At 43.1% G+C, this 63,505-nt stretch overlaps 1 protein-coding gene across 1 annotated transcript; it reads right to left on the bottom strand.

Moving 5' to 3' along the window:
• Positions 1–8,533: 8,533 nt before the first annotated feature.
• On the bottom strand, positions 8,534–61,868 carry TRIM71 (tripartite motif containing 71). The gene is made up of 4 exons (XM_063420572.1): positions 60,870–61,868; positions 20,741–20,908; positions 12,625–12,759; positions 8,534–10,209 (listed from the first exon to the last, which is right to left on the bottom strand). The coding sequence occupies exons 1-4, from the start codon at positions 61,749–61,751 to the stop codon at positions 8,758–8,760; spliced, it is 2,637 nt and encodes an 878-aa protein (XP_063276642.1). The 5' UTR covers positions 61,752–61,868; the 3' UTR covers positions 8,534–8,757.
• Between the last annotated feature and the right edge of the window lie 1,637 nt (positions 61,869–63,505).

The following is a 63,505-nucleotide window of genomic DNA, read 5'->3' as shown; positions in this document are numbered from 1 at the left end:
TGGGGTTTTTTGGTTGTTTTCTGGAGGTTTGTGGTAGTTTTTAAATGTAGTTTCCCATGTAGGGGAATACCTCTCTCTTAAACCAACAAAAAACCCCTGCCTTTTACTCAAAGGAAGATGGCAGCATAATCAAGGACCCCTGGTTATTTACTGTGAGCACAGGAGGGGAGGAGCCACCCTGCCTTGAGCCCTAATGCAGGCAATAAGATAATTGGAGCCCAGCAAGCACTCCTTTCACAGTCCCTCCAGGGCTGTTTCGTGCCATTTCAGCTATCCTGATAATCTCCAGGGTAGAGCTGAGCTACCACCTTTTCTCCCTGCTCTGCTGGCATTGTACTTTGCCTCCAGCCAGCACCGAGAAGGTCACTTCTCCAAGCAGCACCTGGGATTCAGGGCCTGCCACTCCTGCTCTCAGTACCGTGAGTCTGAGGGAATGCAGATGTGGCCAGGAGAGAAAGGCAGCAGGACAGCCCTGGGTTTGTATCCATCATCTTGGAGAAGCCAGCTGACAGAACGAGAACAGCAAGTGCGTTAAACAGCGTGCAGCTTGTGGAGTGAGCCCAGGCGTGTCTCCAGCAGAAAGCAGGACAGCAGCACGCTTCAGACCCGCTACTCTCTCTCGTGCCAGATACCTGCCTGCCCTGCTTTTCAATCCTTCCAGAATACAGCTCAGTAGCTGCCTTTCTCAGTAACTTTTCTATCACTGCAGGAGCTGCAATGCACCCTCCTCCTCAGGTAGGGGCAAACAGTTTAGAAATACTAGAAATAAAAAACGGTATCAGGAAAAAGTAGGTAGCGATCACCTTTCCGAAAGAAGGAAGAAAGAGAGCTGATACATCCTTTAGGTCAGAGTAGATTGACTGATTAAATACAAAAAGGTTCAAGATGCTCCCTGTGTGGTCCCGGGCCCTGAATAGAGACGATTCTTCCCCACCCCCCCAGGAATGCGGGGCATTCACATGCAAAGGATGCTCTGGCCGTGCCCGGGCTCGGTGAAGGATGCGGTTGTTTCCCCGATAAGGCGCCTCTTATCGCGGCCGCGGGTGCAGGGGAGGCGCGGCCCCGCTGCTGCGCCCTGAGGCGGCCCAGCCCCCACAGCGGCTCCGCCTCGCACAGGGCCACGGGGAGCGGTGGTGGCGGCGTTCAGCCTCCATCGTTTACTATTGACAGAAAGGGAAAAATAAATATCAAAACACATCAAGGGAGGCAGCAGCCAAGGACCGGGCTTCTCCCTTCAATCCTTTTCCCTCCGCTGCTTTTAGTCTCTGGTAGGAAAAAAGTGAAGGCCACGTGAAAATGGGGAGCGGGCCAGGCTCAGCAGTGGGCTGAGTTAATAAAACCAATAATGCTCATCTGTTTGCTTTGGGCCACTTGCTGAAGGAAAAGGTGCCTGTCCCTCTCCCCCCACTCTCCCCTTACCTCCGGGATCCCCTGCAGCCAGCACTGGCTCCTATTCCCACAGCAGGAGAAAGGGGCTGCATTCCCTTTGCCCCCACCACACGCCTTGTGCTGCCTCAGGACTGCTCCTGCACCACGGCCACTGCTCTTTCTCTCCTCAGAACCTTCAGCTCTGCCCATGGCCCCGGAGCAAGGACTGGGCACACTCATTCAGCAGCGTCCTGAGCCTTCTCCTGGTGTTCAGGGAGCTTCTGGTTCCAGCTGTCTTTGTGAAGAGGGCCCAGAGGAGCCAAGGGAATAGAGTAACACAGGAAGCGGGACAAACTCACCTGGGCAGCCTTTGTCCCCACCTCTACAGGGCCTTCTCCCTCCCTCCCTCCCACTTGAAGTGAGCTCTGTACTCTGGACATGTTGCCAGCTGCTCCAGCAGGAAGAAAGCAATGGCCTGGTCAAGGATTTTGATGAATTGAGCACAGCACGGTGCTGAGAGCCCTACAGCTGTACAGAAGGCATCTCGGCTTTGAAAAGCTCAAGTACCCAGCACTTCCAGAGCCTGGAATCCACCTCCACTACTACCCATGCTGGAAATTCAGTCGGTGGCTTTAATTCTCGAACCTTACTCGAAGAGCATCTTCCTATATTCACAATTTCTTTTCAAACCTTTTCCAAGGTAGTGAGGAAAAAGGGAGCTTTCCACTCATCCAATCTTTGTTGACAGCCAGCCCTGTAAGATGCCAGAGAGACTTGTTAAATCTTCTGGTTCTTTGCTTTACACTGCCATGCAGAAGAAGCATTCTTTCAGTGGCCAAGGTGAAGGAATGGAAACCTAGAAATGGACTTTAAAAAGTAAAACCAGAAACTTTCCGGCAAAATATTGGGAAAAAAGCACGGAGTTTGAAGTAGTGAGTTCAATATCACAACCCTTTCCTCCTGTCATGACAATGACATTTTCTAATAACAGGGACAACTAGGAGGGCTTTTTCTTTTTTGCATCCTGATAAAAGAGGAGTCTTTTTCTGGGTAGTACAGAAACACACACACAGATTTGCCGTGAAAAAACCCTCACATTTATTTGATTAAACAAAAATAAAATAAACTGCATAGGAACATTTTAAAGTCCAGAGAGACACTGACTTTGTTTTAAGGCTGCCAGTAGCTGATACATCGTCTCCTTGCTACATCCTTCAGCCTTCCCTATGGACCACAAAGATACATTCAGAAGCCTCCATTAACACAAGGGTTCTAACATTTTGTTCACTTATTCTATGTAAAAGTTTGCACATAACCTGTCATGCTTTCTTCTCTGCAGTACTCAACATGTGACAAATAAAAATTATATCACTTTTTGTCCAAGTAGAAATGTGATGCCTTTCTGGAGCATGGCAATTCTTGTCACAGCCTGACTCATTTTCAATTAGATACAAAAGCTCTGAGCAGCTCATTAAAAGCAGAGCACTGTCTGTCCTCCTGAGATATTTCAATGTTATTAGGAGAGCAGCATGATTAGTTACTAAAGTAGAAAAGAAATAACAGAAGAGGAAACTATGAAAATAAATCAACTCAAGATGCCCAACATCCAAATACTGACAAGATCAGCCTGGATCCCGATACAAACCTGCTCTGAGGCAATGCTACTTAATCAGTAGTGAAAACTCTGTAAGATGGGGCATACAGGGAGGAGGGAAGGAGGAGAACAAAAATGCACGTTTGACATTGGTTTAATGGGGCTGAGCTTTATTTTGTTCAAGGCTTGCAATTTCTATTTGCATTAAATCGCAGGCATGCGTTTCACACCCTCAACTCCTCCAAGGACCTGTGCACGAAGCGAGCAGGGCATGACAGGTAATGCACAGTACAAACAAGAGCCACAGACGTAAGAAACCCCCACCAACTCAGGTGACTAAGCAAACCTTACAAACTAGTTAAAAACCTCTTAGTCATTTTAGAGAAAAAAAAACCAACAAACCAAAAAAAACACCAACCCAACTAAAAACAAAACTCAGAAACAGACATCTCTCCCTCTGAAGGAAAAACTACTACATTGTCTGAAAAGTACGCTACAAACCTATAAAAGGACTTTTTTTTTTTTTTAAACTAGTCTGGTAGTTCAAAAGGAAGTCACTTAACTACATCAGTACACAGACACTTAACATTCAGTCAGTAAGGCTCTATGAAAAGAGCTTAAAAAATTATCTACCTGAGTTTGTAAGTTGATACAATCATTAATAGAAGGTCTAAGACCATGCAGGTACACAAAGCATTTTTAGAACCATTATTGGTTGAACAATGATGGAAAAAGATGCCAGTCTGGCTTGTTAACCCGTAAGATCACTTAGAGACATCAATGTACATTTCCCACCACAACACTTACCAAACCAAACACAACCTATTGTTATTAGGGGTCTCCTGTACCCACTCCTGCCACCCCTTAATATGAGCCGGGGAGGAAAAAGGACTTTTTTTTCCCTCCAATAGAGTAGTCTGAAAATGTGCTTCTGCAACTTCACTCCACAGGTAAAACAGGGTATGTTACACATCACTACTTAACTTGCCTAAAACCCCAAGACATTGATTTTAAACTGCCTCTCCTGAGTATGTCTGAACCTAAGCTGCCCTCCAGGAATAGGAACTTGATTGCTTTGTCATGGTGGGAAAAATCCCATTGAGTCAAGCAAGCTACTAATACAATCACCAAGTCAATAAAATAAAAAAAACCAGGACCTTATTCCCTTCAAGCATTTGGTATAGCATTGTGTTTACAGCAATCATAACACCAGTCCTCCCCAAGAGGACACATTGGTAGGCATGCATAAAAATTTTTCTCTTGTAGAGAGAAGACCTAAAGGTCTTATGGACATAAGAACACTGCAAATGAAGTATGTCATGTCAGCCAGTTGTGTCATAATACTGAACAAAAGTTTACACTTCCATACCTGGTAGTGAAACCAGAACAAATTCAAAAGTGTTCCAGGTCTCAGACCAGTTTGCCTGAACATTTGGTTTTATTTACAGATTCTCTAGCAAGGGCAGCTTAATATCTCCATAGGCAGGCAGCAAAAACAAAAGCAAACAAAAGCAAGCAGTCACCACTTAGTATCTCTGTTTCAATTAAAATGCTTTTCCAACAGGCAGGATGAATCCTTCCCCCAGGCAGATTCTCAACTATTTCCCAAGCCTGTCTGATGCTAAATTGAGGTAGATGATTTACTTCTGCAAAGTGAGGTAGAACTTCAAGCAAAACATAGTGGCATCTATAGTTGTGCATTTTGTACCACAGCAAACTGGGTTTCAAACTCCCAAGGACTCAAAGACCAAAGGTACAATATTTGTCTAACGCAAGTACCAGTGTTCCTTTTTTATACAGTTCCAAACTGTTTGTCTAAATATCTCTACTTTTAAATACCCTATTACCTTTTGGCACCATTTGGCTTACACTCCTTTAAAAAATAAACAAAACTTTGGCACAATATTTTTTTAAACTAGAACTGAACAAAGAAATCTTATGATCAAAGTTATGGCAAGATGAGCCTATAAACCTGCTCTCTTCAGAAATCAATTTTGGTTTAACGGTAACATAACAGACTGGGCCCACTTTCCTTCAGTTCCAAGGGAATGCCACATCCAAGTGACTTGTTCTTTCTCCCAGGTTGGTTATGTATGGCCCTAACATGCACTAGTTTTCAGGTGTTATCTTCCTTTCCTTACTTCCTTCAAAAGTTTCAGGTTTATGGGCTTCCTTAAATAAGTTATATTTAAAAGGTACTAAATAAAAAGGAGTGAGTTATGTGAAGGACCTGCATTATCAAGTACTGAATCTGCTTCAGTTTGCTACTAAAGTTTCTGCTTAAATAATTCTGAGAAAGGACGAGATTGCTTTATATGCTGAACACCCAAACCAGCCACACTGATTGTTGATAACATTTTGTTAAGCAAAAGGTTTACAGAGAGCCACTGGTTTAACCTGGCATAGAGAAAATCCTTTGGGAGTTCAAGTAGACAGCTCTGTCCCCCACATTTGCTGTTCCCCAACAAAGAGGCACACACTCACTTTACCCTTCTCCAGGCCATTTCCCCTAGCTAAGAAGGTTACTCTTGAACGCTTGTTTGGTTTGCAATCCAGCTTCCAAGCCTTGCTTTTCCTCTCTGCATGCATGTATGTTATGATACTGGGGCATTAACCTGAGAACATGCATGGAAAAGCGGAGCAAGGTTTGAATCTCGGTAAAGTATATTGATTTTTAATAAGCCTCTATGGGGCATCTGATGTTGGCATTGTATATTAGCACTACTTTTTTCATTGCATATAAAACACTCCATTTTATAAGCTACAACTACCACTTTTCAATGAGACCAAGTGTGCTTAGCACTATCTATCACAAATATAAGGAATTCTTTTGGGTAGCTAAATAGTAGTGTTTTTAAAACGAAAAAGCTTCCCAAACACATGAGGTCAAACACTCAAGGTTTGGTTTGCAAGCAAATCCCACTGAGTTAAATAGACAGCAACTTAGAGTTCAAGTCACTCCTCCTCCTGACTGAGCTGGGCTGGGGGGCTGTGCAATGGCTCCATTCAAAACACCAAAGGGTAACTTCAGTGTCCATCACCTTCCACATGGTGCAGGCTGGGGGGGGGAAAATGTTCCTCCAGTTCAACACAATCCTGACTGCACACTTCTTTTTTTTTTTTTTTTTAATGCCTGGAAAAACAACTCCCTTCTAGCCCCAGAGAAGGGCAAACCCCACAATCATTTAAGCACAAGAGCTTTTCTGGGACACTTCAACACTGTCAGCCACTCTGGTCAAAGTATTTAGAAACCTGGCATTTTCATTAAGACATGTTAGGATAAATGCAAGGACACTGCAGACTAAACATTAAAGCTTTTTAAACCAGTTTTCTTTGGTATCTAGATCTTGCAGGCTACTAGTTTTCAGAGCCCAAGTTGCAAATAATTCTTCAGCTGAATAATAAAAGACAACCATGGACATCTGTCACAACTGTAGGCCACTCCCAAGAAGGGAGGTCTGTACACAGGCAGAACTTGCAAAACTTGAAGGTAAACTAGCTCTCTCATACACATTTTGTGTGGCCACAGAAATTTAATGACAGACATCTGTATAAAAGATTATCCTTTCAAGACTGTTTTTAAACCATGCCATCCTAGGATTAAGCCTAACTGAAACACACTGCTTTGAAGAGTTTGCTTCCTTGAGGCTTTGGCTGAAAGGCAGCACAGTTGTTTTAGCCAACTTAATTTAGGTGTTTTTCCTCACCCTTCTTTTGAAAGAGGTTTTTCCATCTCATGAATCTTTCTTGTCTCTTTCTGGTCCTTTAGTTTAAGCCTCCTCTAAAATGGCAGCTCTCTCTGTCTGCACACACCATCGGTATTTCTACAAAACCCAGAAAGTTAACACTCCTTGGAGGGAAAAAGCAGCAAGAAGCAAAGTGCACCTTGTGATTTCTCACGAACTTGGAAAGAGCCTTTCAACCTCAGGTCACTTTTGTGCATGGTGGCTGGCAGAGAGATGAACCCTTTCCTTGCAGGATGGTTAAGGCTCTTCAGACTTTTTGACAACGACCGTATTTACATTTCAGAGATCTTCTCTTGCAAACAGTAAGGTGAATCCCACGGCATTTCCAAACCCAAGAGTACTGACACAGGAGTTTCTCCACTGCAGATAGGCAGAAGAGCCCTCTGTTCCCCACATTAAACAATTCTTGTTTGCCAACACCAGAGGCTGAAGCTACAGGTTTGTAGAGACCACATCTACAAACAGTTAAACCGGAATGCAAGAAATTGAAGAATAAAACCAAATCTTTCCAGGGACTCTAAGTCACGTTTTGCTAAAGAGATCTCTATTCTCCCCAGAAGTTTCTGCTTCTCAGAACACCTGTTTCTATATCCCCCAAAGGGCAAACTTCCCCCTGCCTCCAAACTTTTAAGTATCGTATACATTATTTTTACACAGGATTCTTTGGTACTGCCCTGGGAAAAAAGCAGCAAAGTTTCATCTTGATGCAGTTTGCCTTAAGCTGGTACTGGTAACTCTTCACTTGGATCTGTAGCCAGAGATCCTGCAGCAGGGAGCTACAGACTCACCCCACCCACCCTAAAAGCTACAGTAGATATTCCCAAAATCTTCAGTCGAGCTCTTTGGGGAAGCCAGAAGATGAAAAAAAATTGTCACTGACAGAGTTATTGCAATCCTCTCTGAACAAAACAAAAAACAAAGCAAAACAACTGTTGACTTCTCCAAAATACACCCTGAATCTCCAAAGCTGTGCTTATTTCTTACTTTTGGAAAAAGGTACCACTTCTGTTCTAACAAATTCAAACGTTATTCCCTTAAAGTTTCTCTATGGGGAGGGGCAAAAAATGCTAAGTCATTTCACAAGAAAGTAAATCAAAACAGTGTGATTTTCCCTGTTTCAATGCTCCTCCTAACCTCTTCTGTTACCTAGATTAGGGGCACTGATAAAAAGAAACAGTAACTTCTTTCAAACTAATTTAGCTTTCAGGTGAAAAGGGGTAAAAATGAAATTCTCAATGACAGGATACATTAAAGGAAGCCTTGCTTTTTATCTAAACTTTACAACGATCGCACTAAGCCACTAAAATGAACAATTTGGTTTAAACGTAAAGAATTTTTGTGCATTTTCATCAGCTTCACTTTGTGCTGTTAAATTACTGTGTTTCAGTAAAAAAATACACAGAAATGCCAAAAAAGATGCAAACTTGCTCTTCCTGGCGAGTGAATCCCACTCACTTTCATAAAACGTTCTAAGATGTCTGGGAACAAGATGCTGTGCTCACCAGTAAATCAAACACATTGAGGTATAAAAAGGAGAACAGGAAAAAGTTCTCTGCTGCAGCAGCAATTCAAAAAAAAACAACCCCAAAACAAAAAACCAACAACATATGTCCCTCCCTCCCATATCCCCACCCATAGAACTGCAGAATGGTCAAGAACACAAATTCTCTACAAACATCTACTAGCATTTTCTCCATTTAAAAAGTTACATAGCGCCTTTCTTGGCTTAGTCTAACAGAACTCACCACACAAATCACCTAATGTGCACAGCAACACTTGTTTGTGCATGAAACCCCAGCGGGGGGGAAAGAGGTAAAACGTTCTGAACTATGAGTATGTGGGGACTGGGGGGGGCAAGAAACCAGGGAGGGAAGGGAGGACAATGAGGTAGATAGAATTCAATTTTACAGGCTCACTCCCTGCAGAAAAGGTAAGTACATTCATCTGTAAAAAAATTAAAGATGAGGTAGGTTTGAATTAACGTTGTATTTTTTCATTTTCTCTTAGAAGAATTTCCCTGAGACAGTTTCTTCCTAATTCAAACACAGATTAGAAGACGAGAATTCGATTGTTTCCAAAGTCGACCACAACAATCATGCCATCAGGGGTGACAGCTATACCTGAAGGACGGTCCATCTGACCAAAGCCGCTTCCCTGAGTGCCAAACTTGCATAAGAAGCTCCCATTGGACTCGAATATCTGCACCCGGTGGTTCCTGGAGTCGGCCACGATGATGCGCCCCTCCTGATCCACCGCCACTCCCTGCGGGCGCAGGAACTGGCCATTGCCGGTGCCCTCGGAGCCCAGGAAGCGCGCGGACTGGCAATCTGGATGGATGACCAGGAGGCGATGGTTGTTGAAGTCCGTCACTACCAAGTGGCCCTCGTGATTGAACGTCACACCTCTGGGGGAATCAAAGTGCTTCCAGAGCGCCCCTTCGAAGCCGTACTTGTTAAGGAACACGCCGTCGGGCCCGAACAGCTGAACACGATGGTTCCTCGTGTCAGAGACCAGGATCTTGCCCTCTGCGTTGACAGCCACATCCCATGGGTAATTGAATTGCCCGTTCTTCGTTCCTTTCTCCCCAAACTTCAGAATGAACTGCCCCTCGAACGTGAAGATCTGGATGCGATGATTGTCCTTGTCGGCCACGACGATCCTACGCGAAATGTCGCAGGCCACGCCGGCAGGGCGATCGAACTGGCCCGGCCGGGAGCCCAGCGTGCCAAACTTGTGATGAAAGGTCCCGCACGGCTTGAACACCTGGATGCGGTTGTTGCTGCGGTCGGCGACGATGATGAAGCCTTCTTTGTCAACGCTGACCCCCCAGGGGCGGCAGAGCTTGCCGTCGCTGTCTCCCTCGCTGCCGAAGGACAGCCCCGGCAGCCCGATGCCGATGTAGCTGCGCCCGGACTTCACCACCACTTTGAAGGGGCTGTTCTCAATGTGTTGGTTGCACATCATCACGGACACCAGGTGCTCTCCCTCCAGCTGGGGACGGTAGCTGACCAGGTAGGTCCCATTCTGCTGATCGCTGACATCTGCCCCGAAAAGGTTTCCATCTGGGCCCATGACCACTGCAGAGATCATGTCCCCCCCGGAAAGGCGAGGCTCCCCGTCGTGGTCGTAGCCCATCACGGTGAATGAGGCCACCTTGCCCTGCAGCGCACGCTTGAGCCCTTCCCCCGTGGCTTTGGTCAAGGGAGCAAAGGCCCCACTGCTGACAAAGCCCATTGATTTAATGGCCATATATAACGCCTGGTCAGGAGGGGTGAACATGATCCTGTCATCTTCCTGTGGCTGGAGAAGGCCTCTGACGTTCTTCAGCTCCTGCACCTGAGCCAGCATGCGGTCCCGAGCCAGAAGAATATCCATGGTACGACCCTCCTCCAGGACCTGCTGAACAGCACTAATGGTGTTATCCAGCTTATTTAGGTTCTGACGTAACTTTTCAACTTGCAAGTAGAGGGACTTGGCCTTGACTTGGCGAATCTTTTCCACCTTGTGGGAAGCAGAGGGGAGAGAAAATCATGCTTACATCAGGAAAGACAGACCACAACACAGATTTCCTTCAGTCTCCCTTCCACATAAAAGTCAGTTGAGGAGTTGTTATAGCATGCTGACACACAGCTGCGGAACAAACCTCTAAAAATCACAAAGTAGACAAGAAGAAACAAGGAAAACTAATTACTTATCTCAATGGAGGATTATTAGTCTCTCCTACCCTCCAGGCAGAATCATACATTCCTACTCTGCAGATCTGCTGCCTTAGAGTGACATTTGAAAGTGAGAGTCACTTGCTTACTAGTAATTATTTGCTTCCTCAAATGCTATTCTATTTTCCAGTTGCAAGGTACTTGACAGATCATCCAAAGTCACATCTCATTCAGCCCCCAGGAAGGACAGAAGTTATTGCAGCCTCTCAAGAAGAGCAGAGGCTGAGGCTTCACTAACCAGAACTGAGACCAGTTTCAGAAAGTAAGTTTGTTGTCCCACAGAGCTGAGGCTGGGAGTCAGCATCAGTTAATGCACGTGGGTTCCTGTCATTCCCCTGCCTGCCAGAGCCGTTTTAGTGGGACTGGATAATACCAGACAACTATCTCCAGGGATTTTAGGGTCCAATTATTTTAATATTTTCTTGTAAATACTGGCAGTCATGCTGAGCTTGTGCTTTAAAACAGGATGTTTTGTAAACATCACTTCAAATAATACAGAAGGTTGCTGCCAATCATTGCAGCATTCATCAAATGGACTGAAGTTGGCAAAAAATGTCTGTTTTGTAACTCATCTATATAAGCCTGTGTCTACCTTTACTTGTGAAAAACCACTTTGGACCATCTGGCAAAGACACCTGCTTCATAAAACTAATGTAACATGTCTTTGCTTTATTGTTTCAAAAGTACATTTCGTGATGTCTGAATACCTGCTTGGCCACAGAACAATATCTGGAATGCATTTTAATGAAGGAAGACTCAGTGTCTGAGGACTCCTTGGTTAGATACTGACTAGACAACATATGTACAAACATGCTGTAAGTTGAGTGAGGTATGTAGGTCTTACCAAGCTGTAAAAAAAAGAATTGGAGATGCTTCTTCCAATAGTTGTCCAAGACAAATTACTGATCTTAGGTCTCAGCTTAATCCTTAGACTCAGCTCTGGTATACAAAATTGTTTATTAGCATGCTTGATAGGCTGAGTTTGTTTTGCTAAAATCATTTACCACCACCACATTTCCTTTTTAAAATAATGTTTTCCAACTTGAAGAGAACTTCCTCTCTGTGCAAATATTCCAACAAGAGTGCATTTGTAGACCATCACAGGATAAAAAGAGCTTAGGGGCAGATCTTACTCCTGTGCTAGGAATACCTTAAAAGAGAAAGCTGCCAAGCTTCCTGCAGAAGGTTAAGAGTCAAAATTGAACTCACCTCCCTCAATCCAAAACCTCAAAAAAGCACCATTTGAAGTACACTAACTATATAAAGTGCAATTTTAATCTTGCTATTGACACGAAAGAAAACAAAGCTTCTCTTGCAGGGGACCATGACCACTGAATTACTTTTCTGGAATAAGAAACTTGCCTGTTACTTCCTTTTCTTCTCTCAAAACATCATGCATGCATTGTGACTGAAATGAGCCCATCAGTTCAGAATTGTGCAGATACTCTTGCTGGGGAGCACTCTTTTCTTATACTAGTTTAAAAAAAAATTGGAGGGAGGATGCTACCTTGATTGACAGTAAAGGTTTTTAAGGATGGGGATAGTGAAAGTTGGTCTCAGAGAATGTCTACCAGCCTTTCTAAAAACAAAAAAGGACAGGATAGGATATACACCTTAGCTCCTGTCCTTTATGAGGCGTGGATCAGAAAACCAGTACCTAATGAGGTACTGAATGAGGTACTGAATGAGGGAAAAGATAAACACACACTTGGTTTTCCAGCACTTTCAGAACAGCCCCCACAGCTGCTTTGGTTCAAATAAAATTTGATTTTATTTTCACACAGATATTTTTAAATGTTTTTAACACTTTTTTTCTTTTTTTTACGTGACAATGAAGATATTTGAATGATTCAAATTGAAATATATCTTTTCAAAACAGAACCACGGAATCATTGAGGCTGGAAATCAGAAAATCATGTACCTAATTCTCGAGCACACATTAAAGGTATTTTGAAGGCATTGTCTGGAGGATCTCCTCTCGGGGCAGCTGCTGGGCCAGCAGGGGGAGCGCCCAGCCCACGTGTGGGGCTGTGCTGCTCTAAGGATCCAGCTCCCCCTGCAAAAACCCCACCAGCGGCTCCTGTAAGGAAACCTGCAGTTTTCCTTGGCTATCAGAATCTGGCTGTGTGGCAGTTTGAGTATTTTTTCAGTTTGAAAAGCACTTGTCAGCAGTACAAACCACAAACATAAGGGCGCATACCTTCCAGAGCAGCTCACACTCCCGCTCTTCCAAGGCCTTCTTATGTCTAGTGGTCACTACTTTGACTTCAGACTGTACCACCTTCGCTTTCATCTCGACTTGCTCTGCCACAGCCTGGGCCTGTTCAATACTCAGCTGGGGAGGAAAAAAGACAAACACACTTAAGGCTCGACCAAACCAATTAAAAATGCATCAGAGGACTGCTGCTTACGTTTCACTATGCCTTCAGGCAAAGGCATAAAATGACAACTCTTATTTTCTTACAACTTCTTAGTTTCAGTGAACCAGCAGATGAACCTGTGACCCTCAAAGAGGTTAAAAAGATAGTAACTTATTAGTTACAAAATTCTAGAATTACAAAATGTTGGCCTGTGAAAGTATTCAGGCTAAAAAAGAGGGTTCTTACAAGTATACATATACTTGAAGGGAGGGCACTGAGAGGGCAGAGCCAGGCTCTTTCCAGCCGTACCCTGTGACAGGACCAGAGGCAATGGGCACAAACTGAAACAGAGGTTCCCTCTGAATGTTAGGAAGTACTTTTTTTTCTTCAGAAATGCAGGCTCATTGAAATTACCTAAAAAGGAATTTAAAGGCTTTACTGTACATTCAGAACCTTCAGGAAGATACCCTCATTTTAATTGTACGTATGAGGATATACCAAGCTAAGAACCACCCTCTGCAACAATCTACAAACTACTCAAATGTGATCCAGCATCATCTAGAAAGTCAGGCAGTCCATTGTCATCTTTCACTGAATAGTTGTTAGAATTTTTAAACTCTCAGTTGAGCAGCATCTAGTTTATGCTAACTGGAATACTAAAACATAAAAACTTAAATATAGAGTTACTTGGACATTTTCATTCCAGGCAAGTTATTTTAAGACAACCAGTCTGAACCAGATTTATTCTTCCAGGTCACATAGGAGATGCTTTTCTGAAAGAAAAAGGAAGTCTAACTTGGCCAGGTGATTTCTCTCTGGAGAAAATTGAAGACAATCCTGACAAAATCAGACAAGACAACATTTCTATCTTTACTCCAAAGAATTCTCCTGCAAATTGTCAGGGGAAAACAGGAGTGCTACTTGACTGCCAGCATGCAGCCCAAGGCTCAGTAAGAGGAGCAGGTCTTTCAGCTCTTCCTCCTTCATGAACTCCCAGAGCCACCTTCACTACAGTTTTAACAGGGAATGTCTTCAAACTCACAGACAGCCTATATACCCCAGTCCCACTGGAGGCTGACATGTCCTGCCCTCTCACAAAGCTTCTAGCAGGCAAATTTGACAAAAAATGAAAATCTCATTACAACATTTGGCAAAGTAGACATGAAGCCACAACTGGCCATGGATTAAGATTTCATAAAAGCCAATAGGCTGCAGACCTAGCTAGACGAGGCCACATGTAAGAATACTGTGTCTCTATCACCTCTTCTTTGCTGTTCAAATACAGAAGCTGCCCTACGGCAGGGGAAAAGTGTGCATTTCTTCCAAAACAGACCTGGATTCCCATCAAGTAGAGCAAAACAGCTTCCCTCTCTTGCAAAGAGAAAGAGGTATCACCTTGAGAAGCGTCAGGGAAACTATCCACTCACACTTCCAACTTAATGAAGTCTGTGAAAGCATAAAAATCTTGTTTTCCTTTTTCTGCTTTTTGTACTCAGTATTCATTTAGAACCATGATCTATATGGTTATCCCTTATTATACCTTAGAGATAAGAGCAATCCCAACTTCCCTCATTAATCTCCATTAAAACCAGAGTCCATTTTTCAAGAATTCTATCATAGCAGGAGAGGTAGTAATTCTCTGTGGATGCTGTGATTTTTAGCTATAGGAACCAGTTATGCACAACTGGTCATCTACCAACTACTCATGTCATTGTCTGGATTTATTTTTACTTGCCCAAGTATAAACAGCTCAGATCAGTGGGGGATGCCCAAAATGCTAAGATTCTAATATCATCCAGGATATTGGTGAGGTTTTGGTAAAATTCAGATGGTCCTGCACTCTGCCCAAATAAGCTAGAACAGCCTAGAAAGGCTGATCAGCATCAAATATGCAGAGGTACGATGGGGGGAAAAGCAACAGCAAGTTATCCATATCTGAAATAACAGCCAAGAGCATGAAGTACAACTTTTGGGGGTCTTCTTCACATGGAAATCCCTTGTTCACCTTGATTACTGTAAGATGTCAGAGTTCTCCCATGAAAACTCACTCCTGCAGGCATTTTCTGTGCGGAACTTGTCTTGGAGAGGTCAACTTTTTAAAAAGCATGTTAAATAGCAGTGTTTCTTGTTCTGGTCAGACACCGTACAATCTTTTTAACAACAAATACTTCCAAAGAAAAATAGCTTTTATGATGCTCTCCCCTCATGGTATGTCGTAATTTTCCCAGTGCTAGTGAATTAGATGGTCAACCAGTTCACACACTTGGGATACAGAAGACAAGGCCTGTGTTTATCCAAGAATTGTGTTGGGTTAGTGAATGTGAGATGGAGAACAACTGTTCTGTTTCCTGCTGTTGGCCAATAAAGTAAATCGTCTATTTGCAGCTGTACCTCTCCACCTGTGGCTTCTCAGGGCTCTAAAGATTGCCAATACCACTCTCCATTCCATTAGCGATGTCACCAGTGCCTTGTGTTTGTTAAAAACAAGTAAAACACTGTTTTGCAGTATATCTTATATTGGCCATGCTTCTACACTACAGAGGTGCCCAAATCAGGACTTGCCATTTTGTAGAGTGGCAACATTCAGTAATTTTTTGTATTTCCTGTCTTCTGTTGAACAGTAGGAACTAGAGCCTCAAGTTATAAAAAAAATTTCTATGATTTCATGTTTGCCTAAATACTCCTATGGAATATTTAAATGTTCTAGACTCCCAAGTTTTCACTCATGCTGCTTTTTTAAATGAAAATAAAGTATGATCAGAAGCATAAATGCTCCAGGAGAAAGAAAAAGTGTTACAAAGCTTGTGTTCTGAAGAGCTACGACAGAGGTGCTGATGCCCCCTCACTGCGTGGTTTCTGCTGTCTGATACTCAAATTAAATCAGTATGTCCACAGTTATGTCCACACAGCGCGGCTGTTTGAAGAGGCTAACTCAGGTCTCTGAAACAGCAGGGCCTGTTAATCCAGATGCTGAGCCATGATGTTAGATCACACCAATTTAGTCCAGGAATTTGTCCAATTAAACAAAACTGCAGCACAATACACCAGTGGCAGCACCATGAGATACATAAAGGCTGCTTATAGTAACTGTACTGCTTATGGTAACTGAACATACTTGAAAACATCCCTAGGATGTTTTTATTCCATCCATCCAAAGATGGGAGGGGGGTATAATTTTTCAAGCATTAATTCTGATATTTAAGTTTCCTAATCTCAAATTTTCCAACGAAGGTCCAAACCTCTGGAGAGAAAATTCAAATTCAAAACCAAATTTTGATTCTGATGAATTCTTCAGTATTTGAGGGGTGAATGGGCCACAGATATTGAATAAAGAATATTAAATATACACTTACCTACCTCAGTATGGAGGATTTGCTATTTAACCATTAAGAAATTTAAGACTAAGTTAACCCTACTCAGAGGGCAATGAACAGTTGAGATGCTTCTTCTCTGACAAACTCTTCTGGATTTTAAAAGCACATTAAATACCAAAAAATCCTGAAGGAAACTTTTTGATATGTCTCAAGTCAGCTCTCTTCCAGCAAATGGAAGGTGCTTCAGCCTTCCATACGTGGTTTGTTTTCAGTTCCTTAAGGCACAAAAAGATACAGTGGGCTTTCGTCACTGAACTTTTCCAGTTACTTATCACTGTGTCAAAGCAGGATAAAACAACCAGGACATAACAGTTGGCTTTCTCCAGCATCAAGAACTGGATACAAAACCTCCTAATGTTCTTACACTCAACAAATTACTGGAAGATCCTACATAATTGCAGTGAAAGGTACCAGGATTTACAAGCTTAGCAGTGAATTTCCAGTAATACTGGTACAACTACAGCACAAATCACGGCAGCTGGACCAATTTAAAGGTTTCAGTCTAATGCATGTAAAACACTAAAACATCCTCACTTGAAGTTCCTCACAAAGATAATTTTAAAAGAAGCTTTGATGGAGGGAGGGTTAGAGGCTAGGTTAACTCATGCCAGATACAACTGAACTATCATTTTGGTTTGTACTCCAAGAACAGACTTTTTGCCTATCGTTTTAGGCATAACAGTGGTTTGGACAGTGACACATGTCAAATCCATCTTCCTCAATAACCATCTGCTCATGTGCTGCACTGAGGAACTCACTGAAATACCACACAAAACAATGACTAAAAGTACGAAGAAATTCAGCCTCTTGCTATAAATCCCAGCTTTAAAGAAGCACAATTGACTCCATTTTGTTGACAAAGCTTCATTTCAGATTCTCAAACCTGCAAGCCTGACTTCAAAGCCGTGCACAAGGCTGCCTGAGCTAACTCAATGTGACAATCCCAAAACGATCCCGTGCAGCACAGCAGTGCCATCCTTCTCAGGTATCGGCCTCCCAGCAGCACAGATCCATATGGCAACCCACAGGGAAGCTCCCACCCAAGGGCAGAGGCTCAAGGCAACAGATCAGCTTCCTCCTCTAGCTAGCCGAGTTTCTAACAGTACCCCCTCACCCCCTGTAAGGTGCTAATCTATTTCATACCACTTCCCCCCACAAATTTGGGAGGGAAGCTCCTAAGCCTTTCATGATAGATAAGAGAGCAGCTCCCGCAATGCTCTGCACATGACCAGTCTCACCAGGCACTGAGAAGCTCGCATGGCCAAGCACCCCAGCAAAACCAATTATAGGCTCAGCTAAAGCATTTTATTTTGTTTTCCAAGAAACCCACTTTTTAAGACATCTGAGATGAACAAATTAAAATGTATTTCAACATATTCACCTGCAAATTGACCCTAAATGAACACGAGCACTCAGTGCTTTAGTGTTATGCAAGTGCATTAGATTACATACATACATCCATATATATATACAGTTACACATGTATAGATGTATTTTAAGAAGGTGACATTTTGAAGAAGCCATCTATCTTTCACCATAACAGATTTACGTTCAGTTTGTGACCTAGTCCTTGGAAAAAATTCTGAAAGAAGACAGCTAAGTGTGCACTTTCATGAGGTAAAACAAGGCAGCGGCACACGCTCCCCACACAGAAACGCAGCAGTCCTGGTTCCTCCCACACCATTTATCCAATGTCAACTTTGGCTTTCATATCACCCTGTGAATCAATCTCAGTCTCTGAAAAGGCTGGAAAAGTATCCCAGCCAGGAGTATAGCTTTCTGCTGAAATAAGGAAGAGTCCTACCAGCAACCAAGTTGGATGCTGCTGCTTCATTCCCTGGCACCATCAACAGTCCTTGCAGCACTGCAGTGAACCAGCCAGGGGCTGACCCAGCCAAAAAGTAAACCCACAGAAAGGCCACCCTTTCAGCTGGATCAGTTCACCACACAGGCACAAGTTCTCATGTCAGAGACAGGCTTAGGAATGCAGGCCACGACCATCACAGCAGAAGGATGCATGAAAGGCTTTCCATTACTGCAGAAATTTCACTGAGGAAAAAATAGCAAGCTTCTTGCTCTCAGGCTTGGTCTTTGTTACAGAGGACTTCAACTTCCTTGAAAAGTGAGGTTTGGACTCTTCTGGAGTGACAGACTACATCAGGCTTCAGTGGATCAAGAGGTTGAAATGTATCCCAACTCACAGCATTTTTTTTAAGTCTGAAAAACAATCTTTCCTCCAAAGTCACAGGAAGAGCTTAAATAAACATTTCTTCCTAAAAGCCTTCAACTTTGGTTAACCAGATACTCTCCAGCCAGTTGACTCATGGCTTGATTTCCTCTCTCCTGCAACGCCCTTCAAATTCCACCTTTTCCCATTTACTCTCAACTACCCCTCCTCATCCATCCTCAACATCTCCTGTCAGGGGAGCTATCACTTTCAGAGCCTATTAAAAAAGTTTATGGTACAGCAGTATGTATCAATCCCACTAAGAAGTGTTACTACAACGTATTACTTTTCAAGCCTCTTAGAGCTCCAGTCTTGTGTTCCTCACATTACAGCTTGTACTGGCACTTAATTCTCTGTTGACTATTTCCATACTTTTAAGAAAACCACTCAAGCCAATTTCTTTTAATTTAGAGAGTACTTATTTTTGAGTTTGTTTTGAATTCATGCTGATATGCTGTCTCCTCCCTAGGATAAACATATAGCTTCACAGCCATATTGTTCCAAGAGCAAGGAGAGCTCTGCTCCATGAAAACAGTATCATATGCTCTTCTGGTTGCTGCTGGTGTTGGTGTAGATGGCTTGGGCTGAACTATTTCCCCAGTGCTGCACATCTACACACAGATTTCCACCCTGCTAATTTTATCACTGATCTGTTTGCTCACTAACTCCTCTTCTGTGCAGTGGTCCAGATTAAAAACCCCACTAAACTAATGAAACAGCTCAATTCTTGAAAACATGGTTCATTTTACAGATTTTACACCAGCTGCTCAGCTAATACTTCCAAGACAGCCTCTTAACCTGGATGGGCTGTAGCCAAACCAGAGCAAAGCTGCATGAGCTAAGTTCAGTAGAGTTGCTTGTTCAAGTTACGTGAGCATAGCCAGTGCCACGCAACTTCTACCTGCACCATCAAGTAACAGCTCACCACAATGGCAGGAGCCCTCAGCATAAAAGTCAGAAAAAGATAAGGGAGGAATGAGCAAAGTAAACTCAGTGGAAAGAAAATCAGGCACAAAAGCATTCATGCAATAGTAGCAGAGTGGTGCTCCATGGTCTCCTGCTAATTTCTTCTCCAAAAAACAGTCCTTAGATGATTTAGCTGAACCAGTTAGATGATTAAGAGCTCTGGAGGTCAAAAGAAGTAATTTAATTACTAACAGGCAAGCCCTTGTCTAGGACAGCCTGAAGAAATTCAGAACACTGCACCAGTGATGGTCTTTAAACTAGAATAATTCCTTCATTCTTGTCATTTTGGGGGATGTGTGAAACATATGGATACTGCTAAAGAGCTTTATAACTCAGTTTAAACAAATCTTGGAAGATGCTATGTTTTCCGAGATTCTGCCTGAAGCTGGAGTTTAAAGTTAGCCATCCAGCTCCAAAAACTTGTTGTTTACTGTGCTGGTGTAACAAGTTAACATCAGGAGCTGAAGGAAAATGTCAACAACTGATTACTATCTATACCAACCTAAACTATTATCATTCCACTGGTGCAAAGAGTTAATGAGAGAGACTAATTAGTTGCTCTTGTCTCACAGAACAAGCTTAATTCCCTCATTTACTGGAAACAAGCAGCAAAGGAAAGACAATGAGCTTTGGGTTATTTTAATTATTGTTTGTACCTTGCATGTGTGCCAGGAAAGCTCACCCAATTCAGAAAGTAAATTAACTCCCTATCCATGACATTCTAGAAACTTTTACTCGAAAAGAAATTCCTTCTCAGGTTGGAGCACTGTGCTAACCTTCTTTCCAGCCCTTGCCAGGTATTTAATTTTGTGCTACAAAACACAGCTGAGGTAGAGCAAAATAATAAGCAGACTGTGCATCTGTGTGACCAGAGCAATCCTCACATGGAGATGGCTCTAGATCCTCTGCACATGCAGGTTAAGGAATTTCACACCAATCCAGCAGCTGATTAGTATTTTGTGTTTGGTGGCAACACTGTAGACATAACGAGAGTCAAAGGTAGGCAAAGTGCTAGAAGCTATAAAGGCAGGAAGATGCTCAAAGAAAGTCTCAGTCATTAAAAAAAAACAGGTTTGGCACTGCCACACAAGAACTGAGCTTTCTTGAAATGCTTCACACTCAAGTGCATTTGTACAGGGCTTCATATATATTGTGATTTACATGACAAGATTATGCTGCAAGAATGCAAAACTCATATAACAGCACTTTATTTTCAGCTCCACCGCCACTTCTGTCAGAGATCTGAGAAAACAGAAGGGGTGAGAAGACTGACAGCAGAAGCAGAGAGCTTTTTGCCTTGACACCTTGCCCTGTAACAGACAAGCTGGGGGGGGAGAGGGGGGAGAAGAAGGAGGGGGAAATAAAATACTCAGTTTGGGAGTGTCTTACTTGAATAGCCTGTCGTCCTTGCTGAGCATCTGCCAGGAGCTGAATGGTGAGAGTCCTGGAGTCCTGTAGGGCGTCTTGGAGGTAGATAAAGCTGTGACCCACATGTCGTCCCATGGTACATTCCCGACATATGGGGACAGAACAGGTATCACAGTAGAAATGCAGTACCTGGAAGCAGCGAAAAGAAGAAAAAAAAAAAAAGAAACCTTTCTCACTACATAAAGAAGAATTGAAAAGAAAACAGAGCCAGGATGTGTAAAAAAAATTAAAAATCCAAAAGCTCAACTATAAAGGAGATGGTTAGATGCAGTAGCAACAGGCAAAGACTTCACAATAGTTCCTCTACAGCTATCCTTCCCAGTAAACTCCAAATCATGCCCTAACAGTTAGATGGAAGTGTCATTGTTTTCTTTGCAATACAATACTAGGAAGAGTGTCCACATCAGCTTCTCTTAAAGAGCGGAAGCCATCTGCCAACACTTACAGACTGGAGATGGCATCTATGGCAAGTTTCAGGTGAAGACTTTTCCTGCAAATACAAACACCAAATTCTCTTAAGTGGGCCATTCAATAATCAACACACTGGAGAGCTGCACCACCAGCACACCCACTGCTCAGCAAGGGGAAAACCAAGTATGCATGCCAAGAACCATCCTCTCTTTTCAAAATATGCAAATTCTTTACGTTCAGGACAGCAACGATATTGGGCAAAACTCCCCCCTGCCACTTCCATCAACAAAGCAAAAAACCTTTGCTATGACAGTGTTTTCTGTGCTAGTGATGCTTCGAGATGCTGGAGTTGGAAAACAAGACTTGAACTCCATCATGCCCATCAGAGAGTTTGAATGCTACAGCGACCTGTGGGTAAGCACTACATCCCCGTTCTGTTCACAAAGCACTTCCAGCAAACCCTAGATTCAAATCACAACGTAGACCAAGATGTTAGCCTACAAAGCCGGATCCATTCATCAGTTGTAGCCGCTCCCATTCCATCCAGTAGAGGGAAGTAACACACAGAAATAGCAACTTCCATGGAAGCCTGTTGTCTTAGAGGGAAGCAGAAATGAGTTCTCTTAAGTTTTTGTTTCCAAAGATGCAAATGAAGGAGCACAACACTCTAACACAAAGTTCTGTATTCAAGCCTTGCTCTTAACTACATACACTGTTTTTCTTAGAGTTTAATAATAGAAAATCTGTATTACCATGGAACAGTACAATAGCACGAGGTTTCATACTACAAACAACTTTTCCATCACCAGATATTTGAAGCCTACCTCACAGAAAGGAGCAAGAGCAGAACAAAGATTGGACACGTGTTTGATATGCCTGTCTTCTCCCAGCTGTCATCCAGCCACTCCCAACTCCAGCTAACAGTTCGTGATATGGTGCATAACATCCTCCTTTCCCTTCTCCCTCAAAAGCAAGGGAAAGGACAGGACAGGTGATTCCCTTGGATTCCCTGGGTTGCATAAAGTGACATTTTAAGCTCCTATAAGCACAACAGCTGAAGTGGTATATGGATTAACTTCTCAAAAGGCTATGTGTGTGTTCATGTGCACATGTTAGATTTTACTAAAACCTGCCCTTTTTTTTTTTTCTGAAATTGACTTTTGCTGTAGGGAAACTGAGACAGACTTATGTTTGCTTCTGTTCAAATACTAAATCCTCAAGCAGCATCTCAGATTCCCATTTTTCCAAGTAAAAAAATGTCTTAGGTCTGAAATACATTGTTCAAACACATCATCTTCCTCAGCTAGAGGGATCCTTGTCCTTACACTGTGGTTGTCTAAGTATGTATACAATGTTCACTTGAACATGAAGTTCTGTCATTTTTCTGTTGAAATTACAGGGAATGTTTATTACACGTTGCTGAATAACTCCACTTAAACAACTGAGAAGTTGAGAAAGAATGAAAACCAAGACAAGGTATCAAGTTAAGTCATATGAATCTGATATACTTTAAAAACATACAGCAGGGATTTGGGGCCTCAGTCAAGCAGAGCAGCTGAAAAGAAAATGGTGACCATATGCACAAAGACCAGAAGCAAGTTAAATCTATTACTAGCCCTCCACAATAGTCAATACCAGAAGCAAAACCTTGGTCCATTCCTGCTGCAAGGTAACAGCATCCATGGGTAAAAGAGTCACCCAGCTGTTCAAGCCAAAGCAAAAGACATGCTTAAACTGTTGAGTTGCCTCTTGTCAACCACCAAAATGTGGTGGGAAACATCACCCCTGAATTTAGAATGAAGAATGACACGAACCGTGTTCTTATTTAGGAATAAAGCAGATTACACAGGGAAGGTCTTGGGTAAATACTACAGAGTCATTGATAAGTTATTTATTTCTTAGTCAAAGAAACAAATAAAACAAAGAAGGTAAAAACCACCTAGATTTAAAATGGAGAGCAAAAGGGTTAGCAAGCTTGGGCTTGCAAAAAATAAGTAGCTGTGCTGATCTCCATTGCTACACTTTAAGTTAAGTACAGAGAGGGGAAAATCACAAACACACAATCCCTCTGAATGCTCTCTGTGGGGAGGGGAGCTAGCCAGCTAGCACCAGAAGAGCACTGAAGGAGTCAGCTTCAAGGTGAAAGTGGCAGCTCCCCAGAAATTCCTCTCTGGGCACAAAGACTACAAGAGAACCCCCAAACTTGGCAGGGGCACAAGGGTGGTTCTCCTCCTGTGGTCAGTGTCACATGCACTTGGTCAGGAGCACCCAGCAGGCTGTACATCAGCTCTACCCAGCAAAGGGGGCACGCTCCCGGAGAATAAAGCTGGAAAGTCTCTGGCTGTGCAGGGCAAAACAGTGTGGGGGGATTGTGCCAGCTGGGCTGATGGGGGGTGGGCACAGCATCCAACTTGCCTGTGCTTGCAGCCACAGCCAGGAGTTTATTGTTAAGCTCAAGCCTGCTCACATCCCAGTCCCTAGGTCATGGCCACAAAGGTCACGTACTGCTAGATTAAGTTTCTATGCCTGGTTCTAAATAGAGGGGGGTGGGGGCAGCCAGAGCTCCCCTTTCCCCCATCCCCCAAACAAGCAACTCCCTGGAAAGAGAAAAAAAAAAGACGATCATACCGAGGATAGGTGCAGGACAATGCACAGCTGTGTTCTCAGTTCAGAACTGAGGCACACACAGCGCCCCCGGAGCGCTGGCAGAGCCCCCCTTCTTCCAGTTTCAGCAACGTGAGACAGCCTCTCCCCATTTCAGTTCACTGCTACTGTACCACTGTAATGCTCCTTCCCTGCTCATTACGGGACAATTAACAAGATTGGTCTTGAAGTGTGGATGGGCAAGAGAAGTAGGAGGGAAGAGCAAGACTGAGTCTTCCTTCGTGGACATCAGCTTACACTTAGTTAAAAAACAAATTCCACACCCCTTCAAAACAAAACACCCCACTAAAACAAAGAAACAACAGCACCTATAGGAAAGTCCTAAATATTTCCCCCCTTGCTTATCTGAGGAGGCAGAGATAATATAGCCAAAAGATCCATCAGGCTGTAAATTAACTATTATCCTGTTAATTTCACTATTTACCCAGACATAGGAAAAACTGGTTCATAAGCAAACACCTTCAAACATTGCTGGTTTTTCCAAACCACATCAATTCTCTGATGGGCAGCAAGGAAAGAAGTATGAACGCAGACACAGATTCCTCCTTTCAAAGAAATTTATAATCTGTGTAAATTGCGTTTAATGAATTGTTTCTTTCTGTAGTAATTATTAAGTAATTAAGTAAAAATAACATTTTAAGATAAAAAATTGGTGCCCTAAAACACCCTATCCAGTAAGGAGAAAAAGATTAATAAGCAAATTTAGGACCTTTTATTTCTCTTAAAACTGTTCTACTACAATCATGAGTCTTTTAGAATTTCCACTGGAATTAAGCTAAGAGAAATCAGAAGGAAGAAGGGACTAGTTTTAGAGATAGTTAAAAGTGATTTATTTTAAAATAAATCAGCTATGGGTTGATTATTTCCCAAACAGGAAATATTTCCTGAATTGGTGGCATACAATTTTAGACACAAAACAATAAAGGGAGCCTACTTCAATTTAAACAGAATCAGTGAACCATGTTACAGGGCTATTCATCTTTTACAGCCACAGCAGCCCAAGAAATACAACAGCAAGGCCATAAATGTGATTGCTTCAGGAAAGGCTGTACAGTGCACCGTAAAAACATTTTACAACAGCAGGAATTCCTGGGTGTCGCTCTCCCCATTTTTTGGTCCATCTGCTTTCAAAGGGGGCAGGGGGATGGGCAGAGATGTTGTTAAACGTCCCCCGGGACTGCACAGCAATCAATCATCATCTGATGAATGGCCACTAAAGTTAAACCCTGACCCCACTCCACAATTCCCACACCAGCCCTTCTCTCCTTACTGCTGACCAGCTTCCAGCGTGCCCCCCTCCACCTTCCAGCCCTCACCAAAATTTCCCAAATACCAAGCCCAGACAAAAGCAATGGAATGTAGTAGGCACCATGACAGAGGAGAATTCAGCAGAAACAGCATCTGAGGAGGCTTATCCTTACACTGCGTTTAAATAAATGTTCTTTCAACAATACTCACACAGTACTCCTCTCCTCCCAGCTTGCAAACACTTAATTTCTCTCATTTTCAGAGTACATGTGCATGCAAATGGACAATAAAGCATGGGGGATCTAATCACGTTAAAAATTCATTTTCTGTCATGACATTTCAGTATCTTGCAAGGAGATTTTATTTAAGCCTACAGTGTTCAGAATTTGTACAAGGCGACAACACATAAGGCCACATTATTTTTAGAATGCAAGTCTGATGCTCTAAAAAGCTACCCTGTAATCTTGACCAACAATAAAAGAAGTCTACAGACAAAACAGTAGCCTCTTGGTTTCTACTTTTGGAAAAGTTTCAGTATGGTACTTGTAAGTTAACTAAAGTTGATTTTATGACTAAACAAAAAAATCTTACTATAGTCAGTTTAAAGTTTTCCATTACTAAAGGTGTTTTATTATCAAGTTCCCTTGACAGTAACTCAAATACTAGTGGCTTTGTTAGGTAGTGTGTAAGGCTTAGATGACCGAGTTTAGTATAAAGCAATTTTTTTTTTTTTGCTTCCCTCCCTTCCTGAAGAAAAAGCTGCTTTCCTGCATGCTGCAATTATTTCTTTTTTTTTTTTTTTTTTAACAGTATACAAATGAACTAGCCCTCCTGAATAGTGTAGTGTTTGATACAGATAATTGTTGCAGGTTTAAGCAAAAACAGGTAATATTTTTACTCTGTAGCAAACTGGTCCTTAGTTCCCACTCAATGTCAATTTGTGACAATTTGAATTACGCCATGATGAAAGTAGTATTTGAGGAACCTTAATTTGAAATTTGATTGCTAAATATAAAGACTGAAGACATGGGCAAGTCACACGATACACATCAGAACTACAGGCAATTTCCCAGTATATCTTAAACATCTGGCATTCAGAGATACCAGTTAATGATCAAAGTGCTCCTAAAATTTGTATTTTAACTTGATGCTCTGGAGTACAAGAGACTGGCTTAACACCAATCTTCCTCTCTGCATACAGTGCTAATGGGAAATTGCACACCAACTCCAGTTCTCCACAGCAGACAAGAGTTACTTCTTGAACTTGGCTCAATATTCTAATAACAAAATTTCCACAAAAGCATGGGCACTTTGAAGTGTTACAGCCCTATCCTACAGGGCATGCAGCACACACAGGTAGCTGTACCAAGTGGCAATAGTGACATTATTTTACTATTACCTTCCTTTGCCACTTGGATGAACAGAGGTGGATTCTGGTCCATTTAGAAATTCATCAAGTGCAAGAGGATCATTCAGCCCTTCTGTTAAATTCACCTTGATTTCCTTACCCCACCTGGAATAATAAAAGCTCAGCTAACAGATGACTTGGCTCATGCAAGTCTGTTTATAGGAAATAAAGCTGTAATTCCACACGCTTTTTTTCCCAGCACTACTGTTAATACCCTTCCCTCCCCACATGCTCCAGTGGGTTCTGTTCCTCGTTTCTCAGCCACACAGGTATCTCTTGGCCCAGCACATTAAGGGGAAGGAAGCTCACAAATAAAACCCCAAATGTGAAACCACACACAGCTCAAGGCTGTCGTTTCACTCCACAGTTAAACTGACAGCTATTCTGTGAGGAAGCCCTAAATCTCCCCTGCCGTGTTCCTATGTCCTTCCCTTTACTGATCCAGTCTCAGTGAAAAGATTTGGGTAGCTTTACAAAAAGCATAAAATTCATTTTTGAATAAACTATTTTTATGAGCTGAGCCTGGGATCAGAAGATCAGTAGGACCAGCACAAGGAAGGGGGAAGAATCCATAATTAAGGACATAGAGACATTTGATGACAACTATCTGGTACTTTGCCAACCTCACAGCTGGAAATCAGTGTAAATCTTCTCACTGATAGCATTCGTCTCAAGTTCTAACTGGAAGAGAACAGTATCTAACTGGAGTTGAGTTAAACAGGCTGGTAAATCAAACAGGCTACTATACTCTTAAAATTCCTAATGTTTACCTTCTTCAGTCCTCCTGTGATGTCATGAAGCCAGTAAAAACAGCTACGGATTTTAGAGTGGTGACAGCACTGAGTCAGTCAAACCATCCAGGTTAAAAGCAAAGTCTTTTGAAAGATGCATAGCCCATTAATCACTTTTAGAACACCCAGTAGGTATTAACAGTCAGCTGGAGTGGAGCAGAGACCATTTAAGTTGCCTTTGCAAACACAAACAGCATTTGCAAATGTAAATGGATTTGGAGTAGAAGTGACAATCAAGTTCCACTTCACTCCGAAGGCCACAGGATCCCTGGAATGGTGTGACAACAGGCTGCCAACTGGGCCAGGAGACAGGAAGTCACACCTTTGACAAAGCTGTTCTAAGGGCTGGCTCCAGCATATTTCTCCAGCAAGAAAATGCATCTGCGTTTTAAGTTAAAACCTTACAAATGAAACTTCATGTGATGACTGCAGCTTCTGGTTCTAGGCACTCGCCTGGCACTGCAGCTCTCCACGCAGTTCTCTTGGCAGCACCTCTGCCAGATGCACTACGCCCCCATTGACCCACTCTTGATTATGGAGGAGCACCACACACCGGTCACTGGACTTTGCCCATCTCATCAGAAAACTTTCTAAAAGCTCTTGCGTTCAAGGTAACTCGGTCACCCCATCTAGCTCACCACCTCAGAGATTCCAGTTATTGAAGGACTGGAAAGGGCATCTTGCTTCCAACTCAACTCATTCATCCAATTCTTCCTAAACAGGGATAAGCAAGGCTTAAAACTATTTTAATGTTAATACTGGGGTGATGCAGGTATAATTATCCCACAGTGGACTACTGTTTAATTACTACATAATGGCAAGTAGACATTCAGCTTTTTTTTTAATAAGTTGTTAGGAGTTAAAAAAAAAAAAATCTGTATTTTGTTTTTAAAAGGTCGAAACATCTGTTTCAACACTGAAACTGGTAAAGTCTAGGGGAATTTGCAGTGGCTGGTAGATTACACAGCCCAAGATAAGTCATGGCTCTTTCACCGATTTCAAAAGGGAAGACCAGCCTGTCCTTCAACATGCAACTCATTAGCTGTTTAAATGCAGCTTCTGTGCCAAATCTGCATGACATGAGTAGCAGCAGGCTGGTCTTGGCACAGGGGACAGTGGGTGGATCTAAATATTCAACAGTTCAAGCATGCAAGCTAATAAATAGCCTGCTGCAGTAGCTGACAAGAGTGGGTTCAGGAGAGTTCTACTTTCAAGCCCATCTGTCCAAGGCACTGCTGTGAGTCCCTGCAAATCCTCCACTGATACTCAGTAAATTCTTCAGCTGTCTTAAAGTTCTGATCCAAAGCTTGGCCATGATCTCAGTGATGCTGTAAACAGCAACAGGTCGACAACTTCTTTGCTACTGCACAAGGTGTTTTGTATTTTAGAGCGAACCAAACGCTAACATCTCTACAAACTCTTTATGTAACATGTTCTCCTCTTTCCCACACAGCTCAGAGCAAGAGCTTTCAAAAATCTTCCTTCTGTGCACAGAAAGGGTTGGACTAATAGACAGGATACACATAAGGCTCTTGTGTCATCTCTATGACTATCATCAGTACAGGCCCCACCTCTCAAAATCCATATTCCTCAAATCCGTGCTGCTCCCGCACCACTGCAGAGAACACTTTCTCTGTTCAGGTCCTTGGCAACTGTTGGTCTTCACATGGAAATATGACAGCAAAGATGCCATTTTATGTCTTGCAAACAAATAAAACGTTTTCATCTCTTAATATACTGATTTTTTTTTTTTTTTTTTTCTTGATGGAGGGGGAAGGGAGTGGGAAGTGAAACAAACAACCCTAAAGTTCACAGATTTCACTCAAGGGCAGCTAGTCTTCATGCTGAGGACAAACCAATTGAGAAACAACATGTTAAGCAGATGGGTCGTGTGCAGTTGGACAGAGAGACTTCCCCGATCCCAACACAAACAAGTCTTGAGTAGGACTGATTTTCTTGCACAGCTAGTCTCTAGTCAATCCACCACTACCTAACAAAATTCACTTTGATGCAACTGATTCCCATTAATATTGTTAGAGGGCTTCTCTGGGGGTCAGAAAGCCTATTAGGCTAGACATCCTAAATACATAATGTTCAACTGCTCAGGAAAAACTGAGTATGAGAAGAAAGAACACATTCATCCATAATCCATAAACTTCTCATTTTTCTATTTGAATTTTGTGATAGGTTCTACTTAGGGATTTTACTGGGTTTTTTAAAAAAAATTATTTCATGTGAGGTCGGGGGCGGGGCTTGTGCTGTTTTTTCCTTTGTTGTTGTTGTTGTTGTTTTGTTTTTTAAGCAGTACTAGAAATCTTGGTTCAGAAGAGTATTTCTTCTGAACATGAGTTTGGACTTACTCTTTCACACCATGTAATAATTCAACTACATCATCTAGTACTCATTTGCTACAAGAAAAAAAAATGAAAGCATCTATTTGAAAACTCCCACAGTTGAAGCATCACAAGAATAACCCCTAAGTCAAACTGCAGAGGCTGGAGAACATTGAAAAACTAAGTACCAGAAAACTAAGCAAGCATGAATTCTGAGCTCACTTTGCAGCTTGATTGTCTCCTTGTTCCCCCTTATGTTGCCTTACTGACAATCACAGGGGAAAAGCACAAGAACCCAAAACAATTAGCAGAAGAGTGCTCCAAAATTTATAAGTTTTAGATAAAGTAGTTTTTACATGGAAGCAACATGAACATAAAACCAGCAATAGGCATCAGCTCAACATGTTTAATCTCTAATCTTCAAGTGCATACACTATTTGGGGGGATTGTCTCTGTACTGATTATTCATTTAAAGTAATTTTAATAATATCATCCCTACATAATCTTAAAAAACCTTCTCCTTATACTTTTTAAAAGGAGTATTTGTGTTAGGAACAAAGCAAAATGCATCGATCTGTAGACCAACCAATCTCAAAGCCCTTTTAACAGAGGATTGTTAGCACACGTTTAGCAAAGTGATTCTGATATCTAACACCACCACTACAGGACTCTGGTAACTCCAGTTTGACTAACAGCCTGGTAAGCACAATCAGTCCACATAACTTGTACAAGACACACTGTCCCTCCTCCCCTGCTTTCCAGTATCAGCTCTCCAGAGAGTATTATATATAATAATACATTCCATTGTATTAAATATATGTAATAGAATTATATATAATACCCACTATAATGAGAGTGAATATCCCCACAGAGATAGCACAGCAATTACTGAAGGATGATTTGGCTGCTTGCAATGAGAACTAGACTTTTACATATGCAAAACATTAAACAGCCCTATCAGTTTTAAATTTAGTTTAAACTTCCATAGGATTGCTATGGTTCGGTTTTTATGTGGAGTAAAAGCAAATAACAATAAAAGCAACTTACCCATTAGGGCATAAGCTGACCACCTGGGATACTATAGGAAGGAATTCCTCCTCCCTGCATTTTCTCAGTGGTAAGCTACCCTGTTGGCCAAGTGTGCGAAGCAGACTGGGGAAGGGGGGGCAAGTGGCATCCTTTTCTCCTCTCCTTCTCCCCACCTCACCCCAGCATTAGGCTCTGGGTACTGCTGCAGCCCTGATATCTAAAGGGAACGGCACAGTTCTGCTGCTCCTCCCACTTCTGCCTCGAATCTCTGTCTTCAGAGAAAAGCTGTAACAGGAACAGTCATGGATCTGAACCCCCACAGCAGGAACTGTTAAATTTTTTCTTCTTTAATTGTGAAACAATCCATTCCTATTAAACAAGTCCAGTTACTACCAGTGCCATATGCACATCAAACTCGGGTCAAAGTGAATATGACCAACTATAGCCTTTTATTAGGAAATACAGGCAAGACAAGTTTGTCTGGGAAAACTGATATGTAAACTCATTCCAAGTGTTTTATACTGCAATGTTTTTAGTTACTGCTTATGTGGAACAGCTTTTTTTGAAAGCACAAAGGCAGCACCAAATTGGCTCTGTTCTTTGCCTTACCTCCTCTGCCTTACTCTGTCCCAAACATTATTTTTACAACAACTATATAGCCACATACAAAGTCCTTACAGAATAGGGCGTTTAAGGGAAATTCTTCCCTTAAACTATTGACCAAAACAGCCAATATGAACACTTGGGAGATATCTTCAAAAAACATTCAAGTCTACACCTAATACCATCATCCTTTTAAAGACTAACACACCAAAAATGTGCCAATGTAAAATTTTTACTAGCTTAAGTGCACGTTTCAGAGCAGGGAAAAAAAAATTACAACATGTTGAAGTTTCATTTCGGATTCCTCATAAATGAGGAATCTTAATTAAGCAAAACCAAATTTGGATGGCATTAAAAGAAAAGACAAAATTGGTTTGCTCCAAATTCAGGCAGTAGATTCTGGAATCGTATTATTTCAGGGTTCCTTAGCTAACACCATCAAATTGTACCATCCATGTAAAAAATAATCATTGTCTGCTCCCAGCATAGGGTTTGGCACACACACTGGAGTATCTTATTCAGAGAAACAGTGTTGTCCTTGAGGACCAAAGCTATGCTGCTTGTAATAGAATGTCGGACTGCATTTATCAGATTAATACACTTGTTACAACTCCTCTTCATTTTAAGCAGGATTACACAAATCACATTTTATGAAAGACTCCTCATGCAAGTGTTATCCTATGGGTGCTAGTGCACTATTACTTCCAACTGAACTCCAGTATTTAATGTTTGTTTTGGAAGACCTAGCTGTCTTAACAGCCACAGGGCATTTCAATAATCATGTAACAAACACTACTGCAAGTTACTCTTTAATCCCTCCTGAGTGAATGAGTAAATTCTTGTCCATCTATCATATAATTACACAGCTCTGCAGTTACAGCTGAAAAAGGTACTGTAAATCATAAAGGAAAGACAACTAAGAATAAGAAGAGTTGTTCCAGGAAGTCAAAAGTGTTTGCATGGAATAATTTTTTCTCCATCACCACAAAAGAACATGAACAACAGAAAATTTTTGTTAACAAGCCATTAACATAAAGTGAGAGAATATTTATATATGAAAATTTAAATTGTCCACCAGGACAGTGTATTTATTTATTTCCCTTTACCTCTCTGACAACCGAGCAAAGGCAAAACCTCTAAGTTTCAGAACTGTGAATGAATTACCTACCCACTGCACACTTATTTCCAAGTGGCTAAAATACAGGTAACAAACAAGTTTAAAGCCCCTCTTCCCCCAAGTGGTCTTTGTTGATTGTGGGAGGGTTTTTTTTTAATCCCTGAAAATGTACTTTCAGCATTTCTGTCATAGATTTAAGAGCTGCACGGTGTGCTATTCTAATAGCCTTTTTCCTCATGGAGAGGACTTCAGATTGCTTTCCTTCTGAATTTAGGAATGCTGGAAACTGATAAGCTTTCCAGGATGAATATCCAAGTGAGTGGAAACCGACAGCATGGTCACTACTCCCTCAAACTGCAGGACAGATGTGAGGTGCTTACCGATAATAACACTAATAACTACACTTTGTCACCGTGCCATAGATGCCATTACTGAGTAGTGGCTTCAGTTTGGGGAGAACGAGGACAATCTTCTATCACAGTCAAGGTTTAAGTTATGATTGATGGGCACTACTTTTAATCCATTCCATGGTGCTCCCGTGGGGCAAGTATACAGTGTGCCATTCCCACAAACACCAGAATGATTCTGCTATACAGCATTGGTCTAACCAAATTTTTGGTGGTTTGATACCACCCTGTCATGGTTCAGCGCTGTATTTCAACGACCTTTTAAAGAATTTAAAAGCATTCTGATTTTTTAAAATGCTTAAATGCTTTGAATCCCTCAGTGAAAGCACCAGCCTTCTCAATAGCAGCATCCACTGTTTCACATTCCACTAGCTTTAGGTTGCTTCTACATTGTGCAGGTAAGTTAGCATCCTAAACTTTAACTGTAGCCTTGTTTAAGCTTTAAATCAGGATAAATGTAAATATAGAAAGCTCACTCAATCATCAGTGAAGGAAAGAAAAGCTATCCAGGCTGAACTAGAGGGGAAGATTTTAATGTGATTCACTCTACCAAAGGAAGAAAGAAGAGGGAAGGGATAGCTAAGAAGGTTAAACCTTTGCCCAATTCTTGAAAAGAAAAATACATATTAGTCTTAGTACAAAACAACAACAAAAAAATCCCTATCTACACTTTCTTGTGACATAACATTTTAAGAAAGAGGACATTCTTACAGTTAAAGTGCACCATAAACACCTAAATTAGAAACAAGCCATTTCTGACAAGGATCAGCAGGACTTTGATGCAGTTTAGGTACATGAACTATCCAAAAGGCTGAGTTAACACAAGGTATGGTCTCATACACCACACACATATCCTGGGGGAGGAAGTGGGTAGGCAAGGCAGAAGAAATTTTATTATCTCTGCAAAATCAGAAGGTTGTCTTTTTATGAACGCTCTTGCGTACACAAGTCTTGTGTGTTGTGCCATGATCATTAATTTTTTATGTATTGCCAAACTAGTCCTACATGTCCTCTGTTTACTAAGAAGCAAGTATGAGGAGGTCATAGATTAGGTTTATTCTCTCTGAAGAGCAAAAAGCCTTTCTGCAATCCAGGCACAAAACATGCTTAACCAGATTTCTAAGCACAGGACAATTAAACTAGAGTCAACCCTGCTTGGTCAAATGAGTTTTCAATTAAGCTACCTGCCTTCCTCCAGAAGGCTTTTTTATGTGCTATTTTCCCCCAAAGACAGTTATGCTGAATTAAAAAGGAAGAAGCTCGGGCTTTTGGACAGTGCTGTCACGCAGTACCCTCAGCGACTGTGCACAGCATTAAGCACCATGCTGGTTTCCTAAATTAGTAGTTGTTAATTTATTTTAATACACAAATGTGCACTGGGACAGTGCAATAGGTGTGCATGATTAAGAATGCAAGGGAGAATTTAAACTGCCGAAAGGAGCCCAATTAGGATTTCAGGAAAAGCTGCATTTCCACCTTTGTGCTGTACCAAAAGGTTAACCTGTTGCGCCCCACATACCGCCTTTGCTATCAAAGTAAGGGAGCAGCCTCCGGAGCCACACACAGGCAAGCACCTCTGGTAGCTTACTGCCAAGACAGACCCACTGCATCAGGAACATCACTTCCTGTAACACTGCTTTCAAGTAATAACCAGACCCACTGATTCACTTAGGATTTAATGAGATTACAGCTTGAGGTGATTTGACTGGAAACCATAAAAGTTTTAGGAGCCCATCTGCTGTGCAAAACTAACCTCTCACACACAGGCCCGGGTAGGAGCTGACCTTTGAGAGCTGCAGTGTAGTTAAGGCAGGAATCGAGTCCAATCGGTGCTTGTGAGGGGCACACAGATCAGGCAAAACAAGATTGGCACTTCCAGGCAAAGAGGAGCTTCCATATGCATCAGTACTCAAGGGGGAGCTTCCCAAACAATCAGCAGTCTTTTCACTAAGAAAAGAAGAGTCACCTCAGGGTGCTTTCCCCACCATTATCACACCATTAACAGCAAATGCAAACTGTACTGGCAATGCTCACAAAACTACTGGTATTGCAAAAAACCTAATGCATTATTCACCTTGCGTATATACCAAAAATCCATTACAAAACACTCTCTACAAGTGCTGCTTCTTTTTCTTTTTTTTTTTGGGGGGGGGGGGGGGGGGGGGAAGGGGGGAAGGGGGGGTGTCAAAAAGAACTGCCCAATCACAATAAAAGAGGTCTGTCGCCGATGCTTTCCACCTCACTTTACATTTCTTTCAATTCCCTAAGCCCCAGCAAGCCATGTGCATTTTCAACCACCAACTGGGGTTTTTTCTGTATTTCCCAGTATCAGAACCAACACTGACTTTTATTCCAGTGAAAAAAAGAAACACTTATTTTGAGAGACTGAAGGTAAAACAGAGGGGAAAGAGCTGCTTTTTTTCCTCTGTTACTTTTTACAGACAAGTAAAAAAAGCAGCATTTCACTAAGACTGCTGTTAACGTATTTTAGGCGTGAATGTTGGGACAAATATTCACATTTTGTTATTCTAAACCTGACGACCTTGGTTAGTTTTGGAAGCATCGGTGTCATCAGACATCTGTATTTTGTAGCATAAGAAGTGGGTGCTGTTATTTTTTCTTCCCCTTGTAGGCTGAGATGTTTTGTTCTCACTTCAGTAACAGGCCTCAATATGCAAGTTACATCTGGAAACAGACAAAAGCCAACTGCCCAGCAGTATTGGAAAATTAAAACATTGGGTCAGACTCAAACGGACCAGGAAGCCAAAGGTCAAAGCAGCATTAAATCATTAGTTTCCCAGCTGCCACCAAGGCATGGAGTTGACCTTTGATTTTGTAAGAAGTGGTCCAAGCAATTTTCTGGTGGCAATATGGGCAATCTGGCACAGTGGAATATTATCCTTGAAAGGGGTGGGTGGGAAGGAGGTGTTTAAGGTGTTGCAGGCAAAGATTAAACTAACTTTAATCTCTCTAAAGCAAATTTGCACTGTGAATCTGTAAGTGCAAATAATGAATATTAAATTATCAAGCTTTAAGGAGAAGACACTCCAGCATTTGAATCATTCAAATATCTTTTAATCATATAGCAATGACAGCAAGCAGAATTTAAGAACATTATGAATTCACTGCAGAGAATTCTAAAATATTGTATTTCTTTCCTGGAATGAGTTCAGTTTTTAGAAATTACGCTTTAAAGCAGTCTACTTAGGTTTTTTTTCTTAAAAAATACATCTTAGATAGAGCTCATACTTCTTCAGATGAAGGATTCAGAACAACACTTTCAGTCTACCTGTACCCCCATTACTTTTTTACTGAGGTAGGAAAGACAGACCAAGTAAAAAACTGGCCTCCACTTTCTTTCTCTAGCTTGCCTGATCTTAAAACTTCATCTGTGACTGCCCTCTGTTTCTGACTGGTCCTTATACTGCTCAGCAGAATGCTGGCATTGTACGTGCAGAGTTCTGGTCTGACTGCTTCCAAGTTCCTAGAAAGGGTTTGGTTTTATTGCTGCTTGGCAAAGGGCAGCACAGCTATCAAAGGGGCTTTCCGACCAACCAAGGAGCATTTGAAGAGCATGTTTGAGTCTCCATTAGCAGCTGAGCTCAGCACACACAGGGAAAACCAGTTTGCATGCAATCAGCTGTTAAGGTATTTCTAGGTGGATTTGAGACATTTCCATCCGTATTTAAGCAACTTCAAGCGATTTCCTTAGTCTAAGAGGGTCACACAACTTATGCTTTATTGCCAGGGCAGCACAATTACAAGCTGTTGTTTTCCTTTGTTACAACAATACAAATTTTCCAAATAGAACACAGAGAGCTCCCCGCTCCATCCTCTGTCAGTGTTCCAGGATTACTCACTGCCAGCTCTTCATGTGAGAAACTAAACTACAGCAGAGACTTCAGGCATGGACTGAGTTGTATATCCACAACCTCTGATGAGGAAGGGGGAGGAAGAAAATTTTCACATTTGCAATTTGGCACTAACAACTTCAGCAGAATACTTCTATGTGCTGTAAACCACATGGTAAACTGTAAGCCATTTGGTCAGGTTCTTTCATATGCAATCACCATTTTCACCAGCAAGGTGAAAAGCACACCACCTTTAACTCGAACCTTAGTGAATGAGGATGAACAGAACCACCTCTCTTCCCACATAGAAAGCTATTTCTTAAGAGTTTTCTCTCTAGGAAAGGTCTGTGATCACCCAGACAACACGAACATAGCACATTCCGAATAGACTGCTTACATACAGGCCACTGAGCTAAACCACTCACTTGAGACTTCTCAAAGAGTGCGACAACTAATGCTCAGACAAGTGAAAGAGTATTAGAATCTGTTTTAGTAACAGATTCTACAAACAGAACGCTGAATGATCACACTGGTAATTGCTTAGAGAAAGCAACCTCAAACTTAATCTACTTGCCAAATCAACACATACAGATGGCACCAATCTTAATTCCTTTCTGCACTCAATCCAGGTAGCACAGAAGGAGTAAAACAAGTAACCAGAAGCCTTCTATTACAGAAGACACACATTTCTCATCAAGACCATTCTGAGAAAAATACAACTGATTTTTTTCTTGGTTCTGGTTTACTCACAAACTCAAATTCACTGCTAAGACACCATGGAAGCATCACCCTCACTTCATGCAGCCTGAATGTGCCCACTGTTTCCTAGACAGAGGATAGGTTCTACCACTGTACATTTTCCCTCCAAAAGAGAAAAAACAAAGCCTGCATCAGGTCTGCAATCTACTTCAATCAGCTCTCATGGCTGTTGCTGTACTAGCCTCCATGGTTCCAAGAGGAGTGTAAGACCACAGAATCACAGAATGGTTGGAGTTGGAAGGAATATTAAAGACCATCTAGCTCCAATTCCTCTGCCATGGGCAGGGACACCTTCCACTAGGACAGGCTGCTCAGGGCTCCATCCAGCCTTGCCTTGAACACTGCCAGGGGATGGGGCATCCACAACTTCTCTGGGCAACCTGTCCCAGTGCATCACCACACTCTGAGTAAAGACGTACAAAGCTTAAAAGAGGCCTTGCTAGAAATAGCTATTCCTCACATCTATAGTCTTAAAAAATAGTTCTCATACAAACAGGCCAGTTACCAAATTACATTGGTTGCAGAGTGGATAATAAGGCTATTTCTGGAATTGGGATAGTGCACTGACACAGCTTCTGCCACAAAAACTTATAAAATACCTTCTTTGCTGAAAAGAATTGTTTCTTGTTTGAGCTAGAAACGAGATTTGACAATGCCCTAGAGTTCTTTGGGGGTTCAGGTGTACTCCCTGGACCAGAATGAGCAGCCAAATGCTGGACTGGCACACTGCAGGTAGTCAGTCATGTGCTCTTCAGCAGAAGATGGCATGGGAGTGGAGTGAGATGTGAATCATGCAGGTGTGACTGACTGATTGGCCCTGATCCTGCCTCAGTCCTATTCTGATTGCCAGGTGAAACTGAAAAATATCTTCTTTGCTTATACTGGAAAAAAAATCAATTTTCCATGAAATCTCAGTTCTCATCTGTTAAATGGAACTGGAGGCTGGACTTTGAGTTTACAGTGCAAAAACATCTTGTATCTTGAAACAAGAGATTCCTGGAGAACCACCATTGTAATTTTTTCTGCAAGCATGTAGTCTCAGTGCTGAAAACCGCTGTATGTATGCCCACACAGCTGAAGCTTTAGAAACACATCAAATAGACTTTTTTTTTTTCCCTGATCGAACAGGCTAATAACTGCCAAGACAGTCCATCAAGATAACACATGAAAAGAGCAGCGTGTTGTGCAACTACCCCCTTCCACACCCCAACTGAAGGGGCCCATTTGATACCAACCAATGGCAGTAAGAGACCTTGCTGCCTTCTACAAGGAAGCTTGGGGAAAAGGAAGACAGACCTTTGGAGCTGGACTGAGGGCAAATAAGAGGCCCCCTTCTGTGGCTGCACATTCCTCCTGTCTTTGCTACTGTGTCCCTTATCACTAGAGCCAGATGCTAGGGGAGCACAACAGCCAGCAGCAGCAGCCAGGGACAATAGCCTAGATGTTGGGGTGTGGTGGCCAAGAGCAGCTAAAAACATCTACATAATGCAAGGTCTTGGGCATGGCTGCAAGCACCCTCAGGCCCCAGGATCTTCTGAGAGGAGAAGCAGGAAAGATGTACAGCTCCCTCCGAGCTCCAGCCCTCACGTGCATAGTGCCAGAGCCATCAGCCTGAGTCCGCCTTACGTGCAGGTGATTCGTTTTTGCTTTGTCTATTACCAAGCAGACAACAGGCTCACTTCCACCCTCACAGAGCTGTTCTTGTGAAAGGCCTTGCCTAACAACACAAAAATGATGCCAGCAAAGACAAAACATGGAGCTTTCTCTGCCAGCAGGAAGTATCCTGTATTATCTCGAATTCTTGCTCCCAATTTCTTTGTGAGATCAAAATGCTGCTTTGTGGTGCAGCCTTTTTGCTTGGTCTTCACACACAGCTCTGGGAGGTAAGAAGACATTACAAGCCATCATAGTTTTCTTACTGGGAGGACAGTCCCACAGCCCTGCTTCAGGGCAGGAAACAAGATGGAATTTGGAGATTCCTCGAAAACCAGCAGCTAACAAAAGCTATTAAATCCCACAGCTTCAGGAGCAAAGGACTATTGTGTCTCATGTTCAGGTGCCATGGGCTTACTGGATGGGCTAAGCCAGATCTCTCACTCCACAGGACTGTGAATTTATCACTAGATAGACAGAGCTTCCAACCTGTTTGCTTTTGATAGGACAACTATATCCAGTTTTACTTTCCAGCTCGTGATCTACCTCTAGCTTTGTCATTTCTGCTATTCAGTAATCATGTGCATTGTCAGGCACATGGCTCAGCGCCCTTTGGAGCCATTCTGAGCCTCAACTGGGGTACAAAGATGAATCCCCAAGTAGCCAAAAGTAGCACAAAGTACTCCTGGAAAGAGGTACAGGCATGCAGCATTCCTCTGATCTGAGCAAGGCCATTGCACCTATAACAGCTTATCAGCCAGCATCACTGTTCAGAGATACAAGGCAAGTTAAATGATCTATTTCCAGGAGATGAAGTCTTAAGCAAGGGCTAGGAGTAGAAGACTACCTCTGACATGCAGCCTCACAGAAAAAGGTTCTATGAGAACAGGAAACAGACCTCTGCTTTTATCCCACTGCCTTTCTTCAGCTTAACTCTCTCCCTTGGAGCTGCTGTTAACACCTTAGGAAAGGAAGCACAAGCCACAGCAGCCTTTTCAAAACCAGACCACAGTTGGGCACAAGTGGGCTGGAACAATTAGGTCATGCAGAAGTAAAATTTGAAGTTTAAAATTTGAAGAGAGGTCTGCTACTGTGAAGTCTGCCAGCAACAGGTAGTAGGGGAATACAGGGACCCATGGGTGATTTGAACAGAACAAGTCCTCCTTTCTGTTACTGATATAATCTGGGACTGGCTGGCAGCAGACCCTTGTACCTTAAAGTCAACAGCTCCCTTAAAGGCGCAATGAAGATGTTGTCAGTAAAGACAAACACGGAGCTTTCTCTACTAGGAGGTACCCCATATGATCCCATAAATACTTTCTCCTCTGCTGGCATTAAAAAAACCTAGAGGGAAGTGAGAGTCACATGCAGTATTCTTGATGCTGCCTTACCTATAACGGAAATACTGCAGATTAAAATTAAGATTAATAAAGTGCTCTAATGTGGTAGATCAGTAGCCTGTGAAAGCTTCAGATAGGTAAAGCTTTAAATGTGATCTTTCTAAGCAGAGCTGATCTTGCAGGAAGTTGCATGCTCAAAAAAAGTAATTCCAGTGAAACAGAGGCACTCAAGATGCTTGAGATCTGGAGCTAATACATACCAGGAAGGGATTTCTTTTCTTGGGAGAAGGGAGGGGTCAAGCAGGAAAAAAGGAATAAAGCTTACTAAGAATGTTAACAGCAGACATTATATCTAATTTCTTTGCATTCCTTCCCCCCTCCTTTTCCTCCCGTTCTTTAAAAAACAGGAGCAAACTTGTGAGTTAAGGATTCTGATCAATGCAACATGTTAGGAAAAGAGAGCAGGAGGTCAAGAGGAAATGATTAATCCTGTGCAGAAGACTGGCAGGATGGGTCCTGGAATGGCTTACCAGAACAATGCCCCCACTAATAAGCAGGTCAAAAGACCCTTACAGTGAACAGAAGCCCCAGTTACACTGTACATTAATATTCCTCCCTTTACCCAAAGTTATATTTGTGCATTAAAGCCACATTCAAAAAACCCCAAGTATTGAATTAGAAGACAGGTGAAAAGCTGTGGTGCCAGACACAAGCAGGAAATCTGAAAGATAAAGGATTACAACTTAACAAGTCAAAGCCTAAAGAGCTCCACTGTACGATGGGATTTGCAGAAGGCTTTGGTAAACTGAGGAACAAGGCAAGAGCCCTCTGCTACAGATTTCACATGACTTTTGTGTTCAACTCATGCAGTAGACCAGTGTGTCTTTGACAGAGACTACTCTTCTATTAGTGGCATAGTTTAATGTGCTGAAGAGAAAAAATAAGAGTAAATTCACTGCAGGCAACACTTTGGATCTGAAGGCGTATGTGGTTCAAGGTTTACTCCATGATGCAGCACCCAGTACAACCTCAGACCTGCATTCATGAATATGCAGCAGAGGTTTCACAAAGGCTTGAAGGCTGACCCAAGCAAACCCACCTCTTCCAGAACCACCATGCTTTCAGGCACCTTTTAGACAAGCAAGCATCAGCACCTTGTGGTGCCACCAGAGAACTGATGTGAAACTGATGTACCCTGAAAACTCGTCCATAGTCTATAAAGGATGAAGCTGCTCATCACTAAGCTCAGTTCGCTAATACAGCTTCTTGTACTGATGACGGGAAAGTGAGGGGAGTTCTACTACAGGTGTAAAAGCTGGTGCTGATGTACAAGCCAGCGGTGGGAAGGAAGTGCTGGGCAGAGAGGAGAGGGGCTGGCCTGCTCCTCCTCCCCGCACAGCAGCAGCATTGCCCTTCACTCGCTGGGGCCAGCGCAAAACCAGCGCCTGAAGGAGCCAAGTGGTGGGGAGGGAACGCCCTCCGGCAACAGCAGCAGCACCGCCGACTGCCTCTGCATCAGCAAACAGCCTCCATTTTGAGGGGCTGGAGACACTGAGCCCAGGCTGGAGGAGGTCAGACTTCAGCTTCCAGTGGTGAGGAATAAAAATCGGGAGATTGGTATTAGCGCTGACACAGTATTGTTAGTGCCCTCAGTGTTCCCCCGGTCATACACCACCCCTGTGTGCAGTTTTATCCTCCTACCCCACACCAGAGGAACAGGGCTGCACAGAGCCAAATATGGGCCAAGTGCAGGGGTTTTGCAGTGATACTAGTCCTCACAGGATATTATGAGAGAAACTCAAAATTCCTCAAAAATAAAGCAACGGCTGGTCATTAATACATTAATCTCCATCCCTATCCCTCAGCGCCCCATTTTTCTGCAGGGGAAAAGGCACAGGCTGTAAAACAGGACATGGGTTTCAAATTAGAGAGGTCTTTGGGCATGAGCAATTCATTTCAGACAGGGAACTCCACACCTCTTAAGAGAAGCCTGAAAACAAAGCTACAGCTTACTTGCAAGAGTATTTGGACTCAGAGGGCTCCACAGGTCTCTTGGCTAAAGACAAAATCTAGCTAGTTTACGTCAGCTAGTGCTAGCACTGTTAAACCCACCAGTACAGGCACAGCCTGTTCCAGTTTGTGACCTCTCTCAGGTCTGCTGAGAGCCAACAGATGTCAGGCCACTAATTTTTATTACATCAGTGAATTAAATTGGAATCCACTCCTTTAAGTCAGGAAAAAACTGAGTCAGAATTTTTAAATTCACTTTTTGCAAATCTGTTTTCATATTTAATCTAGCTTTTCACAAGGAAACACTCCTTTTAAAAGGAGTTTTAAAAGTACTCCTTTTGTTCTAGGTGTAAGCTACCCATTCTACACCAAATCCTGCAGCATGCATTAAGAGGGACTGCCTTGAGGTTAGAGACTGTCCTCAGTAATGCATCTAAGAACCACATTTCAGAGCCTTTGTTCCAGAACACAAGCTCAGAGCCAGGTAAGATTATACATCTCTGCACAGAACCACGAGTGCAGCAACACGAGGTGAGTGGAAATTAAAGCTCCAGCGAGCTGACCTGCTCCCTGTGTGCAACTCCACAGGACAACCCCGTGTGGCTGGCTCACCATGCCAAACACAAGGATGTTAAGAAGCCAAATAATTGTTATCTGAAGCTCAGTGCACGTGCTGAGTTCAGCGCAAACAACCATTTTGCTCTGCTTCCCCACACAAAAGCCAGGAAAAGTGGATTCCAAAGTTCAATCACTGTAGCTACAGAGGAAATGCTGAAATGAAACACAGTTTCACTCTACCAACATTTCCACAAAATTTAAAGGACAAGGTTCTTGGACATCCAAGTCACACCAGTAACATGCCAACTATTTAGGGTGCATCTTCTACATACTTATGGTCATGACTAAAAACATCACAGCTAGCCTTAAAATAGAGCTCCTACATAGAATTATTCACTGCAGTATCAGCCTATAAAAACGAAATGGCTAATAAGTTCCTTAACCAATAAAAGTAGTAGCAACCATTATTTAATCAAGGGATGATAGGAATTCTTAAAAGAGCAATTTCTTCTGCTATTTGTTTCTCCTCTGTTCCCTGCAGTTCATTGGAAAATGCATTTTCCAGTGTGAGGGGTGGTAAAGGCACTGCTAACCAAAAAGTTAGTACCTCCAGGCAGACACACACAGGTTGTGATGCAAAAACATCGGCATGTTCTCATGCATTAATACAGTCTCCTCCTATTTTGCGTGTAACAAGATATTGTCACAAGGGCAAATCCATTTTAGTTATGGCTGAATTTTATGAACAGGATCGAGTTGCGTGGCTTCCACCCAGCTGATGATCCTTTAAAAAACAGAACCACCGCCCCACATTTTTGTAACTCCATTCCTGACTAGCAGAGATTGTCATTGTTGCAGCCCTAATCCTGCACTCCAAAAGTATCAGATGATTCCCCCCAAAATAGGAACTACTCGGTCCTCCATCTGCCCCACAGAATTACTCTTTCCCTGACAGTCACCATCTTTTTCACCACAAAACATCAAGCCCTGCTTAGATCCAAAAATCATTTTTTAATGATGTCTCTTAAATCAAGTACAAAAGCCCAGTCTGCCATCAGTGTAAGTATTTATGGACTTGCAAACCCCCAAATTCCACTTAGAGTCGCACTATCCTTTTTGAAACTTTTCCCAATGGCTGTCTCAAAGCAAGAGCCCAGAAAGAGTTGATTTCATCAAACTGGAAGCCGTATGAGGGGAAACAGGCTTGTGAACACCACCATATTTAACTCGTTAGAATTTTGTCAAATGTTTTAGATTTTGACCATTTCAGGGAGGGAGTGGATTGAAAGATTTACCAGAAAAAGCCATGATTGATTTAAAAACAGTTTAGAGAAACAGGCAGAAGCAAGTGCAGGGCTTCCTTTCAAATTTGAAAAGAAACACATCTTGTTGTTGGCCCTCCGGTCACATTTAGTGCTGTTTTTTCTTAGGACCATCTAAACAAGACAGATGTAGCTAGTATCCAGGCAGCAGCTGAAGCCTGAGCACTAGAAAGGCTCTCTGGGGTGGGGGATGGAGGGGAAAAGAAGCAGAAGAGAAGGAGGAAGCCATTTGGCTATAAAAAGGATCTTTCTTTCCTGTTGAAATGCAATGGTAAAGAGTGTCAAAATGGCTTAAGGGTGGGGAGGTCAAACATGTTTTGAGATGTTAAAAACTCTTAAGCTTTGTCAAAAAGGCTGAAAAAAATCCTTAAGGTGGGTTTTTGTTCTTCCATGCAAAATACTTAGCCATGATAATAGCCTCCAGCAATCCTGAAATTTCCATTATCTGTTCACTTTTATCACAAATGAGCCACGACTATTCAGTTAACATTTCATCCTAATGAATCTGCCACTACAGAAACACTTCTGAAAATTACTGTTTTCCAGTAATTTTTAGATACATCATGGATTTGCCAATCCTTCCTCCCTCCAGCCTACATTTTAAAAATCCATCACTGCTGCTTATACAGTGCGACTGACTCTGCACTAAGGATGCTGGAAAACAGACACTAAATAGTATTTTTGTTAATGCTACAGCACCAGCAAAATACACCTTTAATCTGCATGCCACCAAAGCTAAACACAAGAGGGTTTTCTGCTAAGTAAAAATATTTTTAGTAACTTCTAGACTATCAAATTGCTTGTCATGTAAATCCAATAATGAAATTTCAGTCGTTCTAAACCTTGATCCATGAAGCTGGACAAGAAGGCTTAAAAAAGCTTGTGAAGTAACTTTCACCCTTTCCTATTACTACACTAAAATCTGCAAGAAGGAAGCATGAAGGCTGCACAGTGTAGTCTGATTTGCTATGGCTGCAGAAGGTCTTTAAAGCTCTGCAGCCCATTTTCTAGTTTGTACTGCAGTGATATTAGAGCCCATATCTTTCTTTTTTTTGTTTAATAAGTAATTTATTTATATGAAATAAGAGCCACTGGGGTGCTGACTGACACCCTAGGCCCCCCTCCTGTCCTACTACTAAGGAAGCCAGGCTCTTCCTTACTCTCCTTCTCAGGCCAGCCACTCTGGTTCTTGTATAAACGTCTCTCCCACAAGAGCCTCCAAACCACCATCTCAGAAGTTATATTTGAAAGTTCATTCACAGGACGTTGGATTTACACCTGCCTCATTTTTGAGATGTACATAAAACAGCACAAAGCAGCTTCCCCACCACGACCTCCCGCCCCCACACCTGAAGGGGCTGGGGTAGGGGGTGTAGGAAGGCTACCTTGGAGAAAGGGTTTTGAGATGCAACTTATGAACAGATGCTGGAAACCCAAATCCTCTATTACCATTATGGAGCTTAAGTTACACATCAAGAAATTAATTCCAGTTGCTAATATAGGAGTCAGGATGTTGTTAGCATCCTGATACTCCCACTCAACCACTGAAGTCCTCTCATGTTGTGTAAGCACCTTGTCTCTCTCTCGAGTTCCTACATTCCATTAAAACCCACTGCTTGAGGTGGAGATTGCACTAACTGATATTACAGCCCTTTGGGCTATGGGTGTCACTGCTTTGCACCAGAATTTTCTACGGGTAAAGTCCTCTGAGAAGTGGCACACCAGAGTTCTCTCTCACATGGGCAGGTTTAAGCAGTTCTTCCCAGCACTCATCGGACTGGCTTGTCAGAGTGAAAGGCAGCATTAGGGGTGTTCCTCAAGGCTCAGTTCGTTTGTGGCAGGTTAACTGGGCTGAAGAAGTCACCCTTCTCTGCATATTCTTGAGAATTAAATTCACTGCATAACCAGGCAAACGTGGCCAACAAAACACTGGATGTTTACAGAAAATGACAAAGCTGCTTACAGCAAGAAAAGGCTTTTGGGTAGAAGCATAACTTCCCTCCTAATTGGGAAGTGTTCTGGAATTAAGGTCTAACTATTATAACCCCCCACAATATAGGGAATCCTGAAGCTGCAACATTTTAAACTACGTCTCAAGTCACTTTGCTAAAACTGATATTAGAAACATTGCCAGAACCTAACACAGCCTTTTTTTCCCCCAGCTGTAGAGTTCAGCATTTGATAACACAACTTTGACCAAAATCAAATAAAGATCAGTAGAAAATAATTTGTCAATTCCCTTTCAATGGCATAAAGGCTGAATCCCTTTTGCACCAGACATTACTTTCAGATGCCAGCACTGTTGCTGAATTAGGTGGTCAGCTAATCTAGTGAGGGCAGAAGTCCATCTTAACTTAGTATATTTTTAAGGGATGCATACTGCAGTGGGACAGAGTTGAAAATCACTTGACCAAGATATACTCCATCTTTCTCTTCTGCCGGGGTAGAATCCACAATAATTAGGATCTCCATACAAAACCTCAAGTCTACAAAATGGTATATTAAGGTTTTCACTACACCACCACCTAATTATTCAGAAACACTGCAGCAGAAAACAACTCAAGAAACAACGAAGTTGTTCAGAAAGGTCAGGATGGTGAGTAGCCAAGAGGTGGCAGTGTTCCTATCCGGTAAACCGGAAAAAGGCTAATTGCTAAAAGCATTCTATTTGGGTAGGAAGTCCAGTGGCATCAAAGTGATGGACTGCAAGAGGTACAGTTTTTAAACTGCTTCTCTCCCCCTTTCAACTGCAGCCCACTTAAAACTGAATATCCTCTGCAGGCACTACAACCAGCTCCTGGTCAAAGCGATTGCCCTAAGAAGCAGTAATAGTATATTACTACAAACATTCTAATTAAGGGTAATTGAATGCATCTAGACAAGAAGATGGCAATATTATAGTGCTTTATGGCAATTATGGAGGTCTTTTTAATTGATAAAGAATTTTCAGATTTCTAATACAAACTGTAGCTTAGACTTAGCACAAAAAAAAAAAAAAAAAAAAGAAAAAAAAAAGAAAAGGAAGAGTAACTGTATAAATCAGTACTTAAATTTCACTTGGCATTTAAGCTAGCCTAAGGAAATCCCAAGACTGCCTCACCTCTGAATTTTTAACATGGTTATTGAACACTGGAAGATGAAGTTTCAGTTCACATGTTCAGTGCAAAGGTCACAAGCTCTGCAAGACCATGATCAGAAACATTCCAGGGCAGTGTTGCTTAATTCATGGCAACAGCTTTATTTAACAAAAGCACTCGAGGAATGGTTTCCCTCCGTAACTTCATATGGGATCAAACATGAAACAAGGCAGCTTACTCCAAGAAGTGGCTTCTCTGACCACATAAGAGTTGGGTGTTTTGAGAATTTGTTTTGGCTGGTTTTGTTTCTTTTTGTTTGTTAAAACTCTTCATTTACAAAGATCTTTCATTCTGAAAGCATTTCCACCTAGCTGTAGCAGAAAAAGAGGGATGGCACACATTTGGCAGGAATGTCTCCCCTGCCTGGAGAAAAACAGACACATGAAATGGGGAAAAATAACCCACACACCATGACATTCTGACTCTTTCTGATCTAGGAAAGTATCTTCCAACAACAGCCATTTGTTCCTAGTGAATGACTAGCAACAGTTTTCCTGGGCTGGACAGGGGTTTCTGAGGAGGCGTTTCCTTTCTTAGATACTATGCATAGCATTTTATATCATTTCACATCATACTGCTCAAAAACTTGTGCTATTTCTTATTAGAATATGTGTATCCAAAGCAAGTTAGTAGATTTGGAGCTGTGTCAGTCACCTTGGATTACCTTCCCTTACTACCTCCCTCCTTCAGCAAGGGACTACATAGCTGTCTGTCAAAGTATCTCTGCCAGGGGAGCCAAATGGAAAATTGCCCATCTGCATCCAAAATCTGAATCCACTAACACGGGTGTCAACTATTTCTTTACACACAGCTTAAGGAAAATTCATACCAGCAAGATTTGGAGCAAAATCATACACCACTACATATAATGAGAAAATTGTTCTTAAAGGGAGGAATAAACTGCAAGAAGCTGACAATTAGGACAGAGTTATAATGAGAGACGTTAGCATTATCCCAAATAGCTTGTCTGATTTCCATGCCCAGATAAGCCATATACAAATGTACCTGAATTATGCCATGAGGTTAACACTGTTCTCATATGCTGAGGAATAACTGGATGAAACAAACAAAATTTCCAAGATGGCATTCCACGTCAGTGAGTCTCTCACCTGCTGACAGCACATAGCATACAGTAATCTCAGCTGGGAGGTATCATTTTTATAAAATATTATTATTTTGGTCTTTGTTTTGATTTGTAACACTTCATCTTTCCAATCTATCCCCTAACTGGTGACAAGTGCTTCATGCTTCCTCCTAGGATGGTGTTAAAAGGAATTTAAAATTCAAACAATTAACACATCGATAAAAATACTGTGTTTTCCTGTAGACAAGATCATATTGAATTTCATGCACTGTATGGTCTTTTCAGTTGAGACCATGATTTTTTCCTGTTGCTTATATTAGATAACTAATATTAAAACAACGTACGACAGGACATCATCAATGCTTCCCCATGATAATTTAAAAATTTAAGTGGAAGGACACACCGTAGACCAGTTACTCTAAAATACATACTAAACAGCTTTCCCTTTTTTTTTCTGAAACAGCTGTATTGAACATTGGTGAAGACAAAACAGCAGTTCTGTGTACTGGTTCAATACATTATTCCTAGATTGATTAACTGTCAAGATTTATCTTTCATTTAGGAGAAAATAAGTTGGTCTTACTATGCTAGCCAAACCCTCATAAATACTATATAAAAATTATGTTCAAATGCATACACTGACAAATATATAATTATGACAAATGAATGGCAACAGAAAGTGTATTACTGAACAGCTGAGAGGAATGAACACTTGTTTCATGTTTACACAGTGACTTGCACTACCAAAAAACACGACATTTTAAAAGTGAGATGCTTAGTCACAAGAATGCTTTATAATGAAATGCACAACTATGGCTTTCACCAAAAATTTATTCAAAGCATCCATGTTATTCAATTTCCTTTTCAAAGTTTAAGGCAGAAGTTGGGGAAGGAAATAAGATGAAAGGGTTTGGACAAGAAAAAGGGACTTCGATATATCTTTGGTCCACACCATTGAGGTGCTTCACCTGAAGCTCCTTAGCAGCCCCTATTCTCTGCTGAATGGCATAGGCTGGCATTAAGAACAGGTGTCAGAAGTTATATCATATACAGAATAAAAATGCTATGAATTGTATTTACAAGGATGTTAATTGAAAGGCATGATTTCCGTCTATAACTGGTTGCCAAATGAGGCAGCTGAGTAACTCCTCAAAAAGTCTTTGCAGCTAAACAAGCAAATTGGAAACCAATTAAAATAAAGCTGTAAGTAGTTTAACACCCTGAATAACTTCTACACTCTAAAAATGATGGTGCTCTCTGAATAAAAATGTAAGTTAATTGCTTGCATTTGTTAATTGGTAAGGACTGAGATACAAAACTATTAGCTAAAAAGTGGCTCAAGTTGTTTTTTTTTTTTTTCTTGTTGCAGTTCATGAAAGTAAGCTCATGTTAACACCTGCACTTTTAAATTACGGTTCTCCTATTTGTTCTCACAGCGTATGAAGTTTTTTGGCATCGTTGCCAAGAGACCAAGATAGGAGCACTAGTAAAGACTATCAGTAATCACGTACTACTTTAACTCCCGTCACTGGCTCAGAGGCATAGGAAAGGAAACGACAGGACTGACACAGAAGTGTTCCAGTGAAAGAAGAGCCTCTGGATCTAAGCCAAGCCCAAGTATGCCACTACAAGCTCAAGTGGCCAGCCACAGAATCCAACTACTCCAGTCTTTGCGAAGACATGCTGACCTTACCCATATCCAAGGCAATGCCAAAGCCTCCTACAAGGGGAAATGAAATGCACACATTATGTTAATTATAACTGCAGTGCTTCAGAACTTCCAGCAAAAATCTCTCTAGTAGTTGTCTAGAAGACCTAGCTTCCTAAATGATAAAGAATTTTAATTGTTACTACAAGGTACCAACATGCACTAACCATGTATCAGTATGTAACAGCATCAAGGCGTACAACTGCTCCCTGGAATATTATTTGAAGAACAAGCCACTTAGAATGAGGGGCCCACATGTACCCCACCAGGTTCAGCAGAACACTGCCTTGGAGGCTTTCCACTTGTTTTGGTAAGAGACAAAGAAATTAGGCCAACTTCACACAGCTGCTCCTGAGGAACAGTTCAGATTCAGAGGCACTTAATGAACTACTTTTGACAAAATGCAAAGGTGGGATTATTCCACCTTTGCCAGGAAAGCAATAACATGAAGAAAAAGTCATGCTTGCTTTGACAACTCACAATTGTCTAAAACGTAGGTTTATCAAATTGTGTGCATTAGGAAGTGCATACAAACAGAGAAAGTGCACCTCAGGAGCGGCTGGAGGTTTGGAGGGGACAGCCCTCCAGCAAATTGCCAGCTACGCAGAAAAAGTCAGCTCAAGACACTTCAGTCTTTGCTTCCACTCAGCCCAGCCTGCTTAGACTGCCCACTATGAAGCTCCCTGTGAACCATCCCACCAACCACCACGCAGGGTAATTCAAGTAAGGGAGCCATGCTTCAGCAACAGAAAGCTAAGGGGCCATACATTAGTTATCTAGCAACAGGCTCAGAGCCCTTAAAAGTTAGTAAGGCTAGAAGAGCATGGGAGCTACCATAGAATATTGTCAATTAAAATACATGCTGTCTGGAATAGAGACAGAAGACAGCACATTCACACTAAGAGGGCATGTTGTTACCTTTGGGATCTCTGTCGACAGCCACTATTTATAACTCAAATCCAATTCTTAATTCTAATCTTATCAATGCTTCCATGATATCGGGGAGAGGCAGGGATGGCTACATCCACCCCCTCACTGACAATTGTGTTAAGTACAAGAGGGGAAAAAGCAAGGAGAGTATTAAATCTTACCCCCATTTCTGTTTTAGTACGTACAAGAGCAACAGTAGAAAGACTGGGACCTCAGTGTTCTAGGAATTCTTTTGTACCTCATCCTTTCCAATTCCCTAATATTTTGTTATTGTTGCTTGTTTGGTTATCTCTTTCAGGGTAGAATCCACTCCAGACCACTGCCTGATCTTTCCAGTACCAATTTCTTCATTGTGGTAATTTTGGTTTTGTTTTTCTTTTTTTCTTCCATAATCTGTCCCTCCTTTCTTCCCATCCAATATTTGCCCATTCGTTTAGAAGCCTTTAACAGAAATTGACACCAAATACATCCTATTGGGACAACTGCAACACCGTAGGCACTTCTACGGTAACTAACCAGGGAAAATTATTTTCCACTATTTCAGTCTGGTATTCAGTCAATTCAACCAAGTTCTCTTGTATCATTATCTGCACAATAGTGTCCACGACTTCCAAGCACTTCAGTGGGAGAAACAACAATTTTTATTTTCCCCTACAAATAACCACTTCTCAGAAGGGAGGCTGCTGGGTTCTCACAACAGCTTTAGCTAGCTTGCTGATCAGTCAGTCATCAATGAAAGAAAATCTGGTTTCCAATTTGCTCATCTAGCCACAAAAGCTGTGTTTGGGACACTCAGCCCACTCATTCGGCAACCGGTTTCTTAAGAGAGAAGCCATGCCTTTCTCAAGTAACATCCTTGTATGGATCAAGTATTCTTGAAATTTGAGTGACTTTGTCTAGCAGGCTGCAGACCCCCTTCACGCTCCAACTTCAATGTATTAAATCTCCAATGCCTTTGGGCACACCATATATAGCGGTGGGGGCGGGGTGTGCTGCAGGGGGCTGGAATTTAACCCTTTACCAGCACTGCTTTTAAAGGGAAAAAAATGAAGGCTTGGAGGCATGCTGCTTCTTCTTTCTATGCTCTAAGAAAGTTCTTCCTCAAAGTAGCAGACCCACTCTGCCTCACATACACATGCACTCACTAAAACATCCTGGAACTATACAGTTGCCTTCCAAAGCACAGCAAGACACAGCAGCAGCGAGACCCCAGGAGCTACCTGATGGCTCTCCCTTACACCCTCGACCCCCTGACATGGCACTATTCAAGGTTACAGAAGGCCAGCAATGAGTAACCTTGTCAGGCAACCAGTACTGACTCACTCACTGGTGCTCCACACCACCAGCCTCGACAGAACAGCATTTCCCTAGCCCCTGGTGCAGCACTAGGTTGGATTACAAAGTTTAAGGACATCCATAATGTAGACAGTTCTCAAACTTTGCTCATACCCAATATTTAAGGCTAGGGATTTTTATTTTGTACACTTAAGTGTCTGACAGTGTGAATAGCTGAGTAAAACGAATCACTGAAGTGAAAGGGGAGGGAAAAGAGGAGGATTTGAAGTTTGATAGCTGACATTTTACTCTAAATAATAGTTTGTCTTTTGTTAAGGAGAAGCAGCTGAACAAAAGGCTGGATAACATTAGTTTTTAGCATATGCCAGCCACTCTGGACAGCAAGTACCCAGACATCCAAACAGAACCACAAAACCCAAGACAACATGGGATATGGGGAAGTTACAGCAACAAGCTCCAGCACAACCATCTGAGGATCACACTGAAGTTTGATTGCTAAATTTCAGGTCCCTGCCGGCCTTTTAATCCAGCCAAACACAGCATTTGATAGTTCTGCACAGTCACAATACCATGGCTAGCAAAAGGAAATATTTACAGTAGATGGTAGTTTATAACAACATTGGCTATCCACAAAATATATGGGGTGAACATGTAATACAAGCAACCAATTGAAAAAGATCGGGTTTAGCAAACTTCACAGAACATCTTTAAATATTTTGGTTATGCTGGAGACTAACCAAAATTAGAGGGAAAAATTACAGGGAAAATGATGCAACTCAAATTCAGCTATTACCTTTAGCTCACTAAAGCACCCTTCTCCCCCACAACACAGATTCAAGCATTTGCTGTTCTCACATCCCTGGAAAGCACTGGTGTGAGAGCAGCCTTGGTGATTGCTTGTGTGATCTTAGGAGAGATAATACTGTAGTAACAAACAGGAGTAAAACATAGCTGCTGAGGTGACAGCAGTCACCTTTGGTTGGGTTAATCTGTCTACTTCAGAAATGAGTTTAAAGACAATTCACATGTTTATTCAGTCGAGGTAATTTTCTCTGTAGCATTCAAGGCATATCTCACAATCCCCAGAATTTTAAGTACTCAGCTCTCAAAAGTGACTCGAAGCCATTGCCAGTCCAACAAGTTTAGCACTTGCCTCAAGTTGCCTCCCTGCTGCTGGAAGGTAATCCATTTTCTCCAAGTCAGCACCAGTGCAGAGGCACACAGCACAAAGCATACAGAACCATAAAACGATCAGCATTTGAAGTTTCCAGTTCAAGTCTTAGTCACTTCAAAAATATTTCAACCACATATGAAGGAAACTGCTAACTAGTCATCATTCCATACAACAAGTTCACCATCTGGGGTTTTAGCAATGCATATTACACACTGAAGTGAAATAACAGGAATGGAGCTCTTATTTCTTAGAGCTGAACACGTAACTATGAATTAATTCTTGTGCCAGTATTGCACACATATCTGAGATGCCTGAACAACACAGAACATATATTCATGAGCCTCATCCGTGGGTACTGGGTTTTATTCCTTTTCATACTATGCTATACAACTAGAGCATTCAAAGCTGGCCAACATTTTTAGTTGCTAAATAAAGATCAGCAGCTATGGACTCTAACTGAAAATAATTTATTTTGTTGAAGGTTGATAGCAGAGAAAGAAACAAGAAGCTGAGAATTAAAAGAATTCAAGAAAAGAAGCACAGTACTGTCTTAGCCACGTGCAATTTCTCTTCTTTAAAATGGTAGACCAAAGAGAAAAGATAAAATAATGTCTGAGGTGACATTACGTAGTAAAGAAGTTCTTGTACTACTTGTTCAAGGTAGAAGTTGGAAGATACTATTGCTCCCATTCCTTAACATGTTTTTGTTCCATTTCTGTGACTTGATTTGGAAGCACAAGCCTTATTTGTTAGGAGGACTAAACCCATCCCATCCACAGAGTTCTCCTTCAAGCGCAGCCAGGAAAAGAAGAAAACAAGCCATGGAAGGAGCTGCAGCTGAGCCCATGAGGAGACTAAAGCTGAAACAAAGTCAATATGCCTAATATATTTTAGGATCAGGGACATCCATTCATTACATTAACCAATACTTGGATTGCCAAGCAGTAGCCAGTCCCATTCCCATCCAGTATTTCTACACTTCAATTAAAGACTTGGAATATTAGGTTAAAAGCATTAGTAAAAATGATGTACTAGATAATTATGATCCAAGATTTTATTTGTAACTGCTCTACTGAAAGTGGATTACAGCTGAGGATGATAAACCCCTTCTGTGAAATCTTATCTGTGGTAACATTAGCCTTGCATTCAGTGCATTGTTCATGCAGCTTAAGATCCGTGCTCTCAACACATCGTGATTCTTTGTCTGATGGAAAGACACCAACAGCTTTGCAGGAAGGAAGGGAGTATGGGAGGAAAACTAGGAAAAGACTGGGTCAGGACAGTATTGGAAGAGGAATGATACCTCCTTGACTTTAAAACAGAGGAACTAAGTAGTTTTCCTTTAAGGAAGCATGGTCTAGCAAGTGTGTTTACACACTCTGAAGATTTAGCTGAAAGGAGAAACTGCTACACATGATGCAAGACTTCATCACTAAATTAAAGCAAAAGTTCAGGTAGACCTCTCCCAGTTACAAGATACACTTCAAGGCATCAGTTCTAACAAACTTGTATTTAAAAAAAATTGCAGGCATACAGTAGTCTAGCTTCATGCCTATTAACTGTATGCACATCTCCAGTTGTATGTTCTCAAGAAAAGTCACTGTAACCTCAGAGGTCCGTGCTGCAGCCTGCAAGCATTAATACCCTTACACACAGCAATACTCTTGGGTTTTCAAAGACATGCTCAGAGTAAAAACGATCCATGAAAGTTGCCTGAATACCCAAGGCATTTATGCGTCTTCCAATTTTTACTCACTGGAAACTGAAGTCATGTTTAATTAAGCCAGTAGTGTAACAATATCATATTATCACCAAGAGAAAAACCTGACAACTTTGCTCTATTTACCCTGAAATGGTGAGCAGATTTCAACACCAGTCACTGCAAAGCAGGAGGGTTTGGATTCTGTCCAGTATGGTATTAAAGCTGTTTAAAACCCAAAGTTTTAATTCTCTTACTAAAGAGAATGAAAATGAAAAGACTTCTGCACGCAGGGAAGAGCCAGGAGCTAAAGATGTGATGGGGAAGAGGCATCTAAAGGGAAGGTCAGGCAGAGTAATACCAGAGGTTTAACACCTGATAGCTGAACAGTATCTGTAAGTGAAAAAATATTGTGGAAAAAAGATTATTCCCACCCCTTATCATCCTAAGGATGTTAAACCCACATTCCATAAATCACATATGAACAAAATAACTCATTACCCTGCTTTCTTCATCAGGAAAAGGTTAAAAAGGAAAGAACAACTGCCAGTATTCTAATCTGAAGCATTATCTTTAGATGGACACCTGTATGTGCATTTGATATCAGATGAGAAAAGACACAGTAAGTATGATAAATGAAGGCTGCACGAGTACAAAGAACAAAATGTAGCTTCTTACATACACTGGAAGTATGAATTTCTCTAGCTCATGTGCACATTTTTCTTTTAAGATGAAGCTCCAGCAGTCACAACACCAGCAACACAAACCGTCGCATTTTAAGACCACTGCCTCAGGATGCGCTCCTAAAAGTCTTAATCATTTTGTTAGGCAGCAAAGGCCTTAATCATTACAAAGAGAACCAGCAAGAGCCTGTACTACACACTGCAGCTCCTTATAAATGACCCTTGAACAAGAGATGCCGAGCTGGAACTCGGGCATACTCTCTCTGCAACAGCCAATGGCTTTGATGAGATGTGTTGGGAGCACCACGGAGCAAAGCTCAGCATTCGGCAGCATGGAAAACCATTACACAAAAGCAACCACCTTTAACCTACCATTCCTGTCTAACCACACTTTCCTCCTTTCCCCTCATACCAGTTCAGCTTGCAATTAAAATAAACTTATACCAGTGCTAGCAAAAGGGGAAAAGTTTTCTGTAATGTTGAGTGAGTGAAACTGGCTCACAGGAGCATCTCCTGAGTGTGCACAGACAAGCCTGGCGAGAACAGAGAAGGAAGTGAGACCCCCTATTCTCTGAGTAGCCATGACATTTTAAGACAGCTTGTGCCCTGTTGTGAAACCACAGCTTTACCCTACATTAGAGCAGCTTAGACATAAATTCAATCAGCAAATTTAGCCAAGGTACCAGGCAAATAGCTTTCAGTTCAGCTGACAGCTATGCAGTTAAATGCTTTCCCCTATACATGCACAATCCTCCAAAAATCCCATCTTTCACAATCTGTAAAACAATAAGAAGGAATGCATTTTATTTGTAATCTAAAAAGATAAGAAATCCAGGAATACATGCAACCCCAGGATTGAACATAGCAATCTGATTTTACCAAGTGCTGTCTACATGCTCCAGTACCCCATGAACCATTGCAACTCACTGATACGGCAAAAAACTTAGAAGTTTATAAATTAATCTGATCAGTTAAGAACCTGACCAAAGATAGACTTGATGCAAGGAAAAGGAAGGAATAGTGTGTCTAGGGGCAAGGAGGGAAAGAGCTTTAAAATCCCTTCTTTCAATGGAGGGAGCTGTGGTGCTAAAGGGTTTTGTCTTGTATGTCTTGGTAGCCCACAAACCACTTCTCAAATGGAATATGTAGAGCAATGAGAACTGGAAGGGTCACACACCATTAAGCTGACTGAATTTGGCAGCTCCACACTCTCCCTAGAAAGTGTTGAAGTCTGCTATTGAATGTTTTGACCATCTGCCACTGTTATCGTGAATTGGTATATTAAAACACACAAGGACCCGAGCCTCTGACATAAATGAAACCCCAATATTTAATTTGCAACTTGTGGCATTTTCAACTTTCTACAAACTCACTTGAATCCAGATAGTTTATCAATACAAGCCAAGTGTCCTACAGCTGTTCCCACATTTTCTAAGACCATGGTTTAGTTTACAGCCTATTAATACTTCCAAGAAAAGAAAAACAGAGGTGTTCTTTCACTCAGAGATGAAACAATCAAGAACATATTGACATACCAGGTAGGATGTTTGATTTAATTATGGGTAAGACTTTTAAGCATTTCCCCTGCTGCCATGATAACATGAGACAGTGAGGTTCCCAGTAGTAAATCACCAGACTGGATTTCAACAATAGCTCTTATGACAAAGAATTGGCTTTTGTTTCCCCCTTACCCCACAACAGTTTTATTCACTTTCTTTCATACACCACTGTAGTATCTGCAGGCACTGCCACCCTGAAAGCAGTGTTCAGGGTTCCATTCTCTTTTATGTTCACCAGTGCTGGAACAGTCAACATTTTCTGTTTCTGAGACTGTTACATACTTATAGCACACAAGAGGAGTCAGCAGCTCAACTGAGACCAGAATCATCTCGACCAAAAAGAGACCACACCAGACAGCCCAGTTAAGAGCTGAAATCCGCATTTCCCTGCATTAAGAGGATGAGCAACTACACTGATCTTGTCTGGCAAATGTGTATGTGTAGTCTTGTTTTGAGACTTGGAACACCCAGTAAGTAACCACCCACGGTGCTATTTCCCTTCTCACTCGAGGGAGTCTCAAAACGGAGGTGGAATGAGGGAAAATTATGGGGAAGGGACAGTGATTCCCAGAAGGAGGGGAAAGACGAGAGGAACAGGACGTAAAGTAATAAATGAGTAGCAATATTAGGATTGGAGTATCATGTTCTAGGCAAGGAGGTACAAAATAAGGGAACCAGCAACTTTTGTGCAGAAAACCCCCGGAGATGGAGTCAAACTCCTTATGACAGGGTAAGGAGGGTATGTCCTGGGGAAAGAGAACTCTGTTTAAGAGAAGTACTCTTCCAGCAGCTTGCAGACGAGATCTGTTTATGCCCAAATCTTACCTGCATGAATTACTCTGAGGGAATACCCTGCTCACCAGCTTTTCTCACATACTGAGCAGAACCAGTTTCTAACTACTAACACTGAGGTTTCAGACTATCATTCCTGCCTTGCATTTTAGGTTTGTTTTTACACTATTAGCTAAACAAAGTGCTTAAGTGATGCACTAAGTATTCTCCTGGAAGGCTGCCTTTCTACTCTCGTTCCTTTTACGAGGCTGTAAATAGCATTCTTAAACAAGCAATAACCCTCACAGTTTTGCAGCCATCCTTTCTCAGAAAAAAAAGTACACACCTCACCCATATTTTTAGCCAAAGTGATAAAGATTTAGAGGACAAACTGTTCCCAACAGACAGTCTCCCCCAAACAATGCCCCTTGAGTGAATAATAAATACTTGCAAATAGTGATCAGGCACACCCGAATTAAGGAGCCATCAAAACGCACTAATCAAGAGCAGTAGTAGATCATTAATTTGAAGAATAAAAGCCTTTCTCAACAGGAGCTGAAGGCTTGAAAACAGTTGTTTTAAAACAATTTCTAGGTCTACAGGACACAAGAACACCCAAACCAAATCCTTTAAGAGGTGTACTCTTTTCAGAGCACACTGTTTAAAGTAAAATTTACATAAAATAAATTAAGCTTTTTCAGAAGTTACTTCTAGAAAAGCCGTACAGTTTAAGCAAGGCTAGAATATCCTTGTTCCCTTTGCAATTTAAGCTTTCAAGTCCTCAAAATACCTTGGAGCTCCTACCCCAACTACTCTTTTACTAAGTGATGAAGAATACATTATATTAGAAGCTGGAAATTCTATCCTATGGCAAAAAGCCCTCATTTGTTTCGTTTTACACACTTCAAAAATAACCTTCATCCTACTGAGAACGCAAACTAGAAGCTTTCTGGTCTGTACCACAAGATCAAAGTTATATTCCAAACTGAATGCAGAAAGATGACTTTTTCTAGTGTCTTAAGAACATCATGCCTCATTTCAGTCTGGCATTCAGTATTACACAAGTATTTTAGAAAGCTCATTCTTAGGGAGATACTGAGATACCACTAAAAGCTGTAAGCAGCCCGGTTGACATAAAGCTTCTGGGCTGCCTTTTTTTTATTAAAAACTTGATTGTTTCTCAATCACACTTCATGTCCCCCAAATGTCATTTTAAGGTCTTTCTTTTTCCACTGAATTCATATGGCCTGTCCTCTGCCTCTAACAACTTTAAGAAACACAAGATGCCAGACCTTTTTAGAATTGTTTCATAGCTATAGCAACATTAGATGAGACAAAAAAAAGTCCCTGAAAACTGAAGACAAAGGCATCACCACATTTCCCTAGGCTAAATGCCTTCATGTATCAGTTAAGCAAGCATCCCACAGGAAACTCTTGTACTACCCCTGTCCTCAGGCAGGTTTCTCCCTGAAGCCCCTTGTTGTGCTGTCCAACTTCATCCTGGGAGGAAACTACTTTCAACACCGGTTACTGGAAAATTCCAGCAAAATCCCCCCGCGCTGACCCCCAGAGCAAAAGGGGAAAGTCAGCAGATCGCCATTTTCCAGCTTCAAAAGAAAAAGCAAGTTTCAAACTATCACAGCAAGAAACAATCCCAGTGAAACTTAAGACACTTTCAAGTACATGTTGAAGAAGCCACTGCCTCTTTTAAGATCTGTGAAACAATACTTAGGGTCACCAGAATCAAAACTTGCAAAGCCAAAGCGTTTTAAATTAACACCACATAAAGCAAATTCCTGTTCTTGCATCAGTAGATGTTTGCCACCACAGAAGCAGACAAAATGTAGACTAAGAGCAGTAGATGTAACTGGCATATACAAGTGTGAGTGTCTCCGCTAACTTTTTCACTACCTTTTATTTATTTATAATTAAATAATCAAAACCGTGTCCTTTTCTCAACACAGTTATCTTCCTTCCCTATTTATTCGTTTTTCTTTCTCCGGTGGGTTACACACCGAGCACGCCTCTGCAAATCCGACTCTAAAAACCAGTTTTAGTTAGCACTGGGGCTCGGGGGGGCCCCAAACTTTCTTCTCTTGCATCTCCTCGGCCCCGCCACCCCTCGGTACGCGCCCCACGAGCTCCCTCTGAGGGGGCACAGCGCCCGCAGCAGCCCAAAGACCCCGCTGCACACCCCTCACCGGCTCCGCTGGCCGCCCCCGGGGAAAGCATGCCCCGCACTTCGCGGAGGGCGCCCCCGGCTCACCTCCTCCTTCTCCTCCCGGGCGGCGGCGCGGAGCAGCGCCCGGTGGGAGCGGGGCGCGCCCGGGACGCCGCCGCCTCGCCGCACGCCCTCCCCCGGTGTGCCAGCTGCTCCCGCGCTCCGCGCCGGCCGCCGGCGGGGCGGCCCTGCCCCGTCCCCAGCGCCGCGGCCGGTCCCCGCCGCCCCCGGCAGCGAGCGATGCGGGCGGGGGCCCTCTGGCGCCGGCCGGGGGCGGGAGCGCGGCCATCCCTTCCCTCCCTCCCTGCCGCGCACCGCGCTCACCTCGTCGTCGTGGTGCTGGCAGTAGCTGGCCCGATCGGGGAAGACGGAGAGGATGTTGTACGGCGAGGCGGGGTAGGGCGGGCTGAGGGCGAGCGGCGCGGCGGGGCCGGTGGCGGCGGGGCCGGCGGCGAAGCGCTCGATGAAGTGGTCCTTGGTGAGGCGGACGCGCTGGTGCGCCCGCACGCAGTTGTCGCACAGGTGCTCCTGGCAGTCGAGGCAGCGGGAGCTGGCGGCGTTGCCCTCGTCGCAGGAGCTGCAGCGGGGCTCGCCCTGCCGGCTGTGGGGCCGCCGCAGCAGGAGCGCCGCCGACCCGCCGCCGCCGCCCGAGGAGGAGGACGACGACGACGTCGAGGAGGGCGCGGCCGAGGCGGCGGCGGCGGGCGAGGAGCCGGCGGCGCGGGACGGCCCCGGCGGCGGGCGGCCGTGGTGCCGGTTGTTGCCGCCGCCGCCCCCGCCCGACCCCGCGGCGGGGCCGGCCCCGCTGGCGCGGCCGTTCTTCTGCTCGTCGGCGGCGGCCGCCACGACGACGACGTCCAGCAGGTTGCTGAGGAGGAAGTTGGAGGAGGGCAGCGCGTCCATGCCCGAGGGCTCCGAGATCACCACCTTCTGGTCGCAGATGGGGCAGCGCAGCTTGAGCGCGTCCCCCGCGCCGGGGTGCCGCTGCGCCTCCAGGCACTGGCGGCAGAAGGCGTGCAGGCAGGGCAGGACGTGGAGCCGCCGCGGCGGGCCCCCGCAGGAGGAGCCGCCGCCGCCCCCGGAGGAGCTGGAGGTCTGCGAGGAGGACGAGGAGGTGGAGGAATTGGACGAGAGGGGAGCCGGCGAGCCGCACATCTCCTTGCACAGCGGGCAGATTTGGAAGTCGGACTCGGGAAACGAAGCCATTTGCGATGGGCCTGACTCCCCGATGTGGGGGGGGGGGAGCGGCAAAAACGTGTCTCTCCTCCCTCAACAACAACAACAACAACAACAACAAAAAAAAAAAAAAAAAAAAAAAAAAGAAAAAAAAAAGAAAGAAAAAAAAAAGCGTGGGCGGAAAAGCAGAGGCGCGGGGAGAAGGTAGTTCTGCAAGCAGCTTACGAGCAAGCTGGCATCGATCAGTCGTTTTGCCAAGTGGGATCGATGGGCCGGTTTTGCAAATACGGTGTCATCGATCCGGCGGTCTGCAGGGAGCTGGGTCCTCTCCTCGTACGTCGCTGCTGCCGGGCTGGCTGCTGCGGGGAGGGGGGAGTATTTTTGGTATCAAGGTGTAGCTGTCCCGTTCTCCCTCAGTAAATGGATCCTCTCTTCCCTCTCACGTACTTAATCCCGATACCCCGTTGCATTAGACAAATTGTATCGATTCCCCGATCGGTCAATACCTCACACAGTCTTCTCATCTCCCCCTCGGGTCAGCAGTTTGACAACGTGGTTTGGTTACTCGTCCTCTTCCTAAACGGAAAGTGCATGGGCGCCGACCGCCCGATCCCCGCCGCATCCACCGGGGACCGAACTCCGTCCTCCGGGGCTCGGCTCCGGTTCCCACGGCCGCAGAATCGGGTCGGGGCGGCAGTGCAAGTCCCTCTCGGCCGGGCGGGTGGGGGGCAGCAGGGGCTTAACTCAAGTTTCGCTCTTTCTTCTTGGGGCGTTGGGTTTTTTCCTCTTTTCCTTTAAACCTGTGCTTGTCGGGGGGGAAGGGGAAATTTCGTTTCAGTTCCCCCCTCCACTTTTGCAATCCAGAGCAGCTCTAGGAGAGAGAGAGGCACTGAAACACAGTGGCCAGGCAGACTTCTCCGGCTCCAATCTTCCCCCGCCGACGCCTGCTCCACCACCGCATGACTGGGGGGTGGGGATGGAGGGCGGCGTTGGTGCCCACCCCACCGGCAGAGACTCACGCTGGCGGGACGCGGAGGAGGAGATGGGAAGAATAAAAGGGCTCCGAGGACGGCCAAGAAGGGCAGTCCCCTCTCTCGCCTCTCCGAGTCCCGGCTCCCGCCGGACGCCTTCCTTTACGCGGGGCTTCCCGCGGAGGGCAGCGCCGAGCCCGCAGCAGCTCCGGCACACGCGGTCCCCGGCGGCTCGGGCGGCTGCTCCCGGCCGGTCAGTGCCGCGGGCTCGGCGCGGCTCGCAGAGGCTGCGGCGGCCGGGCAGAGGAGCAGCGGCAGGTCCCCGCCGGCTGCCCTGAATTATTCATGGGGGGTGTATTATATTCGCTCGCACAAATTGGAGCCGCTGTGCAATGCTATCCGAGAGCGCTACGCTCGCCCCCTCCTCCTCCTCCTCTCCGGTTCTCTCTCGCTCTGAGCCCCTGCAGCGCCTAGGATCACATTTCCTTTGTCATCTCGCCTTTTCGCGTGGTGTTTTATTGAGAAAACAAAAATAATATAAAACACGAAGAAGGGGGGGGGGGGGGGCGACGGGGAGAAAGCAGCAAAAACCAAAACGCCCGCCTCCCCCGCGATCTGCCGAGCCGGAGCCCACCGGCCCCGGGGGGTGAATTAGCAGGAATTACTCACTGATGCGGCAGCACCGTCCCGGGCGGCGTGGGATCCGGGGAGAGCCATCGCGCCGGGCGCCTTCCCCGCCGGGCGGGGTGCGGAGGGCGGCCCCGGGGGGGCGCGGGGCTGGCGGCGGCGCTGGCTCCGGCCCCGCTGCGGCCG

Source organism: Prinia subflava, chromosome 1 (genome assembly GCF_021018805.1).
Source record: "Prinia subflava isolate CZ2003 ecotype Zambia chromosome 1, Cam_Psub_1.2, whole genome shotgun sequence".
Lineage (NCBI taxonomy): Eukaryota > Metazoa > Chordata > Aves > Passeriformes > Cisticolidae > Prinia > Prinia subflava.
The sequence above is the reverse complement of the archived record's forward strand: the minus strand, read 5'-3'. Positions and strand labels throughout refer to the sequence as shown.

Excerpts from the sequence above, each read along its gene's own strand:
- TRIM71 (XM_063420572.1), bottom strand. The coding sequence starts at position 61,751 with ATGGCTTCGTTTCCCGAGTCCGACTTCCAAATCTGCCCGCTGTGCAAG. Across the intron at positions 12,760-20,740 it reads AAGGACGACAGGCTATTCAA|CTGAGTATTGAACAGGCCCA; the intron begins GTAAGACACTCC and ends TTTCCTCCCCAG. Across the intron at positions 10,210-12,624 it reads AGTGTGAGCTGCTCTGGAAG|GTGGAAAAGATTCGCCAAGT; the intron begins GTATGCGCCCTT and ends GCTTCCCACAAG.